Consider the following 72,089-nt stretch of genomic DNA (forward strand, 5'->3'; position numbering starts at 1 on the left):
AAGCCGGCCAAGCCCCTGCCTTTAAAACACTAAGAGATGGCTTAGCAAAGTATATTCATACCCCTGCTTTTAGAAAGCATTTGTTGGTGAAAAAAAAATTAATCCTTATCAAGCAAAAGTTTTAGGAGACGGACATTCATAATTAGTCAGTTGTGTAAAGAGTTTACTTGTGTACCAAATAAAATCTTAACCTAGCATTTATAACTTCTTATAACCTGGTCTCCACCTACTGTACCCATTTTATCTCCAGCTACACTGAGTCACATGCCATTCCTGGAACAGGATTGTGTTTTTCGCCCTGACACCTTTGCTTAGGCTAATTTTCTCTCCATGGAATGCTCTTCCATCTATGCATATCAAAATCCTACTCATCCTTCCACGACTAGTTTCAATGCCACCTCCTCTCTGAAGACTTTCCAGGTTGCCCATGAAGGTAACATCCCCTTTAAAATTTCTAGAGATCTTTATTTGCATCCCTCTTTTATTTATACCACTTTTGCCATTTCCCAAGGCCCACATCCAAACTTCACCTCATTCTTTCCCTCTATCCTCATCCCAACCCTTAACTGTTGCTAAAAAGAAAGCAAGATTAAAGTGTTCCACCCATTTGGGAAGTAACTAGGTTGGTTGGTTTGTTTGTGTGTTTGCTTGTCACTGGGTTCTCACCTGGGCAGAAAGTCTTGGTGTGGACAGGTGGTGAGGAGTCAAGGTGCTAATGGGGGAGCGGGGAGGAGTCAGGTACGATTGTGCCTGGCCAAATTATGTCCTGTCTCTCCTGGTTTCTTCTTCTCTTACTACTCTGTGCACTGTGACACCTGCACACACACAGAACTCAGACACTTGAAAGCATTATCAATCTCTATGAGGAGTGTTATATTTTTTTTCAGTCACTTTTAAATTATTGTTTATCTCAGAAACATATAGATCCATTGTTTTTTTTTTAATGAGGCAATTTGTCTACTTATTACTTCTTATTGGACGAGAATCTCTTCAATCCTTGGATTCCCATTCCTTCTTCAGAACGGCAGTCCTCTAACTTGCCCTGGGCACTCCTGTACACACACAGTTAGTTATAGTTTAAATTACATTGATTTAGACTTCAAGTTACATTGTGTTTCTTTCTCCGAGACCAAAGGGTAAATTTGAGCAACTAATCTCCTGCTAAATACAGCCATCAAAGGGGAGAAAAGCCTCCCTTTAAAATTTTAATCTAATCTGAGGAAGAAAGCTCATCAATTCAAGCACAAAAGCTCTCTTGCACTATTTCGCCTGACCTTCATGCCAGAATTATGACTTTCCTTCATATCCCATTACTTGTTTCCTCTCATCTTCATTGTATTCATGACTTTTCAAAATCCACATGTTAAATTTCAGCTAATACTTACGTAAGCTCCTAAATCAGTTTAATTAATTGCCGTTAAATGTGCATGATTTAGGCCACAGATTCACTCTAGAAACAGTACCCACCAGAGTGGAGAACTGGGAGTCTCCCCTGTCCCTATTTACCCTACCAGCTAAATGGTCTCTTCCTTTATGCCACGTTCCATTTCAAAACTCCTGCCACTGGCCAATAGTGAACAACAATCACTACTTTACCAAAGACAACAGTACTATTTGAATAGACTGAATGCCATCAAGTGCCACCACTTAAGCAGAAAGACTGTCTACTCTGTTGAATAGTCAAGAGTGGCCCAATCAACTAATTTACCATGCGTATGTGGGCCTCAGCCTGTATCAGCATTAATCTTTCAAGAGATATCAAAGTGACGTAAGCGAGTAGTAGACATTGTAGCCCTTAGTTTTATGTGATGAAATTCATGTCTCATTTATTCATTCATTCAAGCTAACTATAAGTATTTCTTTAGTACTTACTCTATCCAGTCAAGAATACTATAACCCAATCGTTCCCAGTATTTAGATTTTACAGAGCAGTAAAATTCCAAAAATATCTACGGACTAACAAATGCTACCAACTTTTATTTTGCTGAGGAATGCCAGGGCAGGAAGATCAGTGGGTGGAAATAAATGGACAAATCCACAAGATGAGAAACGTATAAAAAGGAAACAGCATTCTCTGTTTTCAAAGTTAATGTGTTATGAAGATTTGACAAGGGTAATTCACATATGCCCTTAGCCAATTTACTAAAGCTTTGGAAGAGGGATAGCACCAGAGTTGTCATAAGCAGGCAGATTCTTTGCCCAGCTCCTTCCTTCCCACCAGATTCCCAGAGATGCTCCCACGTTGCCCTACCTAAGGGCTTAGCCCCTGCCAGGGTCTGAAGCCAACTATCTCATAGACGGGAAAATCTGGCTGAGTAATCCGGAGCCCACCCAAGTCAGTTCTAACCCTGCTTTTGGTGACTGGGCTTTCTTTTGTGACCCAGCCTGTACCTTCTAGGCCAGTTTCATTTACTCTCTTCTCATATGATTCCTGATGCCTTCTCTTTGCTCCTTTCCCAGTAGTCCAAAAGTCTCCAGATGAACATTATAGCCCTAAATCTCAGTCCCCATGCTTAGGCTTTGACACCTACAGCTAGTCATTCCCAGAATCAGCTCCCACCTTGATGAAACATGATTCATTGCTTGCTCCCTTCCTACAGCTGGGAAACCCCTGCCAGACTCTCTCTGAACTTCCTGCCAGCTATCCTCTCTGCCTGCACCTAAAAGTATTGCATATTACCAGACTTTGCTGATGACACACAATCACCCACCTAAGAAGACTGGCTCCAAGGAAGCTGACAACCGGAAATAGTGTGCAACATTTTGCGCGTGCGTGTGTGTGTGTGTGTGTGTGTGTGTGTGTGTGTGTGTGTTTCTTGAGAGAGAGCATTTAGCACTTCTCAGTTTCTAAGAGTTCTTTCTATGGCTCTGGGAAAGCAAGAACCAAAACCAAATCCCGTGCTCTAGGGCCATTTTCCTGGCTGAGAAATCTGAATTGTATATTCCAGGCTGGTATTTATTCTTATTTTATAACAAAACCTGTCTTTAATGAGGACAAAGTATTTACCAAGTATCCTCAGTGTTCAAAGAAACGCAGATTTAAGTCCAGTTCTCCTGTTTCTATTCTAGTTTACCTCTGGTCTATGTGTCACCTTCCATCAAACTACTTTTACATTTCCCTGTGCTGGTCATGCTGCCCACTGGCATCTGTGTTTTTAAACAAGACAATGCAGTGCTCGGCACACCATAAGCACTGAACAAAAATGTCAGTTATTGATTTTATTTCTCAATGAAGTAGGGCCTCTTAGTTTAGGAAAGTGAAAATTCATGTTTTCATGCCTGTTCTCCCTGGAAAACATAATCAATTTAATTCCTAGGCAAGTAATTTTCCCCAAGCAAAGGTGAACTCCTCCAGATGTGACTTTAGTTTCCACAAGCCTCAGAGAGGCAGGTGCAGACTGGCCTCAGAAATGATGCTCGTAACTATATGCCACGAGTGTAAAGAAGGGAGAGGATGGCGGCCAATGCCTGAGTAAAATTGTAAGGTGGTGTGTAAAGTTTGTGGGGTGCACCCCCTTCACCCTGGGCATCCTCCTTTATCCTTTCCTGTTGTCTCCCTATATCCCTCCGAAGCATTAGCTGGTAAAGGAGGAGCTGTCAAAAGCGAGGTATGAGAATTCATTAGCACGCTCAAAGGAAACCTCAAGGTCTATGCTGAGCTTTTCCCAGACCCCCAAGTTGACCCAACAACCCACATGGCTTGGGAAAGAGAAGCCCGCGGCCACCATGTCCAGAATGCTTGGCCTGGGACTTGATCCGTAGCCTAGCTCCACTTCACCTCTGGAAACGGACTCCAATCAGTGGGTTTTCCCTTGTGTAGCTCCACCTGGGCAGCTCTAGCTTCCCATTGGGTGAGGTTTGGTGTGAAGATCTAAGACCTCAGACCTTAATCCCTTAATCTGTCTGCAAAGACCTCTGATGTGTGGTCAATCAAAATGTGTGTATGTTGATGTGATAGCTCAATAGAAAGAGTTCCGCTTACAATTTGATTTTTTCCAATTTTTACTCAATTTCTTTACACACACACACACACACACACACACACACACACACACACACACATATATCCCCAAGATATCTCTTCTACTCCTACCCTGAATTAAGACTGTCAATTAATTATTTAAAGAGACAGTAAAACTGACAGGTACAGAGGTGGTCCAGACAGTTCTTCTCATGTGCATAGCCTCAATCTCAACTTGGAAATCTCAAAAAAATTATTAAGCAAGTTACCGCCATGGGAATTCTAATCATGAAGCAATTCCTACTGATTTCTGGAAATTTCTTAACCCCATGATGCAGTAACACATCTAACTAAGTTTTTTGTATTTGATAACAACCGTGGTACTTAATACTTGCTATCATTCAAAATGGAAACTGTCCTTATTTCAATACAATCAAGTGAATCTAATTTAAATAGCAGGGCCTTTTGGAAAACAGAGACTCACCTCTCAATGCAAAGAACAAATATTTGCATTACCTATTAATATTAAAATATGCAGAAATTTCCCAAGCATTCAGCCAACTTATAAATTTTTATAACTTCTTTGAATTGTTAACATTTTTTTTAACACACTGCATTATTTCAGCTTTGTGAAGGGCTCAATAACAATCTTTCTGGTCAGGAAAAAGGAAAGGACATTAGAATAAAGAATGCAGAATAAATAAAAACAAAACAGTACAGCCCGTACATCCACTCACACAATGACAACTTTCATGGGGAGCTATAAGCAATTACAATAACACAATGTCCTTCATGTTGATTTCAGCAGTGAAAAGAATTTCTCTAGTTATTGAAGACTTTCCTGGCCAAGTTTCAGAAAAAAAAATCTGATTCTATCCCAATCTGACTTCTGTGCAATGCAAGTCATGCACATTTTAAACGCGGATATATAATGCTGCCATTCTTCTACGAACTGTTAACAGCTGTAGAAACTATTATAGCCGGCTTCAAAACATGTCTGTGTAGTCAGTGCTCTCCAGACACTTAGCAATCCCAAAGCTATTCCTGGACTCACTCAGATGGCAGTGCGAACACAAAGTTTTGATTTATGTTGGTAATGAAACAACAAACTTCTGATCTTTCCTCTAAATGGCCATTCAGATTACATGAACAGCATGTGCTTCAGGGGAAAGTGGAGGGCAGAATTTACAGAAACAAAAAGGAAGCAAGAAAATAAATGGAGGGGCCACCCACAGTTACCTTAAGGAAAACCCACAGTCATCAGTACGAAGCACAGCATAGGAGTTACATCTTGTAGCCACAAAAGACACTTGTGCTTGAAGAGAAAGAAACAGCAGCAGAGGCTTTGCATGAGGAGGTGACCCAGCGAGAGCATGTGCTCACTGTAGGCAAGGACATGTGCAAAGCTGGTGATGGACATTCACATGCCCAAGGTGCCACCCTGGCTAGCAGCAAAGATGCACAAAGACCATGAGATTCTCATTTCAACTCTAAGTTCCACTTCACTGAATCATGACCAAAACCCCCTGAATCTGACAAACTCATGCAAGGGAATTTTTTAGTTGTAGCAATCCAACCACCCCCAAAAGCACAATGTTCACTGGAGATCTTCCCTCAGCTATGAAGTTCCCTTATTCCACATTTGCCAGCTACAACCCAAATACATAGGGGTGCTTCCCTAAAAGGTTTTATCTCAAGCTAACCATTGCAGAATGCCACCCTATCCTGCATCTAAGTTGTTCATAAAGGGTGGAACTATTGATATATAACCAAAATTCAAATAATGTCCACTTCTGATGATTAGTGATCTAACATGAAGAAATCTCCACAGGATATTCCGTGGCTTCTGTTTTTCAACTTAGAGACCAAGAAGATGGTAAGTTTGTACTTTCTTAAGTTATTTGCTTACTTCCCTCCCTCCTGGCTGAGATAAAGAAGAAAAGCCACAGTATTTATTCACTTCCCCGTCCCTGGGAAGCCTCTCCACACCGAATACAGGAAGGGACACCAGAAGAGTAAGAGGCCCAGTCTCCATCCTGAAAGAATTTCAAATCTAGTTGGGAAAGAAAACATGAATAGGAATAGAAAAGAAGTAGAAAATCAAGTAAATCCTAAAGTGTTAAGGGTATATAGAAATAATCTCAGTGAGACGGAGTTGAAGGGCTACATAGCTGTGGGCACCTTATTCAGGCTCTCTGAGCCTAGCAGCAAAGAAAGTCTAACTACACTGTTGAGAGAAGAGAAGTGACAGGATAGCTGTAGTATCTACATGAGATATTGTGCATTGTTTTTGTACCACTTAGTATGTATTAAGTTGCAAGTAATGGAATACCCAACTCCAGTCATTTAAACGAGACCATTAAGTTACCTCACATAACCAGAAATGTGAAAGTAGGTAGTTCCCAGCTTGGTCTTGTGATTCGAGATCTCTTTATATTTCTACCATTTGCTAATGTGAATGTTTTCTCCCCACGATTGCTATCCCACATTGTCAAGAGTGCTGCTATAGCTCCTGACATCACATTTACATTCATGGCAGGAAGAAGACGGAAGGAAAGATGCCAATAAGCTCTCTTCTAACACTTGTCCCTTTTATCAAGAAAACAAAAGCCTTCCCAGAAGCCTCACCCCAGAGGATTTCTACTTATTGGCCAGAACAGTATCATATGGCCACCACTAACAGCAAGGAAAGCTGGAAATGTGTGTATCTGGTAATGACACTGCTATGATAAGCTTGGATAATCATGATTCAGCCCCAGGAGTCAGTACAAGGCTGCCAGAAAAAAAATCAAGTTTCATTGGCAAGGAAGAAACGGTAAACAGAGTGAAAATGGCAGCTGAGTTGCAATGAATAGTGTCTTCAGTGTCCCCTTGTTTTCATTTTCTATCTTAATGAAAAACTTTGCTTTTACTGTTACAGAGAAGCAGAACTATGACTTCTATTTTTTATGCAGAGGACTTCTATCTTGTTTCCGATGATGATATGGGATAAAACTAATCACTTTTCTCTTCTAGTGCCATAGACTCATTTTATTAAATGAGATAGGAAGTGTGCTGTTCAAACAAAAAGTGCTTATAACAGACAGTACTGGTTTCCCACCCTACAACCACTTGCCCCAGTTCTTCTTTGATAATTGAACCCTGATCTTGATCACCCTTTGTATGACCATATGCTCAGTGAACATGCACCTTTAAATGTCTAGGGGGTGATCAATTCAATCATGGTAATTCTATTTCCCAGATCAGTAACTGCTTCAGGAATGAGCATGCCACATAATTCTGACCAATGATTTGTGGGTGGAAGTCTGCTAAGGATCTTCAGGAAAAGTTTTCCTCCTTGATGAGAGGCAAATTGAGAAACTGCCCCTTTCTTTTCATCTCAAATACATGTGAGGATAAGGTAACTGGAGCATCAGCAGCCATTTTGCAACCATGAGGAGATAAATCTTGGAAAAGGCCAATATGTTAAGAATAGCAAAACAGAAACTGGGATCTTCGTTTCATTGTTGAACCAGTGAATTAAACAACCCTGAAAAGGCTCTACCACTAGGCATTTATTACGTGACATAATAAATCCCTCCTTGTTTAAGAGACTTGCAGTTTGTTATTTTCTGTGAGTACCGCATCCTCACTGATGTGGTACTAACCCTATTAGCACATGTCCCAGGTTCTAAATTTTCATAACTAAGCTTATTTCACCTGCAGCATAATCAAGCTCTTTTCAATTCCCAGTTATCTGTAGGATCCTGTGCAGCTTATTGATAAACTCTAGCTGATTTTTCATCGTACTCCATGCTGCCACATCAGCCTTGGCAGCGCCAGAGAATGTGAAGTCCACGTGGTCAGAAAAATCTAACGTCAGTCGTGGTGAAAGAAGTCTTTGAGGCTCTTCAGGTTCACCACTTAAAGATTCTCTATTTCCCCTCAGCCACCCACAACCCGCCGGCAGTGAGGTTCCTCATTAATTATAAGAAGAGCCACAGACACTGCTCCTGAAGTACAGGCAAAGGGGCATCAGAAGCTTAAAAAAAAAGAAGAGCTATGGAAATCATGAAATAGTTTGACAGAAAAAAAAGATTAGTCTATAAAAAATTGACTATAATTTTGGGCTTTTATTCTTATAAACTAAGATATGATATGTCTTGTGTACAAATTATAAGATGAAAAAACTAAAAATATACAAAAATATATGCAGATACAGGTGTATTATTAATTGTAAAAATAGTATTTGGTTCCATTAAATGGTTTATCGTGAATTATCTATTTACAGATTTTAAAATGTCGTTAAATATCTAAAATATCAAACACACACACACACACACACACACACACACTTTTCCAGAAACAAAGTTGTCATGCACAGCCACACACTTCTTGTATAAGAAAATCTTGCAAAATAAAATCAGGTATCATTCTTAATACCCAGGACTCCCAGAGCTAAAATATCTCTCCTGACAGTGAGCATGGCTTCTCTGAACCCCATTTCAGGCTGCTTTAAAAATGTCCCTTCACTTACTCCTTCTTGCATAAGGACAGTACCCTGAAAGGGAAATAAGTACTTTCTACCTTGGCAGGGGAAAAAGCACACTGCAAATTTTGTCCCAAGTTTGCCATGCCCACAGGGCCTGAGCAGGACTTATATCAGAACTTGGGCCCAGACTCCCAACTAGAAGGGGTAAACCACTTTATTTATATCTGCATATTTCTAAACCTTGTGATTTCGTATATTTACATTTCAAGGCTGTTTTTCAGTCCAAAGCTTTTGAGACAAAATGAAACTGTTCAAGTTACCTAGAATCATGCAGCCAGAGAGGGACGGGTTACCAAGAGAGCTAATTAAGCCCAATCTGTTCAGCGCCATCTTCAGAACCAAATGGCTGAGGTCAGAACTGATTTAGTCAAAAACAAAGTGGAATCTGGACCTGTTCCTAGGTATCGATATTGTAACAACTGAGTGCTGTTTTCCAGACCAAATAAAAGAACGGTCAGTGACTGCAGTTCAAGATGCTCTGGGAGGAATGGGAAGCACCACAGCTGGTTTTTAAACACATATAACAAAACTTTTCAACCTAGAAAGGGTTCTAAAGAGGTACTTTGGGCAAGTATACATTTATCCTGAGGATGCTGTTATTGGTTAAAGCTAATGGAGAACTCTTTTCTTTAGAATACCCTCAATAGTGATGAATCATTGTCATTTAAAGCTTTCTTTGGTTTGGGGGTGGGTGATAAGAGTAAAGGGAAATGATGGGGAGACTAAAGTAGCCAACAATCTTTTGAAAGATAAGCCAGTGAATAAGGTTAGTTGCTAAAGTCAGTTAGTGCTATTTTACATTCTAGACCCCTCTATGAGAAAAGGTCAGATCCAGCAGGCAGAAAATCAGTAAGGACATAACTGAACTCAACAACACATCAATCAACTGGATGTAAGAAACATCTATAGACTAACCATCCAACAACAGCAGAACACACATTCTTCTCACGCTCACATGGAACATTCACCACGAAAGATCAAATTCTGTGCCATAAAAAGACAAACAGTCTTAATCTGGGTGACCGTAGGCAGAGGATTAGGTACCATGGCCAGGCCTGGGTTTCATGAAGGACCTCTACTAAGTGAATCCATCCAGGAAAGGGTGACTAGAACAGTGAGCGATGGAAACATGAGGAGAGCTGAAGTATCTGATAAGCTTAGCATGCACAAGAGAAAACACAGACGTTATATGACGGTTAATTGTCTTCAAATATTTGGAATGAGTCATGAGAAAAGAAGATATGTTGTATGTCCAAGGAAGAGCTCTGGCTGCAGATGAGAGGAAGGCAGTTTCATCTTGACATGAGGATCTTTTACCAACTGCACTGCCCAGCCAAAGGATGGCTGCCTTGCCCTTATATGGCCAACAATGGGCACTCCAGTACCTCCAGGGTTACATGCAAGTCAAGTGACCAGCAGTCAGGGAGCCCCTGAGAGACACTCCTGCAGCTGTAGGCAGAGGATAAACCAGACGATTTCCAAGAGCCCCTTCCATAGTTCATTGGTTTTTGTTCCCAAGTGGTGCGACCACGAGGTTTTGAGATTGATTTTCTCTCACTGCTCATGTACTATCTCTTTGGGTCATGCAAAATAAATGGCCTTACTTTCTCCCAAACATTGTTACCCATGAAATTTCCTTTTGCATATGCAAAGTAACATCTTTTCCCAGTTTCCACACTGCCTCATTCACTAATCACTGTGCCTCTTTCTAAGATATTAAGATAACTGTTAACTTGGTAAGAGTTCCAGCTTCAAGTATTGTTTCACTATATTTGTCTCCTTCCTGTAATTGTCTCTCTGGGGCTCCTTAGATTCTCAATCTCCTTAATGAGCTGCTTGGGTTAAAATTGGCCCTTTGCCCAGTGTGGGGTTTCCCCAGCCTAGAGGTGTGAAAAGGCACATCACAACCTGTGGCACCGGGGAAGTCCCAAGGTCTCTGGAGAGCTGAACTATTTTATTTTAAATATTAAACAGAAGAGAAGCTTGACTAGTGGGTGTGGAAGAGACGGGAATTTTCAGTTGTGAAATAGTGACTAGATACTATTTTCACAATAAAAGATTATTTATCTTCATTGACTCACACATACAGACCTCTTTGATCTATTTGTTCTTTTATCAACTGTCCAATATTCTGGCAGCACCATCAGAAGAGTCAGGACTAGGGGTACTAACATTACATTTAGATTATACATTAGCATCTGGACCACGAGAAAACTTGTAATTGCTTTTCTAAAATACTGAAGAAATCTTAGTTGCAGGCAATGCCTAAATCTTTACCACATACCAAAGGTCTTCGACAAAATTTAAAATAACTTTCATCCATTAACATTTCATTGAGAAATGCCAGTGAATTTTGGAATAAGTTTGCTTTCTATGGATCAAAATTTGACACTCCTCCAGTCATCCAGGTTCTTTTAAATTTTTTTCATACAACAGCCTCCTTTAACAGGCCAGAGAAGAAAAATCTAGGAGAAAGTCTATGTTTTTAATGGATCTTCTAACAAATGTTCTTGTGAGGAAAACTTCATACCCCAATGATACCAGCTAAATGAAACATGTAAATGGGAAAGCTTATTGTCATTGAGATAATCTAAGCAACTTAAAGAATAAAATTTCTCTCAAGTACATGCTATAATTAGAGAATATGAATTATCAGACTATGAATCACAATCACAAAACAAACTTCTCTATTACTTATTGTTTCTGACCAATATATTATTACTTCATCTTTCTTTTGACCACCCAGGGAGTTGCTGTATATAAGGACCACCTCTTTATTTCAACAACAACTTGGGAAGAGTAAAATCAGTAACTTTCAAAAGTCTACAGGCCGCTTTACTTTGAATTCTGAGCATCCTGTTCACCACCTTCACTGTATGAAATGATTTCTTTTTTATTATTCCCCCTCCCCCAAATCTGAGAAGGGTCCCAAATTCTACATCTTGAAGCACCAGAAGATTAGTGCTATATTAAGCTATTTTCCCACCAACAGTATTTCTTTTTTTTTTTTTAATTTATTTTTTAAATTTATTGGGGTGACAATTGTTAGTAAAATTACATAGATTTCAGGTGTACAATTCTGTATTACATCATCTATAAATCCCATTGTGTGTTCACCACCCAGACTCAGTTCTCCTTCCATCACCATATATTTGATCCCCCTTACCCTCATCTCCCACCCCCCACCCCCCTTACCCTCTGGTAACAACTAAACTATCGTCTGTGTCTATGAGTTTCTGTTTCTCATTTGTTTGTCTTGTTCTTTTGTTGTTTTTGGTTTATATACCACACATCAGTGAAATCACATGATTCTCTGCTTTTTCTGTCTGACTTATTTCGCTCAGCATTACACTCTCAAGATCCATCCATGTTGTCACAAATGTTCCTATATCATCTTTTCTTACCGCCGAATAGTATTCCATGTGTATATATACCACAACTTCTTTATCCATTCATCTATTGAAGGACATTTTGGCTGTTTCCATGTCTTGGCCACCGTAAACAAAGCTGCAATGAACATTGGAGCACACGTGTCTTTATGTATAAATGTTTTCAGATTTTTTGGGTAGATACCCAGGAGAGGGATTGCTGGGTCATATGGCAATTCTATTCGTAATTTTTTGAGGAACCTCCACACTGCCTTCCATAACGGCTGCACCAGTCTGCATTCCCACCAACAGTGTATGAGGGTTCCTTTTTCTCCACAGCCTCTCCAACACTTGTTACTATTTGTCTTGTTGATGATAGTCATTCTGACTGGGGTGAGGTGATATCTCATTGTGGTTTTTATTTGCATTTCTCTGATGATTAGTGATGTTGAGCATTTTACCAACAGTATTTCTTGCTATCCCAAAGCGATTTTAACATACTAAAATCTGAGAAGGGTCCCAAATTCTACATCTCGAAGCACCAGAAGATTAGTGCTATATTAAGCTATTTTCCCACCAACAGTATTTCTTGCAATCCCAATGCGATTTTAACATACTAAAATCGTCACCTGCTAAAATGTGAAAATTCCACAACCAGTAAGAAATACCAAAAAGACTTTTCTTCACAGACAAAATAAACATTGCAGTATGAGGTGTACTTTAAATAATTAGAAACTGGATGCCAAAGGACCAAGATAAAAATAGTTGCATCCACCAGGCTTCCTAAATTCTTTAGGATAGACTAAATCATACAGTGGGACTATGGTTAAATGGAATATTCATTTTCACTAATCCTGTTCCTTTAGGCAGATAATTCTCTGTTGTAGCTTTAGACCAAAATAACCGCACCACCACCTGAAGACTATTTTGTACATTTTAAATAAAACGTGTCAGATACGGGTTTGCTGCCTGTCCCTGGCTTTCTGCTACAGTGCATAGCTGGGGACTTCCCCAAGCAGGAGAAGAAATGTGTGCATGGGAGAGAACACACACACGGCTGCTACATCCAGGGGAGAGGCCATAAAAGGAGAGACATTCTTGTTGGAAAGTTCAGACAGCATTACCACAAGGTTGGAGAGAAATGCATTTGGTAACGCAGACTCTGTGCCTCTGTGCACACTCGGCCAGACAAATGTGTGACTCTTCTGCAGATGCAGAAGTGGGAGAACACGGGCTGAGCCTTTGCTCTGTTTTACTTCCTGGAGCCCTCTGCTCAGTCCTCCCCATCAAGGTTTCTCCCCCTTCTTTCATGGAGACCTGGGCGAAGCTGCACCTCCTCAGAAAAGCCGTTTCTAACATACCTTGTGGAGGGTTGACTTGGATGTATTTTGTGAGCCTCTGCTTGTCTTTATGAATATGTAATGGGTGCTATTAGAAATCCCTGTCACCTGATTCTGTTCTCATTCTAGTGACCCTGCATGGCCTGTCTCAAGGCAGATTACAATCTCCCCATCAGCAGGGAGGTACGTCCGCTACTCTTCCCCCAGAGTTCAGCACAGTACTTTCACAAAATGGTTATTTAATAAAAGCTGGAGTAATGACTTAGCAAATTATATTCTCATAGAATTCATTCCTGAAAACCAGTGGGTCCTCACATAAGAATTGGAGTTTGGGGGACACTGAAATGTGATAGGAGGAACAAAAAGGATCAAATATATTAGGCTAAGAACGAAGAGGTAAATAACAACTGACATCCCCCCAGGAGAGGGCAAGGACCCTCCAGACCAAACATCACTGTCTAAGGGCTGAGCAGAGGAGAGGAAGCACCAACAGGACCCAGCAGGAGCAGATTCCTGTCAGGAGAGAAAGGTGGCAGCAAAATGGGCAGAGGCTGTGTCGTGTGGGAGACCCTGCTCGCTCCGCCATTTGTCGTGCGGGGCGGCCTGCGGGGTCTCTGGTCCCGCTCCCCACATAAGAACGCAGGATATGGTGACGCCAAAAAGGAACACTCACAGAGCCGTAGGTAGGGGAGTCATACCACTATGGTCTCACTGGAGGCTGGGCCCACCGGACGCGTGACCTGCCGTCTGTCTTTCCGCCAACCGACCGACCGACAACTCTCCTCCACTCTCCCCGACTCTGTTCCTCTCTCTCGGCTCTCCTCTTCCGCTCTCTTCGGCTCTGCTCGGCTCGGCTCGGCTCCTCGGCAATCCTTCGTAGCCACAGCGGTTATACCGGCGGCCAATCGGCTAACTGGCCACAGCCGACAGCCAATCAGCCACAGCCGACGGCCATCTACCACCCGAGCCAGCACCCTTTCACGTGAGGCCGAGAGCCTGTAAACTACTCTCTGGGGCTCTGTCCCCACAGGCTGTCTAAAGGAAGTGCGCCAAATGTTGAGCCAAGAGTACGGTAAAATGCACACTGCTGCGTGTGTGTGTGTGTGTGTGTGTGTGTGTGTGTGTGTGTGTGTAGAGGGGGCACTAAGGTAGAGGAAAGGTGGAACAGGGGAATAGATCATACTTGTAGTCACAGCACAACCAAGTTCATTTGCTAGACACTGAAGGAGAAATGTTAGGCAAAGGTTGCCCCCAAACTCCTTTCTTGTCCCAAATGCAGTCCCACGGTGGTGTGTTCCCAAACTACACCCAGCTCTGATGATATGTGACAACTGAAACCTAGTGATTAAGGTATCATTTCCATGGTGATACTTTTTGTCACTTCACCTAATTCTCTTTTAAAGATAGAATAAGGACTAATTAGATAATTCCCTCTAGTTCCAAAGTCTCTCAGGAAATCAAAGTGTCATGGCTTGGCTCAATTCTCCCAGTGTCAGAGTCCACTACTGGCCACTCCAGAGCAGCCTTTCCAGACGACCTGACCTAATCAGTAGAGGGGCATAGCAGAGCACCCAGCTGCCCTGTGGGTCCGAAGGGACCAACAGAAAATATGAGACAGAAGGAGCCTCCTCCTAGGACCTTTTCCGGGCTTCAGGTAAAACTTGTCCCCTAGGCAGTAACACACATGGAGCAAGGGTGCTCTCTTCTTAGTCAATGTGTGTGTGCAGCCAGGGTCAGACGTGCTTCCTGGGGGGGGTTAGGGGGAGATCCTTTACCAGGGAAGGAAGAGGAGGGGAAGTGACAGTACCATCACTAATCACAAATTCTCAGATAGGCTTATTTTTTTTACAGTTCATTTTAATGCTTCACACCTGATGCTCAGAAATCTAAAATAAGACTGTTTTATCTCCACCCCACTCTTCTCTTAATGGAGACAAAAAAGAGGAAAGCGATTCAGAATCCATTCTTCCATCAATTGGGCAAATTACACATCTAAGCAGCAATTCTGCGCCAGATTTTCTTTCCTCCTCTGTAGTACTTTCCTCTCTTTCCCCAATTACCATTTCTTCTAGAAGTGTATTCCAATATGTGCCCTGCTTGGAAGAGAGCGAATGGAGCAAGCCCCATAGTCACTAACATGTGATAAGATATTCATGGTATCATCCTTTGTTTTGCTAAAAAATACAACAATTAGATGTAGTCTTTGTCCTCGAGAAATGTCTAACCCAATACAAGAATCCCATCTCCCATCCCTGCCCCCAATGATGAGGAAATAGCCCAGGTGGCACTGTCTTGGATTCCCATACTCTGTCTGAACTCCAGGGCTTCTGCCATTTTACCTGTTATAGGTTTGGTGACCATATTCATCAACCCCAGTAAGACACGTAGCCTGAAACAAGAGTTTCTCAAGGAACTAAAGTGTGCGGGTTCATTTTTTGCAAGATTTTAAAGTAAATTTATCTCTGTCTTACGTTGCCTTGTAAAATGTTTGTAGGAAGTAACTTTGGTCAAGAATTTATTAAAGAAAGTACTTTATCAGTAATATTATGTAGGGAATTGCTGCAAAATCTATGGAGTTTCAAGACAGTAAGAGATCACTTTTTCTGGTCTATGGTATTTCATAATTGTTCTGTTGACCATACCAAATAATTTCTTTAAACACACTGTGTATGTTTAGAGAAGTGTAATCTAAGGAGAACTATATGGCATGATTCTGACTGCCCTGAATACAGTCAAGATGGCTTTATTTAATTTGGGTCACTAGCTTTCATATTCAGCCCCTGGATTTCTGTTCACCTTTTTTGTTGGTGGTAGTTTATAAATATCTATCTGAATAAATAAGGGCCAGGGTAGCCAATAGTAAACAATAAAAGGTAACTAAAAATGAATTCATAATAAGTAAGGATTTTTCCTAGTTACTATTCCTTTGGAACAATTTAAAATTGTATTCAGCGTTTTACCTTGTCTATAATTATCACTGTCACATGCATAGCTATTAGATTTGGAAAAGCCATAGTATATGTTCGGTATTGTTAAAAAAAACAAAACAAAACAAAAAACACCTTAAGGGAAACAAGGAAAGCCGGACTGGGATCATTTTCACATTTTAAGGAGAAAAAAGGCTAAAGCAAATTATTAAATTTGGCCATCAGTATCAGTGTACTATTGTTACTGTTATCAATAATAAAACACTATTTATCAATAATAAAAAATTTTATGTGAAAGTTTGAGGGAAAGTCTGAGTTGAGAAAAGGTAAAAACATAATGCTAGATTGGAAAAACTTAGCAAGAGACAAGTGTGAAATCTGTCACTCAAGTATAATATTAAGACAATTACTTATATAATATATATAAGTCAAAACAAAAAAGGGGAACTATTTAGTTTACTTTGAGGCAATAAACCTATTAAAAAAAAAAAAGTGTGGCCAATGCAGAATGTTAAACTATATGAGTATAGCTTGAAAGTAAGAACTGGTGAAACAAATAAGAAAGAATATTTTACTTTGTTCAGTTGGACTTTTGAAAACAGGCTCGATTAACCACTAAAAGATATAAGATCAATAACTAGTCAAGGGGTCCAAAATTTTACATAGTGAGTGGTGAAATGTTTACATAAATAAGTCAGATTCTGTGCAGGTCCCTGCAAAGGAGATGCCTGTTGTCTAAATTCAGCTATGATCTGTGATGTATTTTGGCTCCCTTACTTTAGGAAGAAATCAGGAAATGAAGAGGCAAGTGACAATGGATGGGAAAAAGAAAAAGAAACAGAACCTATACTTAGAGGTTTGGTCACAGTATGAGTGCTGTGATACAGTAAGTCCATAAAAAAAAGCCAATCAGACAAAAACCCAGCATAAATAACTGAAATCACACAGTTATGTGGGAGCTCTGTGTGAGGAGCCTCTGAGGCCGTTATGAAAATATCATAGAACCAGGTTTGGCATGCTAACCATAGATCTTCATGTCTCTCCTATGTTTTAGAAAGTTCCTTTAACGGAGCATTATTTTAATCATTACAAAGTTTTTTCTTGATTGAATAGCATCCTGAACATCTTACTTATGAGAGGCTGTGAATTTCATAAGCAGGGCCATACCTTCTGGTGCCCATTGCGTGGTGCTGGAAGATCCAGGCAGCCACTCGAGGTCTGAAGCTGACATGTTAGACAACAATGGAGGAAAAAGCAGACTCAGCACTGCTCAGACCTCCTCCATCAGCATGGATGACAGGCTAAGACATCAGGTAATCTAGTCAGTACTTATCTACGCTTTTAGATTTACCCGTAACTTTTGAAAATTAACTTGGGCAATTAACCTGGGGAAATCAACACCGAGTAGCAAAGAAATACATTAAAAAAACAATCTACTAGAGTGTTTCCTGCTTTTAGAAAAAGAAAGAATAGGATTTAAAGATACAAGGAGTAGTAGAAAAAAAAAACATGGCAAGAACAACTCAGGCTGACTCATTAAAAATGTGGTCTAAAGGATCATTTCAGTGCTTTCCATCTCCCTTCCGTCATCCCTTTTCCCACACATGGTGCTTCTTTCCCATTCACCCACCAACTCTCAATTCCCAAAGTAATTCTCTTCTAGGTCCTCTTCCTGAAGGACTTTGTCATAAGTAAAAAAAAAAAAAATAGGTATATGTTTACAACATGCTAGTTTTTAGCTGAAAACTATAGTTTCAGCTTTAGTGTAAAGGGATGCTCCTCTCAGGAATATTTTTGCATTTGAACAAAAGGAAAAAAATGTCTAAGGGTGCAAACTTCCAATGCTATAGCAAGCCATTTGGGAAAGTCAAGTAGAATTTGAGAGCAGGAGTGTTCTTGCAGTGACCCCCAAAATGACTCCAAACTGAAAGTGAGCAAGGCTCTGATTCAACTATTTCTATTAAGAGTTCTTATGAAAGACTTATGAAAGACTACGTAGACATCCAAACCCAACACATCTCTTTTTCTTCATACTGAAATGCTTTTAAAGGAAGAAATTACCAAGGTCTCATTCTATATTATTGAATATCAACCGGGGGTGATTTTGCCCCGCCCCACCCCCCCACCCCACCTGGGGACTTTTGTCAACATCTGGAGAAGTTCATGGTTGTCACAAGAGGATTGGGGATGGGGCGGCAGTTGATGCTACTGTCATCTAGTGGATAGAGGCTGGGAATGTTACTAGGCATCCTACAACGCACAGGACAGCCCCCACAGCAAGGATTAGCCAATCCAAAATGTCAATAGTGCCGAAGCTGAGAAACCCTGCTTTGTATGAACTAACTGTTATAACTCTTTTGCTGCGACATTCGGATATGTTTTTGTGTGGCTGGCTTGCACTATCAACAACAAAGATGTTTTGTATGCCATATTGTGTAACTGTAACATTTTGTAATAAATTTTTTATGTCATCAATGCCATTAGATTCTAATTTATCTATACTTTAATTGATGCCACTTAGTATGTTTTGAGTATTTTTTGCTAAAATTCAATATAATGGTAAATTTATTACCACATAACAAAGGCTTAAAATAAAAATAATGTCATTTATGTACAAAGCAGCTCAAAATGTTATTAAATGCATAAAATAGTCAAAATATCAACTTTTATTTTTTGTGAATTTTTGACACATTTTGAAAAAAACCTTGAAATCAATTAACACAGTGAAAGAGATAAAGTCAATGTTTGGATGATATAAACACTAATGCCAATAAAATGCCCCTGGTAAGAGTAAAAATGACCATAATTTGGAAGGATTTACACTATTTTCTTAATATTTTTGGAACATCTTAATTCTGGTTCTAAATTATTTAAATTACTATTTCAAAACAGTCAATCGAATAAAACAAAGAGGCTTTATATAGTTCATGTAAGTTATGTTGGAAATGAGAGTTTTGATTAAAATTGGCATTTCTGAAACTCTAATTGTTAGCTATTGCTGGGGGTAAAAAAAGAAAAATAAATATTTCTAAGACCAGCAAGATGGGAAGTGTCAAGATAAGAAATTATAAGCCAATGTTCATATTCCAATCAGAAGAAAATCTGTTTATACATTTTTAATTCTACTTAAATAGTAAACAACACATTTTTTAATTTCTAAACTGCTATAAATTGGCTAATTTTCTAACAAATCTCATTAGGTTATTAATAAGTAAAACAGAATTTTTTAAGAATACTCTGTATATTAAGGACTCTAAATTTTATTGGAATCTAACTGGTTTCTGATATGGAAAATGATATCTCTTGTAGCTACATAATCTGTAGAAACTTAAAATATTCAGTTTTTCAAACCCATTTCTGATTAAAATATAATGAAATGTTTCGGTTTATATGCCCAGAACCAGAGCAACACAAATGTCTTCTTGAAATTAACACTTAATAACATTAAGTCATAGGAACATGACCTCCGCGTCTTTGGTAACTTCTGCTCTTTCACATCTGAAAGCTCTCCCTCCTCCCTTTACAACTATCCTCTTCTTTCTTTTCTCTTCTGCCATTTCCCCCACAAGAAATGGCAGATGGATGGGAAAGACTCACAGTGGAGGGATGTGAGGAAACATAATGGTTCTTGCAAATATCCATGAACTGGAAACTGTCCCCAAACAGGAAAAGTGCCCAAGTGAGGGCTTTCACTTACTAAAATTTATCTCAAGCCCTTCCAAACATAAGAATCTTCAAGCTACACATGCAAAAAAAAAAGCCTCTCTTTTGAGGGTCTTGCTTTTGGTACATTTATGGAACTGTTTCCTTTTATTCAAGTCTGCTAAAAGCCACTGAGAAAGAACTCCAAATTGAGGTACATCTCTTGCATGTTGCTTGGGTTTGACAAATAAAGCAATCATCAAAATCAAGCAGTGTGCACTGCTTTTTAAAGCCCTATTTGTCTGATATAATATAGCAGTGGGATGGCTAGGCAATTAATGGCATTACTTAACATAATCACTTAATGTTGTGTAACTAATGTCAGGTCTCATTGCTTTATCGCTTGCAAAGAGTTTGATGATAATAAAGTTGATTATTAGTGTGAAGATATAAATTGTTCAGTAGTTAGAGTTGTTAATGAAAGCAAAGGAATACAAAAGAGAAAAAATAGGTTTTAGCAGCCCAAATTCATTGCTAATTGTTTGTGCATTCATTATAGGCTGACCATGGCTAATTATCTAATTAAACTAAAGTTCTGCTGCTTTAGAGGAATTTCTCGGAGCTCCAATGTTGGTTGTCAATTACCTCAGCAGGTCCTATTGAAATGTGTAGTTAACTCAAGGCATGTTTTGCTTTTCCTTACAGCAATACATGGCACTCTTGTTACATGATAATTTATGCTTAGAATGAAAAAAAAAAGCTTTTCCTTAAAAAGTAATGTGGAAACTTAATAATAATGGTAAACATTATTTTAAACAAGAGCTCTTGCTCATTTTGTTCAATGATTTATATTCAGGAAATGTCAATATAATCTGCTTTATGTAGAAACAACACAAACGCAAAAGAGAAATCAAATACCATTGTATTCACGTTACTGAGTGTTCTCTTCACATCTTGTTTTTAAAAATACATTTAAAAAGTGTCTTTTGTGATGTTTTGCAGTAGTTCACAGTATCAAATTATATTACTTAATGTCATATAACTACAATTTTTTAAATTCATAATTTTTTTTCAAAAAGCTGAAAGGAAATTAGTACACTATCTAGACTAAACTCTTTATAAGTAAGGGAACTGAGGTTCTAGGAATTGAAATGACTTACTCAAAGTCATACAGCAGGTTCCTTGAACCAGGAGTAAAACTGGAATCCTCTCAGTCGATTGTTCTTTCTTCCCTAATTCCTGCTGTTCCACTTTCAAATTGTATTGTCATTTATCATGTTCCCTCTAAAGTGCTGTAACAGAGCATCTAGTTGGACAAGGTTTTTTTATTTTTTTTCCCCAAAGAAGGCTTTGATTAGTAGCATTTCACTCCTTCCAAGGAAACAGGCATAGTACTGCCCCTATCTATTTCAAGTCAGTCAAATGCCCCATGATGTATTCTAAGATATACAAGGGAGCAGATTAAAAAAAAAAAAGGCATCATTACCTTGTACAGCTAAAAAGGAAAATATGATAAACTTATAGTGTATTTTTATTAATCAGAGTGTTCAAGCAATTAAATTGCAACCTGCTATTTTGTTCCTGAGGAATTTGATCCTAAATTGGTAGACCATAAACCATCAAGCAATATTTACTAAGCATCCCTTGAGAAAGGCATATACTAAGAAAACACAATTTCATTCTGAAGAGTTTTTCCCATCTTTACTTCCTGTGACCCTGGAATATGGTATCTGTTCCCCGCAAGGACACAGATTCTGGAAACTTCCTCTGCCCCTTTGGCAGTCATTTTTCAGGCAGACACCAGCAATGAGCATACAGTTCTTTTCTGCCAAGTTAAAAAAGATGATTTTTCCTTTCACTGCCTCTTAAAGATGAACATCAACTGTTTCACCACTTGTAATTCAAATCCATTAATTAAAATAAATATAAAATAAAAATCTTCCCACCAAGAGGACAAGGACAGATGGAGAAGCGGAGGAGGTGGAGAGCGCTGATGTCTTCTTAAAGAAAAGAAAAAGAAGAAGCATGAAATTGGGGCCGGGGGGAAGTTAATTAAGAGAGGTAAAGGGTGTTTGGATTTAATTTACAGTTCAGAACTATTTTGGGTCTCATAATAATTGCACGACTTAAAGGAGAACAGGGAAACCTCTACCACCAAATTAGTAGGAAAGTGTTAGAATCAAATCACCTCTCAAAATGGTAATACCTGGCCTTTGGCAGTGCTTTAGACCCAGCATAGCAAAAGCTTCTCTTCACTGCTGGCTTATGAAAGCTACACCATTTTTTCCCCCTCAACCTCCCCTGCATGTTCCTAATTTTTAATTTCTTCCTCCCTTGCCTGAAATAAGACACTGGCAAGAAAGAGAAAGAAGAAAGCAACTGAAGTCCTTCTCTATCCCAACCCTACACGTATGGGTACATAGTTTAAAAAAAAGACACAGTTAAAAAAACAATGTCTGCAGCTTATATCACACAACACAACCTCTGCAATTTCTTGGTGCAGTGGGTACATCGAAAATCTAACTTGAACACTAAAAATTCCTGCGCTTAGCATATTTAACTGAATAGCCCGTACACCAAAGTAATTTGATTTCAGATAACCATAAAAGTTAAATCAGAGTAGAGTGGAGCAGAGTTACTTTATAAGATCTTAGTGGAGACAGAGCTAAGAGTCATGGTGAATAATTTGAGGTAGGAGAAAATCCATGTTTTGTTTTGTCTGAATTCTCCTTATAATTGTCTCCATTATCCATACTGGCTATGAGATGCTGGAAGGAATCTTAGAGATCGTCTCCCTGAACCATGAAGAAACTGGTTTCTAGTGAAGTCAAGTGATTTGCTCAATAACACACAGCTAGTTAGTGACAAAGCCATGCCTGGAACCAGCTCTTTTGCCTATGCAACTATTTATTTTACTCTTATAACTTGACATTCATTCACGATAATGGATGTATAGAAATACATGCTAACTTCTTTTAAAACTGAAAGGAAATCCACAATATAATCCCAAAATATTTCAAAGTTAGTCTAAAAGTAGGAAAAACTTTTTTTTATCAATTTATTTACCATGTTCTATACTAACATGAAAGGCAGATACAGGAAGGAGTAAGGTGGCAAGAGCTATTAGGAAAAAAGAAAAATTCCTGCCTACTTAAAAAACAAACAAAACAACACTACAAGTTAGTAATCCTGAGCATTAGAGAACATCAATACTTTCGTATTGGGTCCCAGTGTGATCAAAAGAGATGGACAAAAGGAATTCTGAAGAAAGATTTGAGAAAGAGTCAGATGGTAATCTAGCTTGTGAATTAAGAAAAATATAATAAGTCCTCATAAAGAGGAGTGCCAGGGGGAAAAAGGTGAAAGCCTATTTCCCAAAGAATAAAGAAATCATATAAATGAGCAACTGGAGTTCAATATATATGAGATGTGATCAAAACATACAGTGAATGCTGCTACCGAGTGCCATCCAACGGAAAGGTAGGGATCTTCAATACAGGAAGTAGCGTGCCGAACCTTAGGAATAGTGTGTGACAAGTTTCAACTTGTTTGGTGCAGTCAGTGGGGTACGAGCTACAATTGAGAGAAGGTGTGTTTTAAAGTGTGCCGTAAATTATCCTCCATCATGACAATACTCCGTGTCACACATCACTTCTGGTATATGGCAATTTCTGCCCAATAAAAATATTACAGTGTGTCCTCATCCACCTTATTCACTGGATCTGGCACCATGAGACTTCTGGCTATTCCCCCAAGTCAAAATGACCATAAAAGGCAAATGTTTTCAATCGATTCAGAACACAGAGGCACCCACAACAGCACAACTAAAGACACTCACAAAAGAGGACTTCCAGAACTGCTTCAGAAAGTGGCAAGAACGATGGGATAAGTGTGTTCAAAGTGACAGGGAGTATTTTGAGGGGGATTAATGACAATGTGTCTTTTACTGTAATAATTTTTTTTTAATTTAAACATTCATCGTATTTTTTTTATCACACCTCATATATACCGGAGTGCCAAAGAAATGTATACACGTGACTTGTATTTATCTTTTCTTATTGATATATATTCAGTATTACAATTTTAATACAGTTTTTTTCCTTCTTAAAATGTGTATTTTAAGAAAGTACTAAATGTATTTTTAAATGTATTTTTTCTGGCACCCTCTCTCTCTCTCTCTCTCTATATATATATATATACATACATATATACCGTGTTTCCCCGAAAATAGGACCCAGCTGGACAATCCGCTCTAATGCGTCTTTTGGGGGAAAAATTAATGTAAGACCCGGTCTTATTTTACTACAATATAAGACTGGGTCTTACGTTAATTTTTCCTCCAAAAGATGCATTAGAGCGGATTGTCCGGCGGGGTCAATTGTCCGGCTGGTTATTTTCGGGGAAACACAATATATATACATATACACACACACACACACACACACACACACACACACACAAATATACAATATGTATATATATGTATATGTGTATGTGTGTGTGTATATATATATATATATATATATATATGCTGGCGGCGCTTCCAGTTATTCTTGGTTCATGGTCAATTAAGCCACTAATAAAATAAATCTCAGTTTTACTCAAACTTCTGTGTTTCCCCCATTCCTAAATTTAATAGTTAGATGTGAGGTTGAGATTTAAGCTTTATCAGTCTTACCTATCTCCACATACCTGTCAACTTATGAAAATGAAAATGTTGATAGCCAAAAAATAGCTCATCAGCAAGCCCTGTCAGCTCCACCTATAAAACAGATTCCTAATTTTTATACTAGTCCTTTTTTCTTTCCTCTGGATTACTGCCTCCAATCAGGGTTTCTCTGCTGTTACACACCCCCACCACCATTTCTGAAAAATGTATAACAAACATATCAAGACATTCTCCTGCCTATGGAGAAGCTCTCCAAAGCTTCTCACTGCACTTATAATAAAATCCAACTGCCTACAATGACCCTCAACTCCCTTTAACCTCCTACCCATGGCCTATAAGGCCTATATAATATGGCCCTTGCCTACCTTCCCCACTTCATCTCCCTCCAGGAACTCTGAGGGTCCCTGTATACTCCAACCCCACAGGCCTTCATTCTGGTCCTTATACCAAGGAGCTTATAGCAAGCTCCTTCCCACCTGGTCAAAGTAACAGTATCCAATACCCTGTTTAACAACCTTAGGGCTGTTTCCTGGACTAGGAAGGCTCTGACCCCAGATTTTTCCATAGCTGACTCCTTAATATTCAGTAGCAGCTCGGGGCGGCCAGTTAGCTCAGTTGGTTAGAGAGCGATGCTCTTAACAAGGTTGCCGGTTCAATCCCTACATGGGCCATTGTGAGCTGCGCCCTCCACAACTAGATTGAAACAACTACTTGACTTGGAGCTGATGGTCTTGGAAAAACACACTTAAAATAAATAAAAGTTAAAAAAAAAAAAAGCAGCTCAAATGTCACCCCTGACAACCCCATTTAAAAGACCACACACACACACACACACACACACACACACACATTCTTTGGAAATGTGGATACTCCTTGCCTAGATATCCCCAAAGCTTAGAACAGTGCCTGGTACCTAGTGGATACTCACTATTTACTGAATGATAGAGTCACTGAATGATAGATAGAGTTCATCTATCCCAAACTTTCCCAAATCTTGTTTCTGCCTTGTATTTCTAGCACTTGTTCACTATCACTTTTCTTTGGTCTGTTCCCTTTTCTGAATTTCTTTTGGTCTTCATTCTGCTTACTGTAACACAGAGGACAACAGAACAAGGAGCATAAAAAAAAAAAAGACGTTAATGGGCATAGAAATCTACTCAGCCTATGCCACTGGCAGTGGGGCAGAAGACCAAGTAAAGTACTTCTTAAGGGCAAAGCCCTTAGGAATGATCTCATCCATTAGTGCAGCTCTGAAGGGCAGCATCAAAAGGAATTATGGATGTAGCCTGTCTGTGGCCTAAAAAAAGTACTACATGCCCTGTGGATACTCAGCAGTTCTTAAACACTTTAACGAGCAAAAGATTCAGATGCAGTAGGTTTCAACATGATCTGGGAATCTGTACTTTCAACAAACACCCCCCAGGTGGTTCTGATACAGGCAGTCTTTGGAAACTTTGAAGTCTTTGGCCAAACAAAGAATAGCAAGGACCCGAGGGATGGTATTACCAGATAGATAGTTTAACAAACAAAACCTTGTTTTTATCTCTACCTTGAAACTGATTCTCAAAATGAGTCAAGTTCCATTTTAATTTTTGCTGAATATTATTTAAATTCATAGGTCTTTACAGCTTTTAGCCATTTTAAAACTATAATAATAGCTACTATAATAGGACAACTGCTATATTCTACATGCTATCATCAGTGTTTTACCCATGTATCTTATTATCCCATTTATAGATGAGCTTCAGTTAAATAAGCAGACAATTACTAAGAAGTGACAGATTCAGAAATCAAACACATCTGTATGTGTAAAGTCTGTTCCATGGAGTCTATACTTCCCACTAATTATACCTTAGAAGTAAAACCAATAAATAGAAATCCAGATTTGTAAAAGAAGAGAGGGGATTTTCTCTTAAATAGTCTTCACTTTAGAAAAAGATTGCCTGGGATTTCATTATATGGTGAACTTTGACAGTATATTTAAATACCTTAACAATGGTATGGCAACCTCTGAAAATGAATTAATCTTTACGACTGTTTTTCAAAAACAAATAATCAATCAAAATTACCAAATATTAAAACTCGTTCACTATTTATAGATCTAGCGTTGGTTCTCAAACTGGTCTGATAATCAAGAATCATCTGAGGAGCAGCTTAAAAACAAAAATTCTAGGCTTCACATCAGTTCTGAATCAGAATCTCTGCGGTGTGACCCCCAAATCTTTATTTTTATAAGGCTCCCATGGGTTTCTGATTAGTAACCAGGGTTCACAAAGACTGTTACCCTAACCCCAGTGTTCTACAAGTGAATAAACGAGGACCTTAGAAGAGTAGCATCTGTCTAAAGACATAAAGCAGCGCAATAGGGTGGAAAAACATCTTCCACATTTGTGCGTTTAACACCAAGCTGTTTTTGATAAAACTGTTCTTATTTATGCTCTGCTGTTTATGACCCGCCAATTGCAATCCTCCTGCAACTTATTCCCGCATCTGAAAACTGGGAATAATAGTACCTAACTCATAGGAGTTGCTGAGGATTAAATAGTTTAGTATCTATAAGGTAATGTACTTAACACAGTGCATATACTTTGTGTTCATTATATACTATACAGAATCCGTGACCACAGCAAATGGCCTCTCAAGTCCCAGCAAAAAACTATTGTATTCTGTAACGAGAAGAGCCGCGTCACCAGACCCTGATGCAAACAACAGCTGGGGACGGCTGTGCAAAGCAGTCGTTGTGATCACCAGGGAAGGCCTCGAACCTCTCATCTCCTAAAATACTTTAAAAATTATGAAAGCGCCTCCCACAATCCCCATGGCAAACAGTGCTGCCTAGGAGGCCACAAGGCGCTAAAGTTAAGTCAACAGTCTCCTTCCCAGGGGTGAGGCCAGAGGAAAACGACCCTGTATAGCTAACCACGCCAAACCGGCGCCAAAGGTTAATGACCCTCTTGCCCTGTTCCTTGTGATGGTCAAAATCTTCCACCATACCACAGGTCAGCTGCCGGAAGTGCGTCACCCAAGCCTGCTGGGGATGCCGGGAGTTGTAGTTAATTGGCTATTTCTCTTGTGCCCCAATTCGCCTTTTGTCAAATAAGTGAACACCTTGGAACCGTAATAAAGGTCTCTTTATGGCCAACAAATCTTATCCTTCCCTTTTCCAGCTGACAAAGCGATCTCTCAGAGAGCATGCAAAATATTGGACTACAAGTCCCAGCATGCTATGCACCGCGGCCAGAGCGTCCGAACACCATCGTAGGTGCGGGCCGCATGAATGGAGTGTCGAGCGTAAGGCAAAACCTGCCACGGTCCATACAGCCTGTACCTGCTCCCGGAGCGTAAGTGCGGAGTGTGGGCCGTGCGCGTGCGCGCTCGGAGGGGGCGTGTGGCAAACGCGCCGGGCCGTTGTGGGCGCGTGAGTGCTGAGTTTGGCGGTAGCGGTGCCGCGCGCCCGACTGGCCGGTAATTGCGGGGCCTCCCGCCTCGCCCGGGGCTGCGCGCAGCGGTGGCGGCCGCGGGAGACCGTAAGGGGCGGAGGAAAGGAGGGGGCCAGCCTCGGCATGCGGAGGAACGTCCGAGCATGCTCGGAGAGAACATGGCCTCCCTGATCCAACGGATCGCCCGCCAGGCGTGCCTCACCTTCCGGGGCAGCGGGGGCGGCCGCGGCGCTTCCGACCGCTGCGCGCTGCCAGACCCTGAGGCGCCGATGCCGCAGGGCTTCCCGGAGAACTTGAGCAAGCTGAAGAGTCTGCTGACCCAGGTCCGCGCCGAGGACCTGAACATCGTCCCGCGCAAGGCCACGCTGCAGCCGCTGCCGCCCAACCTGCCACCCGTTACCTACATGCACATATACGAGACGGATGGCTTTAGCCTTGGCGTGTTCCTGCTCAAGAGCGGCACATCCATCCCGCTGCACGACCACCCGGGCATGCACGGCATGCTCAAGGTGCTCTACGGCACCGTTCGCATCAGCTGCATGGACAAGCTGGAGGCGGGAGGCGGGCAACGGCCGCGAGCCCCACCGCCAGAGCAGCAGTTCGAGCCGCCGCTGCAGGCCCGGGAGCGGGACGCCGTGCGGCCCGGCGTGCTGCGCTCGCGGGCCGAGTACACCGAGGCCAGTGGCCCCTGTGTCCTCACGCCACACCGGGACAACCTGCACCAGATCGACGCTGTGGACGGGCCCGCCGCCTTCCTGGACATCCTGGCCCCGCCCTACGACCCCGATGACGGCCGGGACTGCCACTATTACCGGGTGCTGGAACCCGTCAGGGCCAAGGAGGCCTCCGGATCGACCTGTGACCTTCCCCGAGAGGTGTGGCTCCTGGAGACCCCGCAGGCCGATGACTTCTGGTGCGAGGGGGAACCTTATCCAGGTCCCAAGGTCTTCCCTTGAAGCCGCAGGCGCCGGGGAGTGGTAGGCCAAAGACGTGCCCAACTCAGATCTGGGCCTGGCTGCCAGCGACCCACCACAAGGGCTCTCTCCCTACCCTCAGTCAGGCCTGGGCATTGGATCTACTAGAATGGGTTGTAGCTGTTTCTTCGAGAGCCTTGGGAAGCGCGGGCGAATGGACTGCAGCCACCGGGCACGGTTATGGGGGCGGGATAGGCGGGGAGGCTAGGTTGTTTCCTGACTCTGTCACTGCCACCAGAGTTTTGATTTGAGAGGAGGGGATCGGGACTATCTGAAGCGCTTCCATCCTAAAGCCATAAAGAAAATATTCGTTCCTCTGTTTCCCATCCTATACAAAATAAACTGAAAGGTTTTCTCACCCCCACCCACCCCGCCTTGGGTAAATAGGGTTTGTTCTGCACTTACATCCTTATGCCCTTTTATTCCTTATAGTTTTAACTTAATGACTGTGCATGATCCAGTGGTTTGAATTGTTTTTAGTTCAAGTCATTGGTAAAAACTAGATTTAAAGAGATGAGCTACTGTTTAAAGTGAGCTGTTCTGCCTGATTAATTTGTTTGAAAAATTAAATCATTTTTTCCAGAGTTAGGAGTTCACCCCCAAAACATAACTATGCATGTAGAGGACAAGATTTATTTCCTTTCCTCCCCTTGCCCAGTAACCACTTCTGGTTTATTCGGACAGCATCTACTAAGAAATTCACACCTGCATAGCTCAGTGACAAATAATCACACAGAGCTTTTCCCCATGAGTCTCCAGATCTGTGGGTTGAGCAGATTTGTTTTCGTAGATTCACCTTTAATGCAAAAACTATATTCTCCTCAAGTGACTCTTTTTGTCTTACGGTACTGTAAGAGGTGATAGGGTGATTCTGTATTGTCTAACCAGGAGAGTCAGAGGGGCTGAATCAGCATGCTTCCAAACAACTGAATGTAAAACACCCCTAGCCAGCTGTTGAGTTCCATGTCCCTATTTACTTCCAGCATTTTTCTGCAAAAGGAGAGAAAATGTTGATGACTGTTTCAAATTCTCTCCGCTCTGATATGCCAGAGGGCTGGTGGTTCCAGCTGTGTTGTTGGTGGCACTGTTCTCAGAACCCTCCCTCAAACAGAAGAGAGCCAGTGCTTCGTCTAGTGTGGTTTTCTATAGGAAGAAAGAGAAGGCACTGGTGATCAAGGCTAGAGAATTGAGAATTAACAATACTAGGGCACCAAAACTTGGGACAGAACACTTCCCACTCCCGGCCTCTCCAAATAACAGTTGTGCTATCTATGACTAGTTTTATTTTTGTCCTTTTAATAGGCTGAACAGCTTGACCTTGTTTACAGAGGCATTGACACCATTTGCTTCAGGCCTTGGAACACTATTGTTTCCCCTTTTATTATTTATAAGATTCCTTTTTTCACAAACTTTCAATAAAAACAAACTAGAAATAAACACATTAAAATTTTCCCAGCTGTTGTCTAAGCCCTCTTGATTGACTTGCCCATGTGGCAGTCGAGTTCCAATATCTGCAATAAAGGGAGAATTTGCTATTGGTGGAAAGTGTCGACCCTGTAGGGAAACGGTATGTGTCTTTGCCTCTGTGCACACTGGGTTTCAGAGGCCCAGAGTGAAGGAATATTTGTTCCCAATTTTTAAAATAGAATGAAAAAGCAAATTCTTGGTTTTTTTCTTTTTTCTTTTTACTAAAATGATGCTTATTCAACGTGTAAATGCCACTATTTATAAAACCTGACAGGCATAATACCAAGCATTTAACTTGCATTGATTTATTGTAGCTTCATGTTCTGGTGTGGTTTAATTTACCTTGGAGGCAGTTTAAAGCAGTCTTTCATGCCATTCAGTTTGAAAATAAGTTCTAGATATGCAAATGATTATTTTCTTAGAAAAGTGTTCACCAAATGGGTTTTCCTCTAACACCGTCATGAATGTGTATGGTTATCAATCACGTATCTATCTACCTGTTTTGAAATTGTACCAAAAAGTTGATTAACTTATGAAGATTGTCAATGATGTGTATAACAACCTGGAGTACGTTAAACTAACCTATGAAAACTCTAGCACTAGGACAGAAATAAAGGAGGAATTGTTTTTCCGCATTTCATTATGAAAAGTTTTGAAGTTCTCAAGTACAAGCAAGTTGAATGAACGCAACTAAGGTGCTTTTCAAAAGAATAAGTGAAATTGTCGCAGGCCAAAAGAGCAATATAATATCTTGCTAGTTCAATGAGAATAGTGAAACTTTTGGTTCACGAATAAATTCTGAATAACTTAATGGTGAATCCTGTTTTAGTGAGCCACTGAGGAAAGAATATTAACTACAAAGGTAAACGTAGTACAGAAAACCTTACGCCTTTCTGCATAAACTTAATCACGACCATGTGCTGCTATTGTGTTTCCTTATATTCTGGCAATATAGACGGTGTTTTAGTAACAACTGTGGGAAAAAGTTGTCTTCCCCTACAAAGGCTAATGAGCACAATGATACTAATCACTTAATTTTTCTGTTGAATAACAAATGCAATAATTGCCACTCATGGGTGAGAGTTGTCTAAATACTTCTAAAGCTTTTTAATTCTCTGGTTATATCAAAGGCCACTTATATCAATGGAGAGTATTGTGTACCTACCTACCTACTATTTTATGAGAATTGAATTTTTACTAAGCCTGATTTTAATGGATTGAGTTTATACCAATTGATGTTTATTAATGAAAATGGTGGCTCTATTTTTAAAGTAATACGTGTTTGTCAACAGGAGTGGGTCGTCTGACCTTTTAACATAGCCCTTAACTTCTCCCTAAATCCACAACTTTCATTCCTCCCTTTGCATTGTCCCCTTGTCAGGTGCCTCAGTCTTGGCATCTCAGGACTCTGTCATCACTCATCTGTTCCAAATGATTTCGAATTTTGTGCTATGGCTCTACTGCTCAATGAAGAAGCAATATATCTTTAATTCAGGGCTCTGCCCAGTGCTATTCAACTCTAACCTGAGGGCAGTAACACTCATGTAACTCCTGGTCTGAATTCAGAACTTCTGGTTACAAACAAGCTGACCACTGACCACTTCAGTGCAATGCAGCATCTACTGTCAAGGAAATAATTTGTTAGTACCCCATAAAGATACTGAATCTTCAGGTCCAGGGATGTTTACATTTCTGGATTAAAGTCATTGTACTTATGGAAAATAAAGGCATGTTTGAAATTGTTTAGAGGTAAATCTTATTTGATTATTGCAAAATGGAGAAGGAAAATATTGTTATAATGATTGCATTTTAATTACTGTTAAAGGTTCACTCTATATTGTAAGATTTATGTTGTACTAAAAACTGGTTGCCTTCTGCAGATTCTAAAATGCAGTAATAATATAAACTTAAAAGTTTTTTCTTTGAAAGTGAGTTTTGAAACAGTCTGATTAAAAACACATCTGAAACTGTTTAATCATACTATTTTGCTACAAAAAAAATATCTTTTATTTTTTAATAATAAGGAAAATAAGCTAGTGCAAGAAAAACAAAAATACTTTCATCCACAATAGTAAGACTCTTTGGACTTAAAGTATTTTCTTGTCTTTCCTTTTTCTATAAAATTTGTTTAATTGTTTGGACTAGAGGCATATTAGTCACTTGTGATGATGCTGACCATTCTTTCACACACACACACACAAAATTATATTGGACTCACTACAGCCATTTTTAATATATATACCAAACAATTTCATTAGCAATTAAAATATTGAAATTAGCCTAGTTTATGAATAATTGAAAACCTTAAGAGGTTTAATATAATAGACCTGTTTTTAATGTGTACTAAACCACTTCAAATGCATTATGTTCTTTAAGGAATTTACTCTCCAGAAGTTTAATAAGAATTCCCAGTAGCAGCTGAAACATCAGTATTATTCAATAAAGCATACTGAATATAAGAAGGAGCAGACTTGGTTTCATATGCTTTATTTCTTGAGCAAAGTAAAAAATGAGACACCTGTGAAAAGTACCTGAATGTTTCAAGCAGAGAGTAAAATCTGATTAGAGATATACCTAACATATTGAGATCAAGAAGTAAAACCCAGAAAGTTGACTGAAAAAACACCAAGGTGGGTTTCTTATGAGTTATACCACTGTCAAGATGTAAGTGATTATGTAACCAATTAGACTATTTCATAAAATTTAATCTTACTCTAAAAACTTTTAAAAACTTTTTTAGTTGGTTGCTTCGTAAAAAATCTTTTACATTGTCTTGATTGAAAGTGCTCTGAAATTTAAAATTTGGCAAGACAATTGTAGGTCTTACAAAACTTAGGTGTACTATATTTTAATATAATGAAATTTTGGTAGGAGGAAAGTATTCATTAAAAACAATTATCAAAATGTGGTATTGTTTTATATGTATTAAATTGGCCAAGCAAGAATAATATGCTGACAAGCTAGGAAATATGAATCCAATGGAATAACACCAGTCACTAGAACAATCTGAAGCTAAAGTTTAGAAACTCTTATCTTGTAGTTATAGAAAGAGGTATTCTGCATCTTTGAAATTTGGACAGTAAGAAATAAAAGGGTTAATTATCTCCACAAATTAGATCTCAAACTCTTAATTTGCTGGTTAAGGGCAAAAAGTAGTTTCCAGGAGTAGCTGTCGCTGTCTGCTAAAATACAGGCCATTAATTATCCGCCAGGACAAACACGACAGGGTTTTCACATGGTGTAAATAGTGCAGGCTCCAACATGTTACACTTGTAAGGATCCAAAAGCATTGGGTGAACTTAAACATTTAGGCCCCATTTTAGAGGAAAGAAAACTTCACAGAGACACAATCATTTGCTCTGTATGATAGGTAGGTAACTACTTTTTGAATTTATATTTTTAAATCACTACCAAAGGCTCTCATAAAATGTATTTACTCTTGAAACCATTATCCAATACCGTAGAGAACTATCTGCCTATTTCAAATCGTCTTTCTGTGAGATTTTAAGGCTAGTGTACACTGTCTTAATGAGCTGGGTATTTTGATGTTCTCTAGACATCTATGGCAGATTAATGATCTTTCTGAATAGGGGCAATTGGGGAGAGAAGGCAGGAGAGAAATGAGTCCTGGGGTAATTCCTTTGGCAACCCATTAATGCTGTCATCAGCAGTGTCTGAATGCATTTTTGATTTGAAGAGGTGATAGCGCTTTTCAAAAAGTTTTCTGTGGTCATGAGACTAATCTTGGAACCTGAAAGTCATTTCCAGCTTGACCAAGCCACCACACTTTCCACAAAGCCACATCTCCACTAAGTTCCTGGCCCTGGTCAGGGTTCTAAAAGGAGCCGCAAATGTGTAGTCTCCGAGTGGGCACTTGTTTGTAAGTGTTTATTTTCCGGAGCCCACTCAGGAACGGAGAGAAGCTATAGGCTGTTACAGAGGACGGAACAATGAGTCAAAACAACGCCTCCCCATTTTTACACTAATGCCTGGGGGAAATCCCCGGAACACTACAGTTTGACTATCAATGGAGATTTCTTTGGGGTGAGAGGGTTGGTGCTGCGAGACTTAGCAAAGAAAACTTGGAGATCCTGGCTTGGTCAAAGCACTAAAAACCACTGGATGACTTGAATTCCCACCCAGTAAACCTTTCAGAAATGATTTCTGCTGCAAAAGTATTGTTGGAAAGTTTATTTACACTACAGTCATAAACCATCAATTATCTGAACTTCAGTTAGTGGTGTTGTGTTAGAATAAATCATTTGTATTTCCACAACTATTAAGAGCTAATAACCAAACAAGTCAGCTCCAGTAACATTATTTACATTCTTATCTGCAATTTGACTACAAAGGTAACACTTAAGTCACAAAACAGAGCATACAAAAATATACTTTCTAAAAAAAATTCCAAATATTAATAGGCAGAAATATACAGCTATACTAAACCAAGGGAGTGATTTTTTTTTTCCATAGTAAGGCAACCCATTTACATGCAGACCCTGTAACATTGTCTACATCACACAAGGCACCAAGGACACTTCCATCACAATTGCATGCATCCTAGTTTCAGAGAATATGTACATCCCCTTTTAAATAAGTTAACCTCTGACTCATGTCAAGAGATCATAAATGCTTTACTTTTTTTTTTTCCCAAAGGTTCAGAACTTGGAGAACAGTGCACATCAAAAATACACAAAATCTGAGTGGATATACACTGCAAAAATAGTCTTTACGTTTCTCAACTCATAAAGGAGCAGATATTGTTACGTCCCTCCCATCACATTGCACTTCTGTTCTCTGAGTTTATAATACATATTGCTTAAAGGGTTGAGACGACTAGATAAGCTTTGATTCACTGTTCTAGGGCCACAGAATGCAGCATAAAGACCATGCTTCATTCACTATACAGTGTCCCCCAAATGAGCCCCAAGCCATAAAGTGCACATCAGTTTCACCTCTGTCTTTGCTGTCCCCACCTGAAGGGATCAGCGTCTCCCAACCTACTGTAGAAAAAGTCTCAGATCAACTCTGACATTCAAAGTCAAAAACGTGTAATTGGTCAAAGTAACGGGGTGGGGAGCAAAACCTAGTCAAACAACCCTTTAAAGCAGGGCCAGGACGCAGCCCTCTAGGCCAGGGACCCCCACCCAACCCCCTACAGAACCACCCCATTACCCTGGGGTGACAGTCAACTCACCAGAGAACCTAAGGTGGGCTAACTTAGGAAGGACCTGCTTCTAAGTGTAAAGGGGGCAGTGCTGGGCTCCACCAAGACCCTATGCCCAATGGAGAGAGGGGCAGGAAAGGGTGGTAGTGTTTGTTGTGCAGCTCCAGTGGACATAGGGCCTCCTCAAGGAGCTGGTGTGTCAGCCTGAGTCTCATCTCAAGGTGTCCGGGTCCTAGAAGAGCAAGGGGCCAGGGACCCTCCACCAATAGTGCTGCTGTTGCTGCTGCACAAGGGCACCCCAGCCTGCGTGCCCCCCGTGCATGAGGCCGTAGAGGCTGCTGGCACAGATGAGGAGGGGGCACTGCTTTTGCGCTCCTTCTGTCTCAGGTGGATCTTGGTGTGGCGCTTCCTTTCATCACTCCGGGCAAACTTGCGGCCGCAGTAGTCACAGGCAAAGGGCTTCTCACCAGTGTGGGTGCGGATGTGGGTAGTGAGGTGGTCACTACGGCTGAAGTTGCGCATGCAAATCCGACACTGGAAGGGCTTGTGCCCCGTGTGGATTCGGATGTGCCGTGTCAGCTCGTCAGAGCGAGAAAAGCGCCGGTCACAGCCTTCTGCTGGGCACGGATAGGGCCTCTCATGCACAGGTGTCTTGCTAGGCCTGTTGGGGTACTTGCGAGGCCTCAGGATGGGCCGCAGCGGCAGGTGGTGGGGGTTATAGGCAGCAGCAGCTGCTGCTACTGAGCTGCTGCCAGGCAGCCGGGGTCCCTCGCTGCCTCCACTGGCCCCTGGCCCTGTGGCCCCAGCACTGGGGCCCCCCAGGGTAAAGTTGCGGATAGTGGAGAGTGGAGTGAGTGGAGGGGGGACTCGCAGGGAGTCTAGGGGGCAGGGGAAGGGCTTGCGGTCGGGACCAGCTGTACCATGTAGGTCTCTCTGGCACTGTGATGGAAAAAATCCAGGATAGTCTGGTATCATGGGGAAGAGACCTGGGTCCGTTGCTGGCTTGGGGGACGGGTAGGAAGGAGGTGGTGGGTAGGCCAGAGAGGAGGAGGTGGAGGTGGTGGCTGCCGACAGGAAGGCTGAGGGGTCCTGGTAGAGGTCTCCTGCACAGCCAGAATAAGGAGGAGGTGGCGGCGGTGGAGAGTAGAGGTGGTCCAGGTCAGGCTGGGTCTGGGACATGGTGCACACACCCAGCGGTCCTGTGGCCAGTGGGTTGGGGGAGGCAGAGGTGACGCTGGATGAGGCTGTGGTTGAAGCTGGGGAAGTGACCCCTTGCAGGATGCCTGCACTCACAATATTGATGATGCCTTCTGGGTAGCAGCTGGCACCAGCGTATTGAGGGTCAATGGAGAACTTGCCCATGTAAGTGAAGGTCTGGTTTCGGGGTGCAGAGACAGGAGCAAAGCTGCTGGGATATGGGAGATCCAAGGACCTCTTCTCTCCAGTCATGTCAATGTTGATCATGCCATCTGAGGAGGGAGAAGGAAGAATGGATGTGGAGCAATGTGAATGCAGCCAAGAATCCCTTCTCACCATTTCTCACGTGGGTCCATTCCCAAGGCCCACGATGCTAGCACTTTAAGGCTAGGGCAGAGTCCAATTGGTGGAGAAATCACTGCCCAGAGACAGTAAGAAGAGGCTAGCCCAAGATCTTACTGTGGCAGCCAGCACAGTCTGGGATTCAAACTATCTCCAGGAAAGCAGGATGAGCTACTCCAAACCCCCACACACAGCCATCTGTGACTCTAGTCCCCAATAAAAACACCCAATAATAGCAACAACATTAAAAATTCCCGAATCTACCCGAAACTTTTCTCCCTCTCCTTTGTCTGGGGGTCCCACGGCTGGGGCGACCTATCCCAGCCAGTGCCACAAAGGTGCCAGGCCCTAGAGGGAAGCCCGAGGAAGGGGTCTGAGATACCGGCTGTTCCCCCATCTCCGGTGCCTTCCCTCCCTCCCCCTTTCGCTGCGCTTCTGCTGATGGCTGCTTGAGGGAATCCAGCGCTGCGCGGAGGTGTGAGTTTATAGTAGGTTTCCTTTCCCTCCCAACCTTCTCAGCTTTGCCCCATACCCGCGCGTCCTCATCCCAGCCCAAGGCCAGTGGCAGGGCTTCGAGGAAGGTGCTGGGGCCGCGGGAAATCCCTTTCCACCTCATCGCCAAGAAAACCAGCGGCACTGATGCCCCCGCGGGCCTCCCTCCGCATCCAACGAGCCGCTTCCCGCAGCGGCCCGCCCTCCTCCTCCTCCTTCTCCTCCTACTCCGCGCATCGATAACCCCCTCAACTTCGCGGAGGGCGCACAGGTGGGGGCGCTCCTTCAGGCAGCACTGGTTGCGCGTTCGAGACTTTCTCCGGGTCTACTCTGCCCGGGAAGGGGCTGGGGGCGCTTTCCTTTGGAGCTTTGCTGCCGCTCGGCTCTCCAGACGCGCAGCTCTCCGACAGAGCCCCGAACTTTCCTGTCACTTTGCCCTTACCCCAGGAGCGGGGAGCCCGGGGTACCGCCGGCTGAAGGGTTCGCACAAGCCCCGAAGCCTGTTGGTACACCTCTTCTACTTTCATTCCCGCTCTCGTCAGAGGCTGGGCACGCGCGGCGCACGCACGCCGGCTCGCTAGCGACCTGGTGCATCTGCCCGCGCGCCCAGCTCGAGTGTCCGGGTCCCAGCTCCCGCGGGCTCCTCCTGCACCCGATTCCAGTCTTCAAAGCCAGTCAACACCATCCACCTCGCGCCCCAGCCCTCTCCTCCAAGTCTTGCACACGCACCGCACCCCACCCACAACCTCGGAGCGGCGTTGGTCCCTGCCAGCGAAGGGAGCGCGCAGCTTACCTCCGGCCACTCCATTCATCTGGTCAAAGGGGCCTCCCAGTTCGGCATTGGGAAAGATGGTCACCGACGTGGCGGCGAAGTCCTCCACCGGGTAGATGTTGTCAGACAGCTGGTGCACAAAACCACTGAGAGTTACTGGGATTTTGTCTACGGCCTTGGCGGTCATCATTTGCTCCTCGCACAACCTGGAGACCCAACTCCCTCGCTACCTGGAGTGTCAGAGAAGCCGTTTTGGAGAGGGATTGGACTGAGCCTAGGTTGGTATCTCCTTTTGCCCTCCACACTTAAAAACCACCAAAAAAAAAAAAAAAGAAATAAAAAAATCCAACAGAAATAAAACTAGCAAACAAGTTGCTATATTTTTAAGAAAGAAGAAAAATGGCTATTTGCCACTGACTCTCTCCTGTGTTCCGGCTGGGAAGCCAGGAGTTGCTGGTGTAGTGTTATTATAACAGTCAGTGTGTCCCCTTGCCGAGCTATTAATCAATTGCTGCTCTCTCGGTTAGACGGAAAGTGTTGCTCTAAGTATTTATGGACAGGTCCTCAATGCCCGTGACGTCGCTGCCCATATAAGGAGTAAGGAACAGGGCTGGGCCAGGCGGCTTTTGCCGTCACATGGCCGATTTGCATACGGGCTCGGCTGCGCGGGCTCCGCCGGGCTCGCGATCCCTGCTCGCAACCTGCATGGATCCGCGAGGATCTGGGGCGCGCGGCCCGAGCCACAGCTTGGGTCCAGGGCGCAGGGTGCGGCGGGAAGGGGGACAACCGCGGGTCCGGCTCAGGCCACTACGTAGAGGGAGCCGGTTGCGGCTGCTACGCGGCCTCCCGGGGCGGGGAGGAATTCCGGTTCTCCCGGACTTTCCAAAAAAGGCGAAGATCCGGTGCCGGCGGCTCCGCCTCCCCAGCCCTTGTTTGGGAGCCATTCCGGAAAATTAAACTTCGGAAAGAAACCGAGCGGAGCCGAGACACTACAGTCAAACCCCTACTCACTTTCTTGGCAGCTCAAAACCGCAACCAAAAGAAGGCAGCAAAGAGAAAAAAAAAGCTGCATGCATTCACGGAAGCTGACTGCTTTTTTCTGAATTACTTGGTGGAAAGAAGTAGCTGATGATAAGAGTGAATGCGGTATTGCTTTTTTGGAAAGTCTGTTCTATTTATACAGGAGCGAAAACGGAACAGGTTTGGGGTTGTTTGTTTGTTTAAGTATTCTGGGCACCCAGGGGCTAAGGGGCAGACCCTAGAAGAAGCAGAATAACTGCGAGAGCTTCAAGAGAAATCCTCAGCCGGAGACACCCCCCCTTCCTCTGCCCGCGCGCTCCCCGCCCCACTTCAGCTGCCGAGCGAAGTGGGCGCCCTTCCCGGCGTGTCTGGGCGGTCGACTGTGTGGGGGCGTCCAGATGGAGTCTTGGACACTCACTCTGCCCCGCCACACACACACGCGCGCGCGCGCGCGCTCCACTTCCGCTACACACACTCCCGCCCCCGCTGCCTACTTCACACACCCACTTGCACACCTTACGCTACACACACCTCTCTGTTGACTGCGAGCCCTTGCGCCCGCCTCACCAACAGTGCCCTGCCAGCAGAGCGGGAGCCGGGGCTTGCTGGACAGAGTGCTCTTCAAAGACACCCATCCTCACCTTACTGCCTGTACCAAGCGACCGCCACGGCAGTCCCTTACCCCAGAGAGCATACATTCAGGTGGTGTACCCTGTCCGCACCCGAGCCCTACTCCATAACACAAATACTAGAAGAAATATTCTTCCTTTCCTTCGTCAAGAGCCACCTTGGTGAGCTCAGAAAGGTCCTGAATGACCGCAAATAACGTGGCTAATGCCAGTTTGGAGCTACCATCACCCCACACGCGTTTCCCTTTGCGAGTTAAAACACTGATCCCGATGTAAACCTTTCTGTTTAGTTCCCAAAACAATTTTTTTAAACTTTTCAGAGGTCCAGATAACGGCAGGTTTCTGGCTTGCTGAACGCACCGCTCCTACCTGCCGGCGCGCCCTGGCCCGCACCGCGAGGGCTCCAGGCGTGGCCCGGGCCCCGCGGAAGGCTTGTCCCAAGTGCTGAAGCCTGGCGCGCCGCTGCCTGCTTGGCCCCTTCCCGCGCCAATGCAGCCAAGGCCTGGCGTGGAGTGCGGGGGCAGCCTCTAGGGCCGGGGCCGGCCCTTTCCCGCCCCCGGTCGGGGACTGCACCAGCTTCTTGGGGTCCCGGCGGGCGAGAGCCACGGCGCCACGCCGTGGAAGAAGCGCGGCGCTGCAGGCGGCTCTCCGGCCGCTCACCTGCCCCGGCCGCAGCGAGCCTGCTCCTTCCTGGCCCCTCGCGCGGAGGTCAGGGTCCCGAGGCGGCCGGGGGCTGTCTGGAGCGCCCTCCGCTCCTCCACCCGAGCGCCATTTCTCCCCCTGCCCGCCGTGATATCTGTTCTTCGGAGGCCGGCCATATTCCTGACTTCAAACGCCCATAGAAATTTTGGGAAAGTTTCTCGCTCGCGCTGCGCGCTCTTTTCCAATTGGAGATAAAAATAAAAGGGAAACGGAAGGAAATCGCAGCAAGGTTAGCCCCCTTCTAGGTACCCCACCCTCGGCAAAAACGTGCAAAGTCCCGTTTCTAAAAAAAAGAGAAAGGATGGAAATAAAACCGCGTTCTTACCACGTGCGTCAGCCCGCTCCGCCTGCGGTCCGGCGGGTCTCGCGGCCCCCGCGCTGACCACCGGCAAGATGATGCCTCGGAGGGGATCCCGACTCGCATCTCCAGCCCTGAGTCCGAAAAAGAGAGCGCGGGAAGACCGAGTTATGCAAATGTAAGTCGTGGCAGTGGGGCTCGGGTTACGGCCCCCGCCAGCCTCCGAGGTGAGGCACCCACCCGCGGCAAGCGCGGGCGCGGCGACTGCTAGCGCTTCGTTCCTCTTCATGCACGTGGGCGGGCAGGCAGGCGAGTCGCAGGGGCCGCCCCGCGGCGGGCGCTGCTACCAACCCCGCCGGCCGCCACAGCGCGCTGTCCTGAGAGGGAGCTCCTGGACGCCCCGCATGCAGGGAATAGCAGGGCGCACAGGGCAGGACGCAGGCTGGGGACGACCGGGGCGCGCGGGAGCCGCGCGTCTTCTACTGCTACCCTTCCGGAAGGAGGAGGCTGAGTGGGGGTCAAATGGGGCAAGAATCCCCACCGAGTACAGGCTGACTTGCCTGTTTCGTCTGAAAAGCAAGTTGGAGTAAATGGGAGTGACTGACCCTCCGGAATTATTTGGAGCTTTCCAACAACTCACACACCTCCCCTAAGAGATGCGCCTGGTCAAGCCCACCTTATGCCGGGGTGGGTTGGGTGCAGGGGCAACTAACAGCTTCAGGGAGGCTATGCGGGATCCCAGGAGGGTGCCTGGGGCCAGTCCTGGGAGGCCTTCCCCAATCTCCGCTGGAAACGGGTCAGTAAAGACTTCCTGTTGTCTCCTCCTCCTCCTTCTTTCTTCTCCTTCTCCTCCTCCTCCTCCCCCTTTCCTGCTCCTTTTCCTTCTTCTTTCTCTTCTTTTTTTTAAGAGTGTAGTGGAACAACGTATAGGCACACTCATTTCAAGCCAGCCACCCTGTGGGTAGGTAATAAGTTCAGAAAGCTAAAGTGACTTGCCTAAAGTCACAGGGCTGATTAGTGGCAGTGTCCAAATTCGCAACCAGATCTTCTGAATCCAAGTACAGAGCTCTGGTGGCTACATCTTTCTCTTAGATGAGAAAGATCTTGAAATGGAACAGTTCTTTGAGGATTGGGAGCCTGGCTCAGCCCACTAGGGAAGAAACACGTCACCTTCGCCAACTTCGTCTCTTTTCTTTGGCATTTCTGAAGAGAGGAAAGCTGAGGTCAGGGCTTTCAAAGGGCAAGGGACTCACACACACACACAGTGGGAAGGGAGAATTAGAATTTTGGGGCTCTCCAGATCTATGTTATGGATGGGGTGACCAGGTTGGCACAAAGCCAGCATACTAATAAGCCCTGTAATAAGAGAAGCCAACCCCACAGTATCCTTCCTGAAGTGATCAAAGAAATAAAGACAGATAAAAACTCCAAAGGTTTTTACAAAGTAAGATCCCCGTACTGTGCTGGGGAGGGGATTGGGAGAGGAAGGGGGATCTGGTAGTTGAATATAGAGACGTACCATGGTCTCTACTTTCAGGCACTTGAACTTATTCTGATCAAAAACGGAACAAATAAATGCCTTTCTTTAAAATAGAGTTGTCAAAATGCCCAAATAAATGGGGGCACTCCAAGAAGTATCAGGGTTATTAAAAGAATAGCTCATTGATGCCAGATTCTGATTTGCTTTGTCCTGATTCCAGCCAAGAAAGCAGAAGAGGAAGGAAGCAGAGGAGCCCTTTAGTAGGCTTGCCCCTGCAGGTGGGGGATTAGATGGGGGTGAGGTCCTCGCTGGCCCTCAGAGTCCCTTTTCTGAGTGGTTTTCAGTTTTTTCTCCCACCGCAGGGACTGAGAATCACAATCAGCCATGAGGCATGTACAAATAATTTGTTAATATTATTAAGAAACATTTTGAACATCATTATAGACTATTCCTATTGTAATGTCATTTTCACCTACTTCTATTCTAATGCTGCTACTGGAGTGGGAAACAAAGGAGTGTCAGAATTTCCTTAACTGTGGACACATACTTGAGGGTGTGGATCCTGTACTCGAATGACATAGGACATGTGCATCTCAGTAAGAATCCGGCTAATTGCCAACCATGCCATAAGCAAAGCCTTTCTTAAAGGTGCTCCTGTGTGCTGAGAAAAATGATCAATGGTTCCCTACATTCAGCATCTCACTACAAACCTGGTAATTCCAGAGGCTATAAACCAAGCCCAGATTATGCCAATCAAAGTTGTTGTGAAGCCTGAAAGAAGCATTGCTTAACACCAGGCGAATGAGCAACCAGTCATGTTTCATTGGCACAAATAATCTGGGAGGGAGGAAATAAGACCCCATGATCTTATTTTGTAGCAGCAGCAGCATGGGCCTAAGCAAAGGGTGCCTTGGTTCCCTTTAAGGTGAACTATCATTAAGTCAATAGATACTTCTTGAGCATCTACTATGTGTCAAGCACTGCACCAAACCTTGGGCATTCAGTGGTGCCTAAAACAAGGCCTGGTTCCTGTCCCCATGGAGTATGTAGTCAGTGACACAAATACACAATTGCAAACAATGGCAATGTTTGATCCCAATGAAGGAAAAAGACAAAGGGCCCAGTCGAGTCTAGGGAATTGAGGAAGACGTCTCTAAGCAGACAGAAATCTGAAGGATGTACAAGGATTGGGGGCAAGTCAGTGGATAGGACATTCCAGGGAGAAAGAGCAGGTGTGGAAAGGCCCCAAAGTGGGAGGACGCAAAGTGCATTCCTTGAATAAAGAAAGTGCAGTGTGGGTGGAAACCTCCAGGCCGCCTGCCATGCCTAGTGCACTGGGGCTGAGGGTAGCAGTATAGGCAGCCTCCTTGGTAGCATTGAGCCTGACCCACCTCCCAAGAGATTTCAACCTCTATGACTCTCCGTTTTCTCTGTCATTATCTTTTCTGGCTAAGGACAATGGCATTATAATTTTTACATTTAAGGTTTTTGTTTTGTTTTGTTTTTACCACTTAGCTTCTGAGAACACTCCAACAAGATTTCAGCAAGAAGAGAATATACACAAATATGCTTATTGACTTCAGCATTGTGTTTCAGTGACAGTCTTAATGAAATAACATTCCTTAGTTGTCTATTTCTCAATAAGGAAATAACAATGTGAATTTTGTCCCGTTTAAAATGGATAGAGAAACACGGCTTTCTAGTAGAAACTTATCATGTAAAGCCTACAGATCGCTTTACCATTGCTGACAAAAAATAAAAGGTAAATCACTGCGTCATTTTCCACTATTGTTTAAGACAAGGTACATATCAACCTGGTGTCTGTAAGTGATAATCTGTCAGGCTGGTCATAAAGGTTTGCAGCAAAATATCCATTGCAAATCACACCTTTCTGTGCCTTTAAATTTTAAATCTTTCAAGCCATACATTTAACTTACGCAAAATGAAATTCACCATAACTAGGGAATTCTTGGATTTTTTTTAATGTACATATCACTAGCCTGCTTACACTACCAGATTTCAGGAAGTCATTTTTCTTTTTCAAAATAATATCAGACGTCCTATAGAAGCTTTGTTTTTTATTTAGAAAAGGATGGGGACAGTCAGTGTATCCAGTCGTCAGAGCAGCATTTAAAGAAAAAAGAAAAAAAAATCATATATTTCGTATTTCAACCAAATAATCTTGATCAGAATAGTCACCATTTTTGTGATTAAGATTATGAGCTCTGGAGGCCCATATGGCCTGGGGTTCAAATCCTAATCCTGACACTACCTAGCTGTGTATTCTTAAACAAGTTATAAAGCTTCTCTGTGTATCTATGAAGTGTGCGAACTGACTATACATATCTCATAGGGTGTAATGAGGATTAAATATAGTGATACATGTAAAGCACACAGCATACTATTTGGTACATAGTAAGTATTCACTAACTGTTAGCTATTAAATTGTCACTATTACTGAATCCCCTCTTTGAAGACCAACATTATACTGTTTCTCTGGGTTCAATGTTTTATACCTGAAAACCACCTTGAAAAAGGGGGCCGTTAATTCCTATTTTAAAGATGAGGGAACTGAGGCTCAGAAAAGATACAGAGCTTACCCAAATTCACACAGCTAGAAAGTTGCAGGGCCAGACTATGAGCTTTTATTCTCTCAATTGCCAAAGCCCACATCTTTCAAGTACATCATGTGATGCAGAGCAACCTAGAGCAGATAAAAGCAAAAGAGTAGCTGTACTTCAAATATTAATATATGAAGTATTCATAATATTTATTCCCTAATTCTGAGTTTCAGCTTCCAAGAATAATGATTATAGTACTACTGAGGAGGCTCAGGTTTAGATTGTAAGAAGAAAAGCTAATCCAGAAAACAGTGGTTATTTGCATGTAATTTATAACAGGCTATATCCTTGTGGAAAATGTCATTTAAACTTTGAAAGCCAAGCTCCACAATAATAATAATAATCTAATTGACATAACACCTTATTTTCCCAGAAAGATCAAAATGCATAACGATAATACTGTTGTTTTTCTAAAGAGGTTTGAAAATGTGGAATAGAAATTGAAAATTTAGGAAGAATGGGTTAGTAAGTGGCCTGCAAAATCTGGAGACAGTGCTCTATAAGAGACTTTTTTAGCCTTAGCGTAACCCATTTAGGGGACTTGCCTTCTATTAATACTATTGTCTCACATAGTCTCTATGCCAGTATTTTTTTCAACTCCATTATACATTCCCTCAATGCACGGTCCTAGAAGTATGATTCCTGTTTGTAGCCCCGCAAGCAAAGTTCTAGATAGGAACCCAATATACATCTGCCCAGCAGTGAGACAGAATAAGGCCTGACCCATCTGAGATTTTCATATGCTACCTTGTCAGAGAACTCCTAAGTAATTAGTTCTACCCAGACCACAGCATATTATGTCTAATGATTTCTCCAGGAGATGTTGGATTTCAGAGCAAGGTCACAGACCCCAGAAAACATCCTCCGAAGGACTTGTCTTAAGATATGCCCTTTTTTGGAGATTTTAATCATGAAATTCTGAGCTGCCACCCTCTGCTCTTAGCATAGCCAGTGCCACTGAGGTCGTGGCAGCCAGCAGTGAGGACTACTACAGAGATACCGTGTTTCCCCGAAAATAAGACCTAGCCAGACAACCAGCTCTAATGTGTCTTTTGGAGCAAAAATTAACATAAGACCCCGTCTTATTTTACCATAATATAAGACCTGGTCTTTAATATAATATAATATAATATAATATAATATAATACCTGGTATAATATAATATAATTAATATAATACCAGGTCTTATAAGACCTGGTCTTATTTTACATAAGACCTAGTCGTATAATATAATATAGTATGATATAATATGATAATATAATATAATATAATACTGCATTAGAGCTGATTGTCTGGCTAGGTCTTATTTTCAGGGAAACATGGTATCTACCTGGAAGCCCTATTTGGGCCACCTCTCCCTCCTTCTTGACTCTTCCTCCAGCATACTACTGGTCACAGATACAGAGCAATGCAAGCAGCTGAGTAATGGAAAGGACTCAGGGCAAGGAGCCCCAAGACCCCCTTTTCAGTTCTTTCTCTGTTACTGATTGAGGATATTATCTTGGGCTGGCAGTTAATTCTGGGAGGAACCAGCTGTGCTTTTTACACTCACATCACTCAAGTCTTTGGTGGCAGCCTTTGGAGACAGGCTATTCTTTCCCCATATGTGACGATAGTTCTTAACTATATGCCACAAAGATATAGAGACATCATGTCCCCTCATGCCTGCCCAGAATTTTAGATGGCAGCCGAAAAGGCCACAATGTTTAGAAAGAGAGTTTAAGTCTTCACTATTTTGAATGAGAGAGATGGTCAGGGCAGAGGGGAAAAATTGGGTAGAAGGAAAATGCCAGAACCCAGTGCTGGGTGCAGCCTTTGTAGTGGGAAAAGCGCTAGATCAGAAATCAGGGTCAATGGTATCTCCCCTAATAATAATTTTTAATAATAATTATGTCTAATATTTATTGAGCATTTAAGAGTACTAAGCACTCACTCTGCTGACTATGTTGCCTTATCTCTTCGTCTACCAAGCACCCAATGAAACAGATTTCATTAGTTTTTACACTTTACAGATGAGGAAACAGAATCACCAAAGCCCAAGTCACAGAGCTAATTAAGTGGAAGTGCCAAGATGTGAAGCTAAGCCGTCTGACTTCATTGCTTGTGCTTTCAGTATCTCCCCAAGCCTGTGGAACTAGATAAGCCACTTCACCTCTGTGAGCTTCAGTTTCTTCATCTTTATGATGGGGCCGGATATGTCTGCCTTTGGCCAGAGTATTGTGATGAATCAAAAGAAAAGGATTAAGAACATGGTCTGAAAAGCAAGACACGCACTGCAAATCTTATTGTCTCTCAGAGCAATTGTTTGGGTTACTGGACCTTCAGCAACAGCAGTGAATGTAGATTGGGATAGGAAAGGAGGCGACGTTTATGATTCCAGGACAGGGACAAGGCATCAACAATTGAACTGAATGTCTAATCTGTTTGCTTGCTGACCAACCCTAAGGCCCTTCAAAATGGTCTCTTTCCCCCACCTCACACCAGAGGGTGGTCCAGGTCAGTGTACTCCTTTTCATCTGGTGATGGGTTTGGGGAAGGTGTCCTCCAGAGGCTTGGGGCCTTTAGAACAAGCCCTTGGCAGGTCTGCTTCTCCTGATGCTAATAACAGACCTAGACACATGGTCGCACTCCTTCTTGAATCCACATAATTAACTAGAATGCGTGTTTCTGCTCAAGGGCTGTTGTACCTGAGAGAATATTGTGGTTGCAATGCAATCACCACTATGTAACAGAACAATTTCAATCAATGGCCTTGTAAGCACACAATCAGAGCCCTCCTCAGAGACCTGGCAACTCCCACCCTTTTAGAATTTGAAAGTTTGCTTTTTAAAAATATTATTATTTAGGCAACAGCCTGTGGAAACTTCAAAAAGAGGAAAACTAGAACAATTTAGATCCTTTCTTCTCTCTGACTGGATTTTATGAAACAAGAGACACCAAAGACATGACCAAAATGACCATTTTAGTCCCTTCATCTGTTACTCAGAAATCTTAGCGATGGAAGTTGCCTTCACAAGACACGTTTTTCCTTGCCTTTCCTGTGTTTCAGGCTTTTCATCACAAAGCTCTCTCATATAATGGCAACTTGAGTGGAATGTTACCTAAAAAATGAAAAACAGTATCTAGAAGCCCATTATGTATATATATTAGGTAAAAGTGTATGGCTCCAGTTAAACGAAAGTAGGCTTGACTCCCTCCCTTGACTCCATGAAAATTCCCTGGGGTCTGGAAGCCACTGCTATAATTTATGGAGCAAGCTCATAGCATGCTGTGGCCGTGGCTGGGGCTGCCTAGGTAGTAGAACCAGAGAGCAAGTGAATACATAGGGATGGGCCTGCCTGCCTCACTTCCAAATGCCAGGACAAGCTCATGATATTCTGTTAATCCATTTAGAGAATATTTATTAAGTACCTACTACATACCAGGTACTGTGTTAGGTGCTTGGGATGCATCAGGGAGCAAAACTCCCTGTCTTCATGTAGCTTACAGCCTGGAAATTCTTGTAAATTTAATTCTAAGAACCACAAACAGGGAAAGTCAGTGTAGTATCTCCCCTTGTCCTCGGGCAGAATCACTTTTAAGCCACCCCCTCTGATGTACGCATCTCTCCTAAGGTCATTATAGAGGCAATGCTAAGCTTGCTTTAGTAACACACTCGGGTGTTTAATACTCTTGCAAGACATTCTTCAGAGAGAGGAAACACCCTTTTTTTATGTATTTTATTGATTTTTGTTTTTTGGTGTTTTTTTCCCCCTCAAAACACATGAAAGAAGTTAGTCATGATGTTCTGAGTAAGAACCAGTCCCAGGCCGGAATATACCCTCAACTTTTTCTGTTTAATGCGGAAAAATCTCAGTTCCTGCAGCCTGACCTTCGAATTCTTACCTTTTGCTCCTTTCACCATCCATGTCAGCTCTTTGAGGAACTTCCTAATTCCTCACACTTCCACAGTGCTGGTAAAGCCTAATAAGACAGTTTTATGTTGCACTCAATCCCTTTCCAAGTCCCTTTTACACACATTACTTCCTTTGGACTTAAAACCCCGTGATGCTGGCAAGGCCACATTCACCTTTCCCACTGCCTGCAGAAGCCAAGTGAGACCCAGAGAGGCCAAGTAACTTACCTAAGTTCACATGGCTATCAAGGAGGCAAAGCTGGCATCCCTAGCCAAGTCGCCCAAGTGCTGATGTTGAGAGCTCTGTCGTTTCTAATGTGAGCCTCAACTACTGGTTGGGATGGCTCAGGCATGTGAATGCTTGTGAAATCTCTAAGACACTTTGATGGCTGATGGCCAGTTAACATTTAGGTCATGCATTTTCTTCCCCAGGTGTGTGCTGACCCTGTTCTGTACCCTCATGGTTTTACCCCAATGGATAAAGACTGGTAGCATAAAGTTAAACAACAACAACCAACTAGCCAGACCCCAGCCTTCTAGGTCATCAACATAAATTTGGGGCCACCAGTCCCAGGTCCGTTCCTTATAGTCCTCATCTGTCCCATTTCTGTGAGGTTGGCACTGACTCACTGATTACCATTTTCCGGGTTATCAGCCTCTGGTGCAATCAGAAGAGATTCTCATCTGTGTGGGGTGGCTTAAGTGCAGTTGGGTCTACCCTCCTGGGGTGACCAGCCTGGCCAGGGGGAGGAAACAAATTCACCAGCTTCACCTGAAGGCCTTGAGGGTTTTGTTTTTTCCAAACTTAGCTAACCTATGCCATAGTCTGCTAAAAGACGATCACAATAGAATTTTTAGGTGAAATCTTTTGTGTTTGTGGCCAATTTTAACTTGTTTGTCTAATGGGTAACACCGCCCTGGCTTTCATTCTTGCCCAGAAGGTTGCCAGAGGGTAGTTAATACAATGGAAGGAGCTGAACTGCAGACCCAGGAACTGGCCAGTAACCATGCTGGTCCATCTTCAGATCTGACTCATCGGAATCTTATTAAAACAATAACAACAAAGAAAATGCCCTTTTAAAAAGTTAAATTTGATGATGAGCTGACTGGCTTTTATATGTATATATATTTTAAATCTAGACTCCGTACCACAATCTGTAAGTGTTCACATGACCTGGTCTTGTCTTATCCCTCCCACCACAGCTCTTCCCTCTTCCCCCATGTCACCAAGCTCAGCCCACCCATGTCTTAAACATCTCAAGCTCCTTTTCATCTCAGAGCCTGTGTGCCGCTCACTACTTCCTTAGAATGATCTAGAATGGTTCCTGTCCTGACCTTTTGATCATCCCATGTCTAGACCTCCTATAGACCAAATGTTTGTGCCTCCACCCCCAAAATGCATATGTTGAAACCTAATGCCTAATGTGATCGTATTAGGGGGTGGCGCTTTGGGGTGGTGATTAGATCATGAGGGTGGAGCCCTCGTGAACAGGATTCGTGCCTTTATAAAAGAGAGCCCAGAGCGCTACCATGCCCCTTCTGCCATGTGAGAGTACAGTGAAAAGATAGCTGTCTGTAAACCAGAAAGCAGGCCCTCATCAGACACCGAATCTGATGGTGACTTGATCCTGGACTTGCCAGCCTCCAGAACAGTGAGAAATAAACTTCTGTTGTTTATTAAGTACCCAGTTTGTGGTATTCTGTTATAGCAGCCCAAATGGACATCTTATTCAGCTCTCAGTGCAGGCCTTTCCATCCTGGTTCTTCCCACTCTTCCCTGATCACCCTGTCCATTCCTATGCTTAATTTTCTTATATAAGCTAGTATGGTTAGTGAGTAGAGGTGCCACAAGGGTAGGGACCTCACTGTATGCCCAGTACCAAGAACAGTGCTGGCATAGAGGAGTGTGCAGTAAGCATTTGTTGAATGAATGGAGTGAATGAACAATGACCAGCCAAGTTTGGGACCCACTATGGGTTCCTTTTCCTCCCTGGGTCCCAGTTGACTCATTTGTAAAATAAGGGTATTCGCCTATGTGCCATCTAAGGCCCCACAAAGCTTTGACAGTCTGTTATTAACTGGCCCTGAGGACCCATGAGGAGCCCAAGGGCTGCAGCGTCATCACCCCCAAAAAGGACTGTGATTTTCTAGGTAAGGCAGCATCTCAAGTCGTGATAAAGCAAAACAGATTAGGCCCGTAGAAGGGACCTTCCACCTTCTACAAAGAAAAAATCAGCCAATGCTTTTTCCTAAGAAAAGATCAGATAATTCTGATAAGAATTGTTCTCCATGAAATCTTTTTGATTGAATCCTGTTGCCTTACAAATGGATGGGGCAAATCAATTTTCAGATATAAACATGAGTTATGCTTAGAAGATACCCTTAACTAAGTCTGCAGTTATTGGAATCTTTCTTTATTTTTATAAATAAAGGTGATTTATCCATTTTCAATCTCCAGGTAAGACCCCAGGATTCTATTAATTCTTTCAAATGGATGTTCTGCTTAAAATAAGATGGAATATAATAGAAAAGACACAGTTAGTAAGAGTAAAAGAAATTATTTTTCTACCTGATTAGAGTACAGAAACCTAAAGTAAGTTGTATTCTTTGGTCTGAGGCAATTAAGGCGGCACGTTGTTTTTGAATGAATACTGCTAAATTTCAGTAAGTAAATACTATTATTATCAACATTTGGCTTTGAATACACTAATGGCACTCCTGTAGGCTTACTTTAATTTCAACGATGTATTTTAATTTGGGCTATAGAAATGAAACTATAGTTTATGTAATTTTTAGAAAATCAAGAATAAGTCGATCAAGAATCATTTGACTTAATTGGGGCCAGTTTATTTTAAAACACACACACACACAAAACAATAAATTATATAAAGAGAAAAACATATGTACAAAGAAAGAAGTGAAAAAGGTTTATTGTCGTGTTTCAAAAGAATAAAAATGTCAGGTATAAATTATAACTGACAATTATACAAATATCATCTGTTAGAATTGGGGAGGGAAGCAATGCTGACAAAATAATCTGCCAAGTATTTTTGAGACATGTGGGTGCTAGGCCCCATGCCAGAGGTTATAGAGAATGGAAGATAAATTAGATAGAGTCCTTGCCTCTTGGAACAGGTAGTCCAGGAAGGCGGTAAGGCAAGTGCACAAATAAATAGAGTGCATGAAGGACATGGTAAGTATTATCAGACATGTTCCAAAATGTTGCTATGAGGTCCCAAGAAGAGGAAGAACAGTCACAAGTATGGTTGGTACTGGGGATCAAATGAGGCAAAGCACATGAAGGTCACTCAGTTTTCAGATTTAGGTAGAGTCGTGTCCTTCCTTGCTCAGTATACCTGTCTACCTTACACCTAGTTCAGTGGCATGGCTGTGGGAAATAACCAATAAACATGGATAGATTGATAGATTGACACTCAAGAAAAGACAAAGGAAACATATTCCAAACATATACTATACCAGTCAATTGGTAAAATTAATGGATCCTGGGGACTTACTTGAAGATTGATATAAAATTTGGCTACTGTACTTGCAGACCTATAAAACATAAGTTCTGGATGAATTTATCATTTTTAGTTTTCTGGGCAAAGATTATTGAACCCAACCAAGAAAGGAGAAATATGCATTTGTGCAGCCTACTCAAAAACGAAGAAGGTTTCATCTAGCAGCAGCTAAACTTTCTTTTCCCCTCAGAATGCTCTGAGAATTACTTCACAGGTACCTCACCAAAAAGTGGTTATGTGGCTCTGTGAGGGGAGGAGGTGGGCCCTGAATTGTGCCAGCTTGGTTTTATATGATATATAGATAGAAATAAAAGTTAGCTTCTGGTGCAGAGCTGGCAGCCTAGAGGACACTCCCACCTCAAATATACATATGGCAGGCCCCTAAAGACACCAACCTTAAGCCTCGGTCCCTGAACCCTCCACAGTTGCTCTCCCCGTCAGCCGATCGGCTACAGTCTGTGTGCGCTGTGCAGACAGCTCCCAGGATCCACAGCCCCCACTAAAAATGAGCCACGAGAAACAACCTGCACATTTTACTTTGTCACCACTGCTTGTACATCCGCAGGGCTCCAGGATGGAATGGGAAGTGAGAACTCACTTGAGCTGCAGCCACTGAATTTGAAGATCCAGGGGGAAGCCCATTTCATAGTAGGTAGCCCTTTACATTAGGATGAGGGACCAGAAATCAGGAACTCAGGGGACACAGGGACTTAGCTCCTACCTCACCACTGAGTCTCATGTAGACTCTGTGGCAGTGAGAGCCAGGGGAAGTTTAGCAATGAGTCTCATGATACGGCAGTTGACAGGAAAAAAAAGAAATGTGTCTCTGGCCCTGGCTCTCAAAGTTTCCATTTGGAATAAATTTTCAAAATGGAATATTGACTATTTAAACTTCAGTGAATTAAAAAAAAAAAAAAAAAAAGGAATGGACTTCTGCTGGTTCTGTCTTAATGATGTTAATTAACTTTCAGAAGTCTAGAGCAATAATTGTTACCTGTGATGCATTATAGATAAAATTTGATGGGCATAGATAAAATTAAATGTTAATTGGCGTAATTACCCAGTTAATATTTTAAGATTTGTTATATACATTTCTCTGCTTTTGCTTTACTGTACATGGCAGCTCAATATAAAGATTTTAAAAACAAAAACTTTCTCTTTATCTCCACTGAGTTATTTTTCACTTTGAGTTCGCTAGTTATTAGTCAGAGATGATAATAATAATTTTTCTTAAAGCACAGGCTGAAGCTGAGAATTTCCAAATTTCAGTGAGTCACCTCTGGAGAAGTCAAGTCATTTATCCCCAGACCTCAGACTCAGACGTTGTGCCCGGAAGGGGATTCAGGATTCCCCAAGCATCAGTACCATGATCCCCCTTGCCATGTGGGGTGACTGTCCTTGGCTAATCAGTGTGAACTTCTGTGGTCCCTGCAAGCAGCAGGCCTCTGAGAAGGTCTCTAACTTTCATGTCCCTCAAACCAGTAGCTCCCATGTTCACTGCCGTAGCTTCATTGGACGCAAGATGCCCCACACCTACGTCTTACTGCCAAATAGTCACAGACATTCATTAGTTACACAGGAAAATCTGTACAGGTTACTCTTCAGAAAAGGCCAGGAGAGGAGCCTAGACCATTAGGAGATCCAGCTTCTAGTACCTGTCCTGCCAATAACATTTGAATCAAGGAATCTCAGGGTGGCTCAGAGCTAGGTCTCTCAAATGTCAGTCATTTTTATTTTATTCTGTACTATTATTTACTTTTCTTTAAATTATTTATTTTAATAAGTGAATATATTTTAAAGGAAAACTTCATATTACTACTACCAAGCAGAACTTGTATCATTTGACATAAATAAAAATAAATCATAAGAATAAATATATTGGTGTTTCCAGCCAACACAGTACAGAGGCTGCTGAAGGTCAGCTTCTGGGAGTTAAAAGGATTAAATATGGGGAACAAGAATTGGCTCACTGCTAAAGTCCAAGGGCTGAGGTAAGCTCTTCACTACCATTTTATATAATGTGTATTTACAAAATTGATGACCCATTGCCTGAGGTTACAGCTTAAAGAAATGTAAAAAGGTAGACACAGGAATTTAATCTATTTATAGATATGTACACCAAAAGATCTGTACTAGAATGTACGTAGAAACATTTTTCATAAGAGCTAAAAAACTGGAAATAATCCAAACATCCATCACAAGAAGACTAGATAAATAAATTTTAGCATATGCAAACAATGGACAACTACCCACCAATCAAAAACCATTTGCAATCATATGAATAAATCTCAGACATAATGTTGAGTGAAAGAAGACAGACACATATGAGTGCATGCATATTGCGTTTATGTATATATTTCCAAAAACAGCCCACACTTACGTGTGCTGATAAAGATCAGAATTGTGTTGATTTTTGGTGTTGGAGGCAGTGACTGGGAGGGGACATGACCGAGGCTGAGATGTTGATAGATCTGGGTGGTGGTTACCTAAGTGTGCTCACTTGGTAAAATTAACCAAGCTATAAGCTTAAGATTTGTGCACTTAATGTATATGTAAATAAAACTCTTATGTTTATAGACATCTATATATGTATACATATATAGATGTAGAGACACATATCTATATATGTGAACATGTATCAATGTGTACACACACACACACACACACACACAACCCATAGCTTTCAACTTAGCAATGGGAAAAAAAAATACAGAAAGTGTAATGAATCTAATAGAAGTCCATAATGGAGATAAAAAGAGAAAGAAAATTTATGATTAACAGCACACCAAAATGCGATGGTAGAAATAAGCCCATATGAATCAAACCCTGCAATAGCTGTAAATAGGTCAAATTCCTGATCAGATGCTAGAGATGATAAGATTGAAAAAAAATACAAAATCTAACTAAATACTGCTTATGAGTCCAGCTAAAAACAGATTCTGTGTTAAAGTCTAAGTCAAATGTGGTAAATGTTAACATTTGATAAAGCTATGTAATGGGTACCTGGGTATTTAATTATTTTCTATATGCTTATGTATTGTTAAGAAAAGGAAAGTATATCTTTTAATTGGAAACAAAACAATTTTTTCAGATTGAAACTAGATCCTGTTGCGTATTGAAGGCTTTGAGCTTGAGGCCCTTGTTATAAAGAGAGATTGGCAAATGCAACGAGCACAGAGGCTGTTTCTTTGATGCAAACAAATGGATGGAAAGATAATGTAAAAGAAAATACTTTTCTTGTTCTGTGGAAAACTGTTACCATCTAAAGTCATGTTGTGCAGCACTGTAGGGGCATCCCACACTGAGGGATCCTCGAGCCACAGGGATCTGAATGAATCCTGACACCAGCATGTATTACCCTATTTTCCCATCTGTAAAATAGGTCTTTCACTCCACCCTGAAGGATTCGAGCTTCAAATTATAGACCAATCTTTTTAAATTACCAGTCTTACTACATAAGCATTTCAAAGTTCATACCTCCAAATAAGTGGTATTTATTTATAAATCATGTAAATATACTAGCATTATTACTAATATCCAAGGCACAAATATAGATTTAGGATGATGATGTTTTTCTTGAATTACGTGTAAATTCATTTATCAAATAGTCTTTGTTTAGGAACACAAGATAATTGTTAGATAAGATATAAGATTAGTGACAGCAGATCACATTTAGGAGTTAACATTTAGCTATTCTTTTCAACTTATAAACAGTTAAGCATCTAAAGGCATTCTTCAGATATCAAATTGAGTGCAATTAACTACTGAAGGGTCACAATTAACATAGTTCTAATAATTAATGATACCCAGCTTTTTGCAACACCATATTTTAGGGTAGAGGTTCCTATCTAGACTATAATAAATGATTATTCTGTTGAACAAAAATAAAGGGCACCTGTTTTTCCTCACAAATTCAAAAAAGTCTTCAGTTCCCACGAGAATTAACAAATTAAGTTAAAACTGAGCAATAATAATGTAATAGCAACATTTATTAAGCCTTTACATTTTGCCAGACATTATTATAAGCAGTCTACATACATTACCTTATTTAATGCTCCCAACCATCCTATGGACTGCTACGTATTATTGTCCATACCCTACTAATAGGAAACTGAGGCATAGAGACCCTAAGTGTCCAAGGTCACACAGCTTGTAAGACGGGATCCAGTATACGAACCCAGGCAGTTTGGTACCCGAGTCTGTGCTCCTAACAACTCTATTACAAGAACGCCCATACAAGAATTGTTTAAAATAGAGGGAATCCAAATGGCATTGTCCACAAATTATGGTAAATTTCCAATATAGAATAATGCATACCCACTAAAAATATGTTTTTTTCCAGAAAAATGTAATAATATAGTTCATGAAACTATCAAACAAAAAGCTAAATATAATAAGTGACATTTATTAAGTGATTACTATATTCCACACTCATTCTAAATGATTTATAATGGATTATTTCGATTAATTATCACACTAATTTTATGAGATAGATACTATATTCATTGCTATTTTACAGACAAGAAAAAACTTCCAGAAGTTAAATAATTTGCTCAATGTTATACAACCTTAGATTCAAAAGCAAGTAGTCTGAGTCCAATGTCCTTAAATAATACTCTCGGCAACTTCCCCTTTCTTCTCCTATAAAATTGAATGTAATTATGAGTGTCTATTAATTCATTCAACCCATATTTATTAAACACCTCAGATGCTTAGCGAAGGGTTACAACAGCGAAAAGGCAGACAAAGTTCCTACATTATATTCTGGTGGGAAATAGACATCAAACTACTCATTACAATAAAGTTTAATGAGCATTAAGACAAGGAAAGTTCCAGGGTGCCTTGGGAACCAGTAGTCTAATTAATTCTTGGTATGACAAATCTCTTCTAAATCCCATTATGTTTACATATTAGACTGGGCAGGGCACAGTTCAAATGATCAATTAGCGCTCAACACCTCATGAGAGAAGCAATCTTTAGTTCTTCTTTATTCAATGGTGACATAACCAGCTACCTTGTTCCACCAATTGGACTAGGACCTGCCAAAAGTCACTGTCTTTTGCAATGGTTGTCATACCCCTGGTACCCTGAGTGAGTGCAAGAGAGAAAGAGAGGAAGAGGGCACTGAAGGTTCACATAGAGATATTCTAAAAAAAAAAAATGCAAAGGAAATCCACCAAAATGCTACTTTTAGATAACTTGATTAGTTATCTCCAGATAGAAGTTAGGTGCTGTCATTTGCTTTTTGTATTTTTACATTTTCCATATTTTCTACAGTACATAATGTGTTGCATTTGTATTTTTTGAATTTACTATAGTTGATAATATTTTGTATATGTAGGTTTCAAAACTCCAAGCAACTTGTACAATGATGGTAACTTGTAGAGAAAAGGAAATAATCAGTGAAAGACATTTATCATTTTTCTGACTACAGGAACCAAAATTCTATATCCCACTGTTGTTTTTTGTTGTTGTTGTTGTTGTTGTTGTTTTCAGTTGTGGTAAAATACACATAATATAAACTTTACTATCTTAAGCCTTTTTAAGTGTAAAGTTTAGTGTCATTAAGTATATTCATACTGTTGTGCAACCATCACCACCAGCCATCTCCAGATTCTTTGCTTCTTGTAAAACTGAAACTGTACCCATTAAACAATAACTCTCTGTTTCCCTCCCCCCAGCCCCTGGCAACCACCATTCTATTTTCTGTCTCTGAATTTGACTAGTCTAGGTATCTCATGTAAGTGGTGTATCATACAATATTCATCCTTTTCTGAATGAATGATTTCATTTAGCCTAATGACGTCAAGGTTTATCCATGTCATAGTATGTGTCAGAATTTACTTCCTTTTTAAAGCTAAATAATGTTCCATTGCATATATGTATACCACATTTTCTTTACCCATTTACACTTGGGTTGCTTCCACCTCTTGGTTACTGTGAATAATGCTACTATGAACATTGATGTACAAATATCTCTTCAGGTCCCTATTTTCAATTCTTCTGGGTATATACCCAAAAATGGAATTGCTGGATCATATGGTAATTCTAAGTGTAATTTTTTGAGGAACTGTCTTACAATTTTCCACAGTGAGTGTAGAATTTTACATTCCTATCAGCCATGCACAAGGGTTCCAAACTCTCCACTTACTCACCATCACTTTTTATTTTGTTTTGTTTTATAATAGCCATCATAATGGGTTTGAAGTGGTATCTCCTTGTGGTTTTATTTGCATTTTCCTGATGATTAGTGATATTGAGCACATCTTTTCATGTGCTTGTTGGTCATTCACATATCCTCTGAAGACTGTCTATTGAAGTCCTCTACCCATTTGTGTGTGTGTGTGTGTGTGTGTGTGTGTGTGTGTGTGTTGACTCATAGGAGTTCTTTATATATTCTGGATATTATTCCCTTATCAGATATATTTTTTTGCAAATATTTTATCTTATTTCATGGACTGTCTTTTCATTCTGTTGATTGTGTTACATCCCACTGTAAATTAGATATCTTCTTGATGTGTGGGGACTTGAAGGAAACTGATTCTATTTTTGCCCAGGCCAGCAATTTATGCTAGGCCCACTGAAACAGGAATGGCTTCAGTGTGTGTGATCAACCATTCAGAGGGCTAGATCTGATGCTTATGCTTTTTGGTATGAAGGAACATAGCAGAAGTAAGGAAATCTCCGACAGTCTTTGACATATCTCTCTCTTGATCCCACTTCCAAACAACCTGCCATGTCCTCCCAATTCCTCCTCCTCCAGTACAGTTTCACCCAACCTTCCTTTCCATTGTTTTACAGCCACCTCCATTTGGACTTTCATGATTCTGCTGTAGAAGATTTCCAAAGAGCTTGCTGTTGTTCTCAATACCATTGTGTAAAAAGTATTTAACTTCTGCAAACTAAATGTTCCCATTTCAAATGAATTTGACAAATACTGGGTTAGTAAAAATTAAACAAATTTTTATTGCTGGACTTCGCAGAGCCTATACTATGCTAAGAACATTGCACATCTCCAAGAAGAGATTTGATGCGCAGGTTTTCCAAGATTATTTACCTGTTGAACATATTTAGGCAGGCAGGTGGAGGAAAGCACTATCAACTTTGAATAGGACCTAGAAAAATGCTAATATGTAGTGCTGGCTTCCTAAATGACCTCTCTGCCTCCAGTCTCTTGTCCTTCAACTTTCTGATCTCATCGCAGTTGAATTAATCTACCTAAGGCACGACCCAGGGGTATTCCCCAAAGCTACTAAAGGAAACACATCAAAGTCTACTTGAGTTCTAAGCCCTCTAGACTTTTTCTGACAGTGTGTCACATAAACCCTACTCTTCCAACAAACTAGACTGAATGTCCTATCCAGAGAAGGTGCAGCCTTTCCCATCTTCCTACAAAACCCCCCTCATGCCATCTCCTGTTAAAACCCTGCCATCCACCGGGACCCACCTCTTGATCTCTCTTCTCTCCAGGCAGGGAGACTCTCCCTTTCATCCCAATTCCCCAACACCTGGCTTGGAGTCATGCCATCACTATATGTGCACTGCGTTATCCCTCCTATTGGATTTTATTTTTTTTGAAGGATCGAGACAGTGCCTTCTTCATCTTTGAATTCTTGGTCTTTCCTAATATTTGTTTGGGGTTTACTTTCTCTGTCTTCTACAAAACTATTAGAAAGCACACAAGTAATAGATGAATACTTATAAAAACACCATCAAAATATATAGAGGAAAAAACAAAATCCATTTTCTACTCCTATCCTCCTCTTTCTAACTCTTCCAACATGAAACTTCCATTAATTGTTAACTGCGTATTTTTAGACCCTTATTTATATTGAAATACACATAGAAATAAGTTTTTGAATGTAATTGGTTGTTAAAACACAAATAAAATTACAATATACCTACTCTGGTATGACTTGAGATTTTTACTTTACAATATATTTTGAAGATCTTCCTGTGTCATTATATATAGATCTAATTTATTAGTTTTAATGGCTTCATGATATTCTACTTATGGAGGTACTGTACTATAATGAACTATTCACTTTGGAAATTGCGTTTGCTTATTTTTTCACAATTAAAATTAATGCTGGAAATAACATCCTGTGCATATGTCTTTATGCTCATTACAGGACTGACCTGATCTATAAAATAAAGGTAAACAGTTAGGCAAATGCTAAGAACATATACAATTTTGATTGTGACAAATTGTCCACTAAAAAGCCAGTACTAACAATAAGTATGTGTTGAATGAATAAGTTCTGAATTATAATTCTGTAAAGGCCTCATCTCTCTAGTCCAGTGCCCAGCACAGGACCACACACAAATAAACAGTCAACACATATTCCTGTTTAGCGACAGTGATAACCAGTTTTACAAACTTCTATCAGTTAAATACAGGATGGTTAGTAGCTTATGTAAAAGCAATCTAAGGATCTTAGCTGACTACAAATTAACGTAAATCAAGATGAAGCAGCATCTCAAAAACTAACAAAATAAACCTCTTTGGTTACAAAAATAAAAGGATAATTTCCAGATCCCAGGATCAGTTAATCAATTCAATTCAACAAGCATCTATCCCATAAACTTCTATGAGTCAGATTACATATTTTTTTTAATTTGTGGCACTGGTCCTAAGACAGTCACTGACAACCTGGGGATTACTCAGGATGATAAAAGCTCTCATGCCATGTCACATGAGGCAGAGTCAAAAAACTGAGGTATTTAGTCTAGAGAAGAGAAAACTTAGGAGGCCCATGATAGCCATCTTGAACAACTTGAAAGGCTGACACGGGGGAAGAGGAAGCAGACATGTTCTATGAACCAGCACTAATGGGAGGATTTGTCAAGCAGAGAGATTTCAACCCAGTGTGAGCTGACCACTTTCTAACCACTTAGGTCATTCAACAATGAAATGAGCTGTCGCATGAGGTAATGAGGTTCCCATCACTGAAGAGGTTGAAGAAGAGGGGTGTGGACTTTTGAGGATCTTGCAAAGGCTATCCTGAAGAGTAAGGCATCTCCAGGGTCCGGTAAGCATGGACAGAAACCAGCTTCCTCAGGGCAGAGGAATGAGCCCCTGCTCTGCTTTCCATTTATTCCAGCACCTCACCCCATCGTGCCCTGAACAATTCTCCCCTAACATTCAAACTGTGGTAGGGAGTGGTAGAGCACAAGCCAAGAGTTGATAAGCTTGCACTAAGATGTTAGTAATAGCAAGTCCCTGGGGAGGAATGAGATATTATTTTTACAAAAGATCTGTGGGAAGAGGGCCTCGCTTAATCTAAAAAAGGGGGCTTTGTCATAGTGGACATGACAAGCACTGTGGCATTTTAGTGGAGGTCACATCTGAGGGCAAAGAAATCATTCCTGGTACTGTCCTATAACCCTATAGGAGGCCTCCAGTTCCATCGCTTGTTGGGTAGGCTCTGGGGGCTAAAGAGAGAAGGTGGACATCAATATTTACTGCATCATCCACCTCTAATTTAAGGTCTAGCAATAAGGGCAAATCGATTTTTGCCTAGAGATGACCGTGCTCATCTTCCCTTCCCATCTATTCTAAGACACAAACCAAGGAAGTGGGGATAAATGATGTCCCAAATTCTACACATTTTTTTCCTGTCTTCCCTTATTTATGGCTGCTTGTCCTCTGATTCTGAGACAGTCCATGAGCCTCTCTCAAGTGTCCCTGTCACTCCTCGGCCAGACTCAGGCTCTCCATCCCTTCACCAGGTAACTCTGCCCACTCCCTGAGGCTCCCACCCACCTCTCAGAGGCCTGTTCCAAGTATTATGGTGATGTCAGTGGTTTCTGGCTCCCTGCCTACAACCCACACTTTCCTCCACAACAAAAATACTTCAATTCACTGTCCCCATCGCCTTTCAAGTTGTTGGTCCCCAGCCGACCACAAAGGGCTCTGTTCTCCTGGTGTCTCCTCAGTACAGACTCACGACTGCCCTAGGGCAAGAGTTGGAGTGGTGGGGGTGGGTGGGAGATACTCAGGGACTCTCACATACCCTTTTCACTGCATGTTGAGGAAACTGAGGCCGAGAGAGGAAAGGAGACATGCTCAAGGTGATACAGATTTGGTGGTGGAGGTGAGACCGGAGCATACATTTACCCACATGGCATACAGTCTTCCTATCCCATGAGCCTCTATGTGGCAGGCTAAGCTGGGACTACTTGATTCAGTTTTCACTTTATATATTTTAAATGCAATTCTCCTTCTCCTCTTCCTCCTTCTTCTTTTTCTCCTTTCTCCTTTTCTCCTTCTGTTCCTCTTTCCTGGCTCTTCCCCACTTTTCTCTCTCTCTCCATCTGTCTTTCTGTTCTTGCCTCAGTTCCTCCTCCCTTCTCTTCTCCTCACCTCTTCCCTTTCCTTCTTCACATTCTTTCTCTCTCTCTCTCTCTCTCTCTCTCTCTCTCTCTCTCTCTCTCTCTCTCTGTCTCTCTCAGAAGACGAAGAGCTGCTCTCCCACACAAGTGTGGTGTACCCCATTGGCTGGGGAGAGGGGCATTGACCCGAACCAGAGGAGAAGGGCTGAGATAATCACCCCACCCTTGGTTAACAGGTCACATTCCTTTAGGTTTCATTATCTGACCCTACAATCTGGGTAGTCAGTTTATTTTCTTTTAAAGGGGTGCAATTCCAGTGTCCCTTTTTATTTCTTTTCCTCGACTGGGTATAGAAACAGTCATATCAAGTAAAGGAAGGGTGTTTTGCAGCTAATTCAAATGTTGCCCTGTTGAATTTTTTTCGGGGAGTGAGGAGAAGGGTAACTGAGAGGGAGGGTGGAAGTCACCTGGGAAGGGAGCACTCACTGAAATGCCGATGTTATCTGATGAAGCAGGTCAGTGTGTTCTGCTTCAAACGTCGTTAACAATGAGAGAGGAGTAGGAGTGCAGGTTTTGCAATCAGATACCTGGATAATGTGTAATAAATAAGGAACACAGATGAGATGGCCTTTTATTATTTTTCTAATCTATGTTGTCAGGTTTCACTTATGAAATGGAGGAGAGACAAAGCAGACATATTTCTCTAAGGGGTCCTCAGCATGTCCCATCAGGTGGGCCTGGGACTGTTCTTCCCCTTGAAGACTCACCATTTACACTAGGCTGAGCCACTGGGATGTTGACAAGGAATCATCCCCAAACCCACTAGTGTTGGGAGCATGGAAAGAACACCAGTGAAGGAGTTAGGAGACAGGGGTTCCTCATCCTGGCACAGCCTTTTCTATTCTGTGTGGTCCTGAGTAAACCACTTTACTTCCCAATGCCTGGATTTTCTCATACCTGGACTGAAGGAATTGAACTAGGTAAGTGGTTTTCAAATAATACTCCATGCAACCCCAGGGTTCACTACAAATGTGTTTCTGGGCTTTTACACACAGAAAAATAGTGTCTGCCAAACAATGAAGGTTGGCACTTCCAGACAAAACTGCCTGATGTTTTTTTATTTGCCTAATGTTTTGGGATTCCAGGTAAGATACAGCTTGAGAAAAGTTTTCCTAAAGTATGAAAATCACTAAAGTACATTACTCTTTCCCTTTTACAGGGGCTGTAGAGAGGTGTCCAAACCTGATAAATAAGATGGTCCTCTGTGAGTGAAAAGATAAGGCAGCCTAAATGGCTCAGAGCAGAATTATGCAGTCATCTCAAAGACACGGGCTCGCTTTCAGACCTTAACTCTGACCTGACTGAACATATCCACAGAAAGGATGGGCTGGTCAGAAGAAAGATCCATCACATAGGGAAGCACTGAAAGAGGATGTTTGTGGTTGCCAACCAAGCAGTGCCCCAGGGTGCCTGAGCCTCCCGCCCTAATGATACCTGTACGTGCGCGCGCATGTGTCTGTCTGAATTCAGAAGGCTATCTTTGTCTGATGACTTTACATTAGGGATGGCTCATATATACCACACATGTCACTTCCTCTTCATCCTATGCCTATGGCAGACATCGCTAAACAACAGTCACTTCCCACCAAGTCTAAACACTCCAGACAGCCCTTAACAATCAATAAGAGTTGCTCCTGAAATGAAATTCTGTCTTTTATCCCTGCATTTAAACATTTGAACCTGCAGCATATAAATAACTCCTTTTGTTTAGGTCTCTCACTCACCAAGCAACCTTATGACTATAACACAGTTTCCCATGGAGATTACAGAAACCAAACGGACTTCTCTGAAGACAGAGGTGTCCGGTCCTCTGGATAGTTATGTTTTTCACTAGATGTATACATACGTCTCACTAATTCAGTTCTTGATAATCCGTTCTCTAAAACAAATTCGCTTACTTTCAATAAGATGACTAACTAGGTGTCTTGATATTTTAAGGTCTGAAGACCAAACCCTGGACTCTGGCAGGTCTCCCTAGACAACATCCCTCAGTGAAGAGCAATCGGAAGAGCCTCCTCCAGATAGCTTACTCATCAACTCTGCTTAATATAATAACATGCACCTTTGTTCCTTTCAAATTTATGTGATGACTCTTAAAGTAACTTCAAACTGAGGATTCTATGACTTAAGACACATTGGCCACTTGCAAAGTGTGTTGAGGTCAGAGAACAAGAGTGATTGCCTCGTATTCATGAGAATATGTCCAGCCACCTTAATAGAAAAATGGTGAGAATGTGGAAGTCTAAACACAAACCCATCCCCCCTTTTGCAGGCCTTGTTTGTCAGACCATGCTCAAATTCTAAAGCAGAATTCCTATACAGTAGCAACCACAGAGCATCTAACCATAAATGTCTTCTTTCCTTGCCTGATTTCTGAGATCATCTCAGAGTCATCATTAGGTAACACTTACCAAGTGAGACCCTTTCAGAACGTACCATACATTGGCCAGGGAACCATTTGTGTTTCGATCAATTTTCCTGCTTGGCTGCGTCTATTGAGTCAGTTAATTAGAGAACCAGACTAAGGACAAAGTTGGTTCAGTCCTCCAAGTGAGTGAGTTCTACAGTCACAGTCTACACTCAGGGGCTTGAGTTAAAGGGTACATAAGGCCATTCTTTCTTTTGGAAACCTAACTCAAACCTGGGTGCTGTCTACCTCCAAGTCTCATATTTTTGCACAGAAAGTCAGCTGCAAAATACAGAAGCTTCCCTTGTGGAAATATCTAAATGCTCCCAAGATATCAATCTTAGACTTAAACAATGAGACTACCCTACCTGTTATATGCTGCATTGTGTCCCTACCCACCCCTGAAATTCATATGTTGAATTCCTCACCCTCAGTCCCTCAGAATATGACTGTATTTGGAGGTAGATGTGATTAAGTTAAAAACAGGCCATTAATCCAATCTGACTGGTATCCTTATGAAAAGAAATTTGAACACACAGGTATCAGGATGTACGTGCATAGAGGAAACTCCATGTGAGGACACAGGGAGAAGGTAACCATAGCAATTAAACCTCCCTTCCTTGATCTTGAACTTCTACCCTCCAGAATTGTGAGAAAATAAATATCTATTGTTTAAACCACCCAGTCTGTTGCATTTTGTTATAGCAGCCCTAGGAAACTAATATACCATCTGTTTCTCTTTCTTGTTAAAGTGGTTTACACCAACCCCACAAAAATTCTTAGACCTCTAGGTCCCAAGTTATGTCTATTGAATACTCTGAGCACTACATATCACTCCTGGACTTGACTTTGCTCTTTAGGTATAGAGATAATGGATTAAAAATGTGATATTTTCTATTTAGATACCACCATTTTCTGTCCTCTCCCTTATAGTCACACATCCCTCTTGGAGGATGATGGATTGAGAATCCCGCACTTTATCGAAATGACAATTTAGAGTTCATCTGCTCATCACACAGTGACCACAACAAACTGAACTCTACGTCAGGCAAGGGTCCCCAACAACAGCAACAAAAACAAACATTGATTATCTCAAGAAAAGAGACAAGCATCTGACATACAGCAGAGAAATATATCATCTTGAGATCAAGAATCTAAATTTTCTCTTTGAGAACTCTAGGAGAAGACAGGGACCACATCTTGTCAACCTTTGTATCCTTGGCTGTCATATTCTATGACTAGCATAAGATTTTTGCATAAGAAGGTAACTTTTCATTTTAATGGCATGGATGAAGGAGAATAACTCTTAAGAAATTGTGGAGAAATGTTTTTTTCTGTTACAAATGTGGATACAACGGCTATTTCAATCAAGCTCATGGCAGCACACCCACAGGGACATTCTGGAAGTAGAATCCAAATGCTTTTTTTGAAGGCGGTATCTTATGAATCTTCTCGGAGAAGTGTCCTATTATCAGGGTCTGCCTGATCAAATTTACTACGCAAATTTGCCTGTAACATTATCCATTCGCTACACTGAAATCAAAGTAATCTTTTTAAAACATACACAAAATTGTGTCACATCTTTGTGCAAAACCCTGCAATGGCTCCTCTTATCACTTAGACTCAAGCCTCCCAGACTCCCCATGCTCTTCTTCTTCCTACCTCCCATGTCTCTCCCCCACCTCACTCTGCTGCAGCTACCCTGGCCTGCTTGTCATTTTTCCTCAAACAAGACTGGTACATTCGTACCTTCAGATCTTTGCACTACCTGTTTCCTCTTCTTGAAATACAGTTCTAGATATCTGCCTGGCTAACTCCCTAACCTCTTTCAAGTCTTTGTCTCGGTGAGACCCATCCTGAGTACCCACTGCCATCTTCCTACTCCCTGCCCCTTCCATACTCAATTCCTTTTACCATAATTTACTTGACCTTTTTCCCACAGCACTTGTCATCTTCTAACACATTAGACAATTATTTACTATGTGTATTGTTGACTGCCTGTCCTTTTCCTTCATAGAATGTAAGCACCGTGGAGGCAGAGATCTTTGTTTGCTTCACTGATGTACCTCAAGCACCTAGAACAGTGCCTGGCACATAGTAGATGCTTCTTAAATATTTTTTTATTTGAATGGTTTGTGTTTTGTATTTAGTCATTTTAACCTAGTCTTGGAAAACAGAAAATTTAATAAAACTAGGTTAAAATTACTAAACTCAAGTTCTCCCATCGGTCATCAAAAGTAAAGTAATATCTCTCATGGCTTTATTCTTATACTGTATAGAAATCTAGATGAGATAACTGACTGCTATAAGATTCTATCAGAACACTTCATGGTAAACCGTCCCCTAGTGGACTGACAGCGCAAATGCACCTCACGTTGTTGGCAGTGACCCCAAGTTCTAAATGCCAAAATCACTAACCAGTTCAGTCACAGTTTTGAAAAGTTTAGCAAATAGGTTGTTTAGTATCATATAGTCAAAACAAATATAAAGTTGACGATATTTTCCACCTCACAGTGTAGGGTCTGTAGAAACTCTGCCTTATCCACTAAGAGGACATGAACCAGAACTTTTGGAGGTTTTTGAGATCCTTGAGGAGTGTATGTACCAAGCCAAGACCCCTGCTGACAACCAGGCTAGTTGGGGACAGACTTCCTGTTCAGCAGAGATAATACCCTGATTTTCCTGGCTGCACCACTCCCTGGCTAATCCCACGGCATCTAATTCTCAGACCAGATTGTTTTGCCCAAAGCAAGTATTACTGATTATGTCTACGCTGAGATTTCAGACAACTCCCTTATCCCAGAGAAAAAGCAATTCTGAATGCAGCAATTTTTTTATGGCATTATTCTCTGGGGAATTGTAGAGACGGGTTCTCTCAGAACAGAAAACCATCTCTTCTAGGTATCTAACAAAGTTAAAGTCATTACATTTCCCCCTCAGAATCTCTGCCCTTCCTAATGCACAACTTTGAACACCGAAACACAAGTCACAGAGAAGTCAGGTATGGGAGAACAAGAGAAGGCAAACCATTCAGCAATACTCTGCCACAATTGGTTTCTTCTTGCTTCACTGTCAAAGATGCTCATACATTTTCTATGAAGTATGTCATTCACTCTGAAAATATGTGGAAGGAGAGAGGATTGCAAGCATTTGACAAACAAAAAATTCTTTCCTCTCTCCTTCCCTCCTTCTGTCCATTCCTCTTTTCTTAAGGAGCCCTCATTAAGCAGTTACTATTATAGGCAGAAATACACAAGAACCAATTCTCTGATCTCCAGGAATTCCTCCTTTAGCCGATTCAAATAACTCCTCTACGAGGTGATAAACACCAGAAAAGAGATGGGTGCACAATGCCTGAGAAGCCCAGAGAAGGAGGAGGACAAGAGTTAGTTCTATCTAAGGAAGCAGTGTCATCAACAAATGTTTTCCAGAGGAGATACTATATGAACTACACTTTAAAGTCATGAGGCAAAGTTTGCCACGCAGAAAAGTACTTAAAGACACTTGATTTAAGTGGTCTTTGCAGAAAGCAAACATAAAATTACTTTCCATAGGCTACATCCATATGTGTCAATAACTTGTTAATGAAGGGAGAAGTTAGCAAAAACCATTATTTGACCTTGGGCAGATCGAAAAGGAAAAGCATTGGACTGATTTTTTTTTTTTTTTTTTTGCACACATGTTGACAGTTGGAGTCAAGTAGAACGGAAACATGATCTGGGTAATCTAGCCAAACTCAGAATGATTTTCTTGGCCCTCCCAACAGTACAATCAAATAGTGGAACATTCCACTTCCTGCCTTCGGTTTCCCATATGACACGTCTCCAGAGAGAGTGGCTGAAGGAGGATGAGCTCCAGAAAAGTGTGGTCTCTGGATCTGACATCAGTTGTAGAGATCCGAGAGGGCTGGAGGCACTGGAACCTTATTTTTTCTCTGTGACACAGATTTCAAGATCTAGAATGAAAGGGCCTTGAGAGTATAAACTGTTTTGTCCAACAGGCAGAAAGTTCAAGATGGAAGATGCTGTCATTTAGTCCAGTTCTTAAGAGGATCATAGAATCTGAGAAACGGAAGTGACCTCCAACATCATTCTAACTAGTGTTTTCATTTTATTCTTAGGAACCTGAATCCCAGAGACTTGAATGAGGTCACACACAGTGAGTAAGAGAGTCAAGACTAGAACAGTTATTCTTACTTCTAAGGAACAGCTCTATTCAGGAAACTTCCCTCTATATTTTCATGACTTTCCTCATACTCCATTTTCACAGGGAAAAAAGAAGCACATGGGAATGAATGAAGGTAAAATACCAATATGTAAAAGTTATGTTCCAGTGGAGTCAGTATATAAGGTGAAAACTCTGCCTTGGTCAACTTTTCCTTGAAAATATCTCAATTAGACGCCCCACTGGAAGCCAGCAGACTGCCTCAATAAGTCCAACATAGCTAGTTTTTCCATCTACTATGGGAAAGATGTGCTGCTTCTTTAGCTGAGCACAGGTAAAGTATTCAGCTTACATTTGAGATGAAAAATACACATCTCATAAAAATCACCGGAGTGGGTTAACTTCAGCTGTTGCAGGACCGAAAGCTACAACCCCAGTTGTCCTAACCACACAGGAACCACGTCGCCCTCCTACTTCTCTAGACAGTTCCACTTTTTGCCCCAGTCAAATTTCACCTTTGCAAGATTTCCTGCAGAACTTCTGTAGAGTCAGCCTTTCCCCTTTCTGTGGTCCTCATTACTCATACTTTGATATTCTGTATCTAATACTTCTTCTTCAATGTATTTTAAAATATTTCCATATAGCTTGAGCACGTAGAGTCATATGTATTTCCAACACAACTTATGCATTTGGGAGTACAAGGGAAAGAGCACTGGACAGGAGTCAGAAGACTGGATGCAAATGTGTGTGGCCAGAGCCCGCGTAGGAAACCCATGACTTATTCATCAGCTATTAAAGCCAAAGGGACTATGTAGCAAAGGCATGTGCAGGGTTAAGGGGAGCCAGCAAAGTCTGATGAAGCACCCTGAGGCTTGCAAGAACTAGAAGGCTTATCACCTCTAGCTCTGAAAGGGAGGAAATGGTTACTAGAATTGAGAGAAGGCAGCCAGGAGCGGTGGCCTTAGGTCAAAAAACAACCCAGCCAACATGGCCCAGCAGGAAGACTGTTGAGGGAATAAGTACCCCAGCCTTGCCCTCCTGTCATCCTCCAATCTCTTGCCCTTGCCTCCCACCCAGTGAACACAAGGGGAAGACAGAAGGCAAGAGGACTTGATCATAGTTTATGAACAGAGAGGAAAAGGAGGCAAATAAAGATTATACAGCACAGGATTTGAGTTCAATCCCTTTAGACAAGTCTCCTTACTCTCTGATCCTCAGAATCTTTATTAGTAAAAATGAGTGGGTTGATTATTAGACAGTCTCTGTGTTACTTCCCCATATGGCACTCAATGATGCTATGACTCTAGATAAAATAATACTCATATATTAATATTTTAGATTTCCAGAGGCAGATATTCTCAATAGACCAGGATACAGTTGCTGCTATAAAATACTTCTTGAAACAGTATGTGGAATTAGAAATCCATGCCTTTGTAACATAATTCAATGCTTAATAAATTTCTTAGAAAAAGAAGCTATTACTATTCATCATTTCTTAGTTTTAAAAAATGTTACCTTATGCAGCCCCGTTTATGCAACACACAATGTGAGTCCTGAAAAATTACTCAGCTCTCTTTTATGGTAAGGCTTCTGCTTGGCCCTTGGTCTCTAAATGACCTCAGTGACCTTATCTGACCTCTATGGAGCTTCTCTTAATCATTTGTAAATAGATATAATTTACCCATCAAAGCATTCTGTTTTGCTATGGGAATCAGGGGCAACCTTTTCCCAAAAGGAATACTACAGAGAGGTAGCAAAACTCTGAGATCCTAAGAAAACTTCACATCTCCCAATCAAGGGGCTTTTGTGGGTGTCCTAGTTCTGAAGATGGGGACTGCCATGGCAGCTCATCAGATTTATTTCCCTCTCCCAACCAGTCCATGCTGAGCATGTGCTGGCAGTGTTCTGAACACCTGGGAACAGCTGTGAGCAAAACAAATCCTCTGCTTCTGAAGGAACAAGTATCCTAATCCAAAAACACATACAAAATACATAGACAGGTAAGCTACATTTATATAATAAATGCCATGAAGAACATAATACAACATGTTCTAGTATTATGGAAGCCAAGATAATGGGATAGACTGATGGGGGTGGGGTGGGGTGGAGGGATGACCACTTGAGCCAGGATACACAGGCTTGGGAGGAGGTTGATTTTTGATGTGAAATTTTCATTTCACATATTTTGTTCCATTTTTTTTTTGCATAAATATAAAAATGTTCCAAAACGTCCGAGACCCTAGAAGATAATGATTGAAAGAATCAAATCAGTGATATTCAGTTTAAAGGATTAAGAACTATAAGACTCAGGGACCGGCCCAGTGGGTCAGGCAGTTGGAGCTCCGTGTTCCTAACTCCAAAGGTTGCTGGTTCGATTCCCACATAACCCAGTGGGCTCTTAACCACAAGATTGCCAGTTCAATTCCTCGACTCCCGCAAGGGATGGTGGGCTGCGCCCCCTGCAACTAGCAACGGCAACTGGACCTGGAGCTGAGCTGCGCCCTCCACAACTAAGACTGAAAGAACAACAACTTGAAGCTGAACGGCACCCTCCACAACTAAGATTGAAAGGACAACAACTTGACTTGGAAAAACTTCCTGGAAATACACACTGTTCCCCAATAAAGTCCTGTTCACCTTCCCCAATAAAAAAGAAAATAGACGAGCT

General features: G+C 41.8%; 2 protein-coding genes across 4 annotated transcripts; one reads left to right on the forward strand and one right to left on the reverse strand.

The window, feature by feature from the left end:
- Positions 1-27,648: 27,648 nt before the first annotated feature.
- ADO (2-aminoethanethiol dioxygenase) lies at positions 27,649-32,781 on the forward strand. The gene has a single exon (XM_019731851.2). The coding sequence runs from the start codon at positions 28,022-28,024 to the stop codon at positions 28,832-28,834; it is 813 nt and encodes a 270-aa protein (XP_019587410.2). The 5' UTR covers positions 27,649-28,021; the 3' UTR covers positions 28,835-32,781.
- Positions 32,782-34,495: 1,714 nt separating this feature from the next.
- Positions 34,496-41,188, reverse strand: EGR2 (early growth response 2). Of its 3 annotated transcripts, none has more exons than XM_074339492.1 (3): positions 40,966-41,188; positions 38,311-38,419; positions 34,496-36,955 (listed from the first exon to the last, which is right to left on the reverse strand). In XM_074339492.1, the coding sequence occupies exons 1-3, from the start codon at positions 41,062-41,064 to the stop codon at positions 35,703-35,705; spliced, it is 1,461 nt and encodes a 486-aa protein (XP_074195593.1). In that variant the 5' UTR covers positions 41,065-41,188; the 3' UTR covers positions 34,496-35,702. The 3 variants fall into 3 exon arrangements, with proteins under 3 accessions (XP_074195593.1, XP_019587474.1, XP_074195594.1); XM_019731915.2 differs by lacking the exon at positions 40,966-41,188 and adding an exon at positions 40,308-40,429; XM_074339493.1 differs by lacking the exon at positions 40,966-41,188 and adding an exon at positions 38,520-39,103.
- Positions 41,189-72,089: the final 30,901 nt, after the last annotated feature.

This window comes from Rhinolophus sinicus, linkage group LG07 (genome assembly GCF_036562045.2).
Source record: "Rhinolophus sinicus isolate RSC01 linkage group LG07, ASM3656204v1, whole genome shotgun sequence".
Taxonomy (NCBI): Eukaryota; Metazoa; Chordata; class Mammalia; order Chiroptera; family Rhinolophidae; genus Rhinolophus; species Rhinolophus sinicus.

Excerpts from the sequence above, each read along its gene's own strand:
- ADO (XM_019731851.2), top strand. The coding sequence starts at position 28,022 with ATGCTCGGAGAGAACATGGCCTCCCTGATCCAACGGATCGCCCGCCAG.
- EGR2 (XM_074339492.1), bottom strand. The coding sequence starts at position 41,064 with ATGCGAGTCGGGATCCCCTCCGAGGCATCATCTTGCCGGTGGTCAGCG. Across the intron at positions 38,420-40,965 it reads GGAGCGGGCTGACGCACGTG|CTGTCTGACAACATCTACCC; the intron begins GTAAGAACGCGG and ends TTTGTGCACCAG. Across the intron at positions 36,956-38,310 it reads GATGAATGGAGTGGCCGGAG|ATGGCATGATCAACATTGAC; the intron begins GTAAGCTGCGCG and ends CTCCCTCCTCAG.